Consider the following 72089-nt stretch of genomic DNA (forward strand, 5'->3'; position numbering starts at 1 on the left):
CTGGCCCTCCAAGGTTGTCTGAAGGAGGGTTTGCCTGGTCTGTATTGTTTGGAGTCCTGGAAGGGTTTCCGAAAGGGTTTCTTGTCCCTTTTATCTTGCGGAAGGAAGGCAGATTTGCCTGCAGATGCCTTGGAAATAATGTTATCCAGTTTCTCCCCAAATAATAAAGACCCTTCGAAGGGAAGAGAGCAGAGGTTGTGCTTGCTCTGGGGATCGGCATGCCAGTGTCGCAACCAGAGGGCTCTGCGGGCTGCCACGCTAAGCCCCATGGCTTTTGCGGAAAATTTTACTAGGTCCATGGAGGCCTCTGTGGTGTATTCGTTGACGGTTTTGATGTCTTGAACCATTTGTATCAGTTTTTTTCTGTCAGTGCCATTTTTTATGGATAGTTCTAGGTCTTCTATCCAAATTTGGTTAGCTCTTGCCAATGTGGTGATGGCTACTGAGGCTTGATTGGATGTTCCGTTGATTAGGTATGACTTTTTGAGAGTCATGTCTTGTCTCCTCTCCATGGCGTCTTTGAGTGATACCCCTTCGTCTACTGGTAGGGTGGTACGTCTTGCCACTCTGGTTATGGCCGCGTCGACTTTGGGGGCGGTATGCCAGAATTTGAAGTCATTTTCTTCAAAGGGGTATAATTTCTTAATTCTTCTGGAGGTGCCTATTTTTTTATCAGGCATTTTCCACTCTTCCAGAATAGTGTCTTTGATGACACTGTGGATGGGGAATTTAGCACTTTTTTTGGCTATGGATTTGAACATTCTGTCGTGTCTGGGAGTGTCTTCGGTAGCATCGAGATCTAGGGCTGATCTCATGGCTTTAATTAGGGGTTCCAAGTAGTCCAAGTTGAAAGAGCCCGAGTCATCTGGTTCGTCTTCTTCGGTTTGGGAAAGTTCCCCTTCCGAGACGCTGGAGTAGCTTGGGGGCTCCCTTCTTTTATGGGCTCTGCCACTGCTCCCTGCCGTGGAGGACTGTGGGTTGTATCTGTCTCCTATATTGATTAGGACTCTCTCTGTGACTTGGTTAACCATGTCGTCCATGGATTCTTTGATGGTGCTTTGCATCCAATCTTTTAGGTTGTGTAGGTCCGGTGAAGGACCTGCTGCTTCGTGAAGGCATCTTTCACATAGCCTTCTGTCATGTAGAGCTGCATCTCCACAGGCCGTGCAGTCGATCCTGGGAGTCTTCCTCCTTTGAGATTCTTCTCTTGGAGGGGGACTTCTGTGAAAGACAGTTAGAACAGTTACTTACCACTAAGCCCATCGGCTTTTTACTTGTAATCCCTCGAAAAAAACTCTCTTGTGCACTTACCCCCTGGAACCTGAGCGTCTGCTCATATCAGACAGTCTGTAAGATAGATAGAGTCTTTGTAAGGCATTGTATATCAACAATGAGGTTCCTGCGTTTTTGTTAGCCAGCTTACTTACACCTGGGCTGGACAGAATACAGGTGCACTGCAGAGGTATTGGAGATTCTCTCAGTAGATCCTCTGTTAGGGTGCAGCTTGAAGAAAATAAAAAACGCCAACAGTGCTTACCTGTAATCGGCGCGCGCCTTTTATTTTGAGCGCCAATGCGCATGCGTCTTTTCGCCGTGTTCCGTAGGCGCCATTTTGGAGATGGGCTCTCGGCGTGTTGTCGCGGGAGCGAGTTTTCGCCAAGTCAAGTAGCGCCATTATCAGATGGGCGCTCGGCGTCTTATCGCGCATGCGCTACCTCCCGAGGCAGCATTGCGTCTTACTGCGCCGTAGGCAACAAAAGGCCCTGAAGCCCGCCGGCTTCCCCTGGGACACGCACAAGGTGAACCTCGGCCCCAGGCGCTTCAGAAGGAGAGAGAGAGCTCCTCTGGTATGGGGGTATTTCCTCGACAGGAAAATTGAGATGGGCGCGGGTGGGACCCGGAAGGGCTTTTATTCTATTTCCTGTGCCTTCCTACGTCAGGGGGATTTAACCCTTACTGCCCACTGCCATGTGTAAGGACAGGAAACTATGTTGCTATAGTTGACGATATCCCCAAATTATTTGCATTATTACGCTGGGGAACATCCTGCCCTTGCAGTGTTTTACAGAGTGGTGTACCCCTTTCCCATTTTTACTTCTGAGAGACCCAGCCTCTCTGGGATCCACTCTTTTTAGCACTACACAACTTCCAGTTTCCAGTCTTTTGATGCTCCTGTCCCTACTTAATTGACATAAAATTCAAAACAAGCATATGCTTTTCAGAAAACAAAATTGCTCAGATGCAACATTTGATATGTTGTATATGTACTATTTGCTTTTTTTTTTTGTTTCCAAGTGGGATTTGAGACACTGACCCAACTATTTTATACAACAAATGAAAGCACGGTTTTTCTCAAAGGGTTGGTGCCAGCCATTGGTGTATTTTACATCTATGTCTGAAAACAAGTCCTTTAAAAAAAGTGCATGTTTTAACACTTCACACATAATTTGCCTTATATTTCATGGATTAGAAATGCTCAATGTGGGAATAAAAATACTGTACTCATTTGATTCTTAGACCTCTAAGGGGCACATTAACTAAGCTCGAGTGAAGGATTCGAATGAAAAAAACTTTGAATTTCAAAGTATTTTTTTGGGTACTTCGACCATCGAATAGGCTACTACGACCTTCGATTCGAACTAAAAATCGTTTGACTATTCGATAGACGAAGTACTGTCTCTTTACAAAATACTTTGACTACATAGTTGTCAGTTTAAACCTACCGAGGTTCAATGTTAGCCTATGGGGACCTTCCCCAGCACTTTTCTACGTTTTTTATGATTGAATAAAAAACTTCGATCGATCGATTAAAATCCTTTGAAACGTTCGATTCGAAAGATTTTATCGGTCGATCGAATGATTTTTATTCGATCGGTGGATCAAAGTATTTGAGCTAAAATCCTTCGAATTCGGGAGTCGAACTTGAGGGTTTATTAACCCTCGAAATTTGACCCTTGATAAATCTGCCCCTAAGAGTCTAAAATCTGGCCATATATAGTTGCATTTACATTCCAAAATTCTTTTATTTTTTTTAAATAAGAATTTTCATACAGGCTAGAAAATTACTCTGTCTTAATAGAAAGTAGTCAGTGGGAAAATTGCTCTGCCTGTCTGTAATTGGAACATTCACATTAAATTATGAATGGGTAGAATTGATAACTGAATGAGGTTTCCCTTGTCCAGTATTGATGTAGGGGTGTGGCATGCCAAGTAATATAAATGTCAGAGATTGCAGACGAGTATAACCGCACAACCTGCCAAGCGAACTGAATTCTTTGCTTTTCTTTCCATCCACCATGGCAATGTTTGCATCGGTATGCAACCTTTTTCTTTTCTTTGTCTTTAATTGAAGTACCTCTCAAAATTAGATTGTCATTAATTGTTGTGATTTTTTTAAGCTATGCATGAGCTATTCATTAAAAATATATAATTCTGCAACTAAAAGTGATTGGGAATGTTCAGCAACTTTAACTTTGCAGTATATTGCATAATGGAAATTTAATGTAAGGTATGAGAATGTGTATGGGAAAAAGCTTGTACAACTATTTTCTTTTTCTTATAATGTATTTTGTTTATTGAAATGAATTATGATTGGATCAACCTTTACAATTCAATTTTTTTCTAGTGTTAAAGCTCATAATGTCAAGCCAACTATTCAAATAAATGTTGAAAATTTTATATTTGAAAATACTTTTTTCAGATTTTTTACTTATAAAGCAAAGAGTAATGTCATTTGAAATAGAAAAGTAAGATATTTTGTAATTCTTGTAATGCTTTACTTAAAGGATTTTTAACTTCCCAATTCACATTTATTAAAAAATTGAGAGCTTTAAAGTTATTTGTAAATGTTATTCCAACTACAAGCAGTATTTCATTCCCTTTCTGTCCCTCAATGTACAATGTAACAGAAGTTGTCCAGGTTACATTGCTTTAGGAGTCAATACTACTGTGAATTATTTTACTTGCAATACATTTACAAATAACTTTTAACACTTTGTTTGTTTAGGTAAAGGGGAGGGCTAGGCAGCAAACATACAACCCCTCCCCTCTAATATGTCATTGACTTGATATAGTTATGACATATCAATAGAACATAGCTTATAATGAGGTAAACAGGGTGAAATATCATTATATTCCTAATGTAGAAATTAACTTTTCTAAACCCATTGTACTCTACTGTGTGCATCTATTAAATGCTATCTGCTAACCCATGCCTTTTCTTCATTACTCCCATAGTTATACAGTAGCTTAGTATTCTGAACTATATAGGTAGTTTTGTTTGCTGCTACCAAATTATGACTGTATGGCAGGGATCATTACAGGCCTGAGGATCGCTCTTGACCTGTATTTGTTTTTAGATATTCTCACAAATAAATTATCAGGAAAGATTTAAAAGCTAAAGGCTGTATGTTTAGGTCCTTTTACTGTGACTGATTAATCCCTAAAGTGTTATGTGTATAAAAAAATGTAAACATAAAACTTCACTTTTATTTCTAGATGGTTACCTGTAGTACATGCAGTAATGTCTCAAAGTATGCTGGTGAAAGCAGACATCTTCTTGCGAATTGCCCAGGTACCCCAAAGCCCTTGCGAATGAGTGCACCCACAGATTTAAGAATAAGGACACCTGGTTCAAGCAGAAAAGCAAACCTTTCTTACAGTGAAGAGAAGCTGAGCTCAAAAGGCAGAAGTCCTGTTTTAACACCAAGGTACAAAGTCTATTTCTTTAGAGTACTCTAGGGTTTTTATAATCGATTACATTATTAACATTCAGTTATTGATGAATAAACACTCATTTAAAACTAGGGCTAAGATTGCACAAGAAATTGATGTCAAGTCTAGTGTTTATGTTGTTGTTGGACTCTGTTGTTGACTTCTGAACACACAAGTTACTGTAGTAACAAACTAGTTTCAAGTTGTTTCAGAAATCTCAAGGCTCTCTCTCCCATTATCTCTCCTCTCTGTGTTGTCCCCCAGCTAACCATCTTTTCTTCAGACTGTTTAAATAATCTGTGATTTTATCATAATTGTTCAGTAGATTCAGTTAATAAAAATTTAAAAATACAAGTTGAAAAATTGCTTAATTACTTCTGTTCACAAGACATTAACATTGCAAATGTGCCCTATATAGACCTTAAACACAAATAAGCATGTCAATAGATGGGACAACTGCTTTTTTCTCTGAGCTTGGATTTTTTTTTTATATTAAAAAAAAAGTACAGGAAAAATATTGACTATTTTATAGTTGAATTGTATTATTTCTGCTTGTTTTATAGATCCTGTGCATCTGCGCAGTCATCTCCAGCCACCTCTGTGAAGTCTTCAAAAAAGGGGAAATTTCATTTTTCAAAGTTAAAAATGCTCCTTAGTCAGGAAGAGAGAGAGCCAAGTAAAAAGGGAGATTTGCAAAACTTTTTGTCATCTCTTGCATGAAGCTTTTCATAAAGCATTATACAATAAGTAATCTGTTCTTCTGTCAAAAAGCAGTCTGTCTTTTTACAACTGTCAGAAAATAGTTATTAAATAAGTTGTACCTTATTATCATTTTTTACAACAGTGCAACTTTTAAAGATTCTTGCAATAGTAATTTGAGTACTTTGCATTTAGATATTTATTAAATCAATTGATTAATTTATATCTCTGTTGTGTTGTGCCATATAAAGTACAGGTTAAAGATGACTGATCAAGGAAATCATGTGATACTTGTCATTGCCAGAGGCAGGTTTTCCATGGGAGACAAATATTTTTTTGCATTGTGCAGTTTCCTCAATTTATGTAAATTATTTACTTTAGCAGTGGTGGAAATTGGGATCCTGATGGCTTTCTTACTCTTTTCTCCTGAACAGGCAGCATCATTATGTTAACTACTGCAAAGGGGAGTCAGAGCTAGAAGTTCAGTTGTCTGCCAAAAACAATGCTTTTTTTTTAAAAAAGAAAAACTTGCCAGGTACATAGGTGTCTGTGTATTGTATTGTGTATATACCAAAATAAACTTAAAGATAAATTTAGTGAATATTGCTTGTACTGAATATATATTGCTCCTACTGTTTTATCAAACATTGAAATTGAAGCTACTCCATGTTTGGTTCTTGTAAGGTAGACGAGCTTATCGAAGATCAGATATCCCTTGATAATCTAGTAATCTGTTTTGCAAGAATCAAAAATGTAACTTCTTCCCTGTTTAGCCAAAGAAATAGCAAAAAAACATAGTTTGAAAAAAAAAAAGCCCTATTTTTTAACTTGTGTTGAAAAATGGACATATGATATCGGTATTTGTTTGTCTTTTGCTCATCTTCCCAGAACTGATGCTTCCTAAACCTGCAAATTCAAAATAAAAAAGCACTCAAAAAAAGGCATTAAAAGGTCTGCATTCAGTTAAGGTAAAATTTGTTACTGCAAAAGTAATTCAAATGGTTATATGCAAGCTCTAGGCATTTTTTTGATGGGGCAATCTGGAAAAGTGACACGGGAACATGTCCCTATGATTGTTATTGGCAAATAGTCATTAAATGAAAAAGAATTATAACCACATTCTGTCTTATTACAATATTTTAAATATATTTTAATCATTTTCCTTAAAAAATATCTCATCATGTTTGTGTATTTACAAGAGAAATTATAGCATGCAAAGCAAGAAAAAATATAGATATGACCGGATTAACGATAAAATGATTTTCACAATGCTATGGAAGTTTCAGCTATAAGCTCTAACACTACTGTCTTCATTATGGCTAAAACATTCGACTTGCAAATACAGGTTGCCCATTGCCGTAGTATGATTTACCCACTGGGTATCAATTAAGCCTTTATCTAGCAAGCTAGCACTTTACCGGTTCATTTTGCATGCCATTTTGTGATTTCAAGGTTATGGCATGTTTTTAAATAAATCCAGGAAAAAATTATTTTGCTGAGTCCCCCTTTACATGTCCTGTAAGAAGTGCAGGTTTTATCAGATATAGATCCTATCAGATATGTATATTTAGCTGTGTCTAAGAGAATTCTTGAAACATAAATGTAAAACTAATATGTAATGTAGCTCTCTCTCTGAAATTCTCTAAGCTTCACAGCTCACTTCTATTTATATGGAACACTGAACAAAGAGTGAGTGACCCAAGAAGAGAAAGATAAATGTTTTGCAGTAGTCTGGTAAATCCATTGAATCAATCCAGCAAGTGAAACGCCCCTGCTCTGTGTATCCTAACAGCGCTTTATAAGTAAACATACAAAATGTGTCACAATGCCTTCTTTAAGGAAAGCACTACATGAACAATTGGCAAATAATACAATTGGCTGTTGCTAAGATAATACAGCTACAACTCAATTTAAATTGTAGCTAGATTGCATCACAACCGGCATTTCACATATTACCTGTTAACATCCATCCTTCAGGGCAACACATTGCCAATGAAGAAATGACTATAAAATTACCATAAAATTGCACCTTAGTGCCCATGCACAGAGCACAGCTCCAAGAAAACCCCCCATATGTAATAAAAGGCACTGTTTGCCCAGTAGCAGTCACCCATGTGACCAGTAAATTCTACCTGCTGACTGGTTGCTATGGGTTAGTGCCCCTGGGCCAACTTAGTGCCTTTTATTACATAAAACCCAAATAGTTGCAAATTTGAGCACCACCAAGGTCATAATAATAAATGAAGCCTAATATTACACTTTTAATATGTAGTGCCCACATTGGTACCCAGGATAAAAGTTCTGTTTGCACAGCCTCACTTTTTGAGTACACGACCTTACCACATCAGGCTGTATTAACTGGTAACATTATAGGTGGTAGAAAGATTGGTGAGGTGTCTGAATTTAGGGTAATCATTTTCAAGATCATTTTAACTGTAGCACTCCATAGCTTGGTGGAAATAATTAGCAGAATTGATATAGCAAAGGTAAACTTAATTATTTTAAACATATTATTTTCAAACTACTGTTTTAAAAGTAACCACTGACTTAAACCATAAAAATCAATGGTCACAATTGCTTGTATTCAGTCCGTTACCCCAAGCTTACATTAAATGGTGTCAGGTAATTTTGTCTCTGTAATAGGAGTTTGGAAAAACCACAAATAAATGGTTGGTAGTTGTTTATTGAATGGTTTCCAACATGCACACTGCTTAAAATGATATGTTAGGAAGTAACTCTTTCACCAGTTGTATAAAAACAAAAAAACCATTATTACAAAATAACCAAAAAGTGACATCAATACTCAGGAGTCAAAAGATAAATGTCTTCTACAGTTGCCATCCAACCCAGATAAGGTTTGAGTTAAACCATAAACAAACGGACTGTCCAATCGGTGTAACAGCTTCACCATGATCTTCATTGAATTCTTTACAAAACATGAAACAACACTACAAACATCCAAACAATACTGAAGGTGGTTTACAAATGTACAATGAAATGACATAAATATTTAATCCACAAGGCATTTCAACTTGGATTGGATGTAACAACTGCAGTGTGCAAAGGTATTGTCTACATTTAAATTGCAGAAGTTCTCATGAATGAACAATGGTATGCTTGAATAGCAGTACAAATACTTCACTGTACTGGCATATTCCACCTATATTATTTTTTTCATGTCTTCTCCACAGCATTTTGTATTAGTTTTAATGGAAATCTTCCTACCACCTATTTATTTAATAATTGAGTTGCTTTACCATTATTCTGGACAATTCTTTTATATTTTTAGTTTCATGGCTGAGTAAATACAAACAACAAATAATACAAAGGATTTAAAAAAAGAACGTTTCCAAGACATATCTCAAGCACAAAGTTCAGTGAAAAAAATCGAGTGTTTACTTGGATTTCTGGTAATTGTAATATTACCAAAATGTTTTTATTACATCAAAAATATGTCAAATTAAATGGTAGAGTTTAATTTCTAATCATATGTGGAATTTGACTTTTTAATATTTTTCACCCAAGCAGTCCAGTTTACGCATAAAGTAGTCCAGGCTTTATATTTAAAGAATGCTAAACAGTCCAATAATGAAGGTGGGGAAAACATCTAATGCTCTGTATTCACATGCTTTTCTACTTGTCTTTGTCATGCAGAGGCTTTCTGTGCATTCCACTACACAACAATGCAAGTTTAACTGATTTCAATCTGAATTGTGGGTCTGAGCCCACAGCAGCAGACACCAGTGCTGAATGTAGGACACTTTTCAAGTACTGGTGCCTGCTCCCATTGTGTACAGCCAGGGAAAAATTAAAATATCATGCTAGCATTAAATATACCGGTAATACCAATGTAACCTGGAATCAAACCTCTACTGAGTCTAGCACAGAACAAAATGACAATCCACAACTCTGCACCATCCCTGTCATAATCCACTGCAGCTTTCTGCAGTAATGCACACCCATTCAGTTTATTACTCATTACTAATAAGATGAGATTGGAAATTTTGTTTCTAAAGTCAATTTTCTTAATTTGAAGTAATGAACTTCTGATACTTGGCACACCAGCCTTTGCACTTTCCAGAGAATAGTGTGAAACAAAAAACATTGTTCAAACTATTAGACAAACTACCAAACTACTGCAGTTGTACAAAAATTGAAATATAACAACTGATATTTGCATTTTTTTGATGAGGCTCTTACTGACGCAATGTGTTTCTCTATATCCGTTTTCAAAACTCTTCTATGCTTATTTTTTAAGCTAAACAGGAAAACTAAAGCTACTCCATGTTTAGTTACAGTGAGGTAGGTTGTTAGATTAACATTATACCACCCCTCCCTTAACCCTTTGTAGCAACTGATTTGCTAGCAGGAGTCCATTGTAAAGGGGAATGCCCTGTGCAGTGGTAATTCACAAATGTTATGTTTACGGAAATACTACTTATTTGATAAACTGATAACAAAATTGGTACAAAGCCTATTATAGATTTTCTTCAATAATGGAGCTGATATTCTATGGTTTCCTTCCCATTAATAACAGCAATTACAAACATTTTTACGCAAAAGGTATTTATCAGAGATTTTATTTTCATTTACCTCATTTAGTGATTTTGCAGGTGTACTGATGTGCAGGTCTATAAATGGAACAAAATAAAGAGCACCCTAAGGAATAAACTAATCTTAAACTGTAGAGACCGGGGCTCAGATACTAGTGTCACTGGAGCAGTTACCAAAGCAATACATTTTGATCAGTCAACCTCACATTAAATAATTAAAGCAAAGATCTGATTTTTACGATGGATAAACCTGCTGGTGCATTTTACACCTTTGTTAGTAAATTAACCTAAGAGGTCATATTTCTTAAATTTTCTTGCAGTCTTAACATTACTACCACTACATGTAACATAATCCTAATATTATGTTAACATGTTACCATACTGAAGGAATGAAAAAAAAGCAATTGCAGTCAGTAGCTGAACTACAGTAAGTAAAGTAGGTTGTATGTATGTAAATCATTACATATGTTTAAACATTCTTGTATACCCTTTGCTTGCTTTTCTCTCTTCAGAATCTATCCAAATTTTATTTATTTTAAAAATACTAAAAGCATGTACGTACATCCAATTCAGTGTCCATTATCTTAACCATTCATGTATGACATGTAAGCCTAAAACACATGAGAAATTATTTATTCAATTTCCTGCCACACTGTCAACAATATACAAAAATAATAATATCAGACTAATTTAATCCAAGACCACAGCAGCCATCATAAAATATGACCTAGGACATTTAGTCAATCATCACTATAAATATCTCCACCGTAGGGCAAATGAACACGACTTCCTGTGACATTGGGAAGGCGAGACAGATCAGGTAGGCTCTGCAGACGTAATCGAAGTTCTTTTCTTACTTGTGATACTTTTGCCAACTTGCGTTTGAATTCCTGTGTAAAAGGGATAAGTGAATGTTATTAACATTCCAGTGACACCTGCTCAATATTGTCATCAATGATGACAATAATAGACAATATAAATAGTTAACAAAATCTTCAATGTAAAGTACATTTTGCTACACAGACATTTTTATGGTGTAACGTTTCAAATAGTATAATTCGGATCAGGTAAAATCCTAACCAAACCCATTAGCATTTTCTAAGAAAAATACTATACCCAACATGAACATAATTAATATTTATAATATGAATTCAAATCAGATCATCTTAAAATCAGATTCAGCATGGAATAAAGGCATGTTTAGACAAATCTGTGTGGGGGAAGGTTGAAAAACACATGAATTGCCAAGTTAGTTACCTAAATATTACCTCAATATACTGTATGCATAAGGCTAAAGATTAGGGATGACTCCTAAACCATCTTCGTAGAGAAGAAGAAAAGCCCGAAATAGTCAGATTTTTGGGCTAATTCCAGTGCAGACCACAGAAACTTTCAAACAGAACAGGGACCTCTACATTGACTTTTATACAACCCCGGCAGGTCTGAGATGCCGGATTTTCGGATTCTGACTTTTTCCCATAATAGGGTTAATAAATCTCTAAAAATGCTAGTTTTTTTTTCACAAAAAATTTGGATTTCATTGTAAAATAAACATTTTTTCCCAGTTTTTAGCATTTGGACTTTAAATAATAAAAGTTTTTTCCCCCCACAAATCTTTACTTTTTGCCAAGTAAAAGCAGTTGAGGTCCCGTAAAGTCAATGGGAGATGTGTTGATCCTAGGAGACATCCTGACTTTTAGAGGTTTTCAATTTTTTTGTTAGCTATTGTCCCAAACTCAAATTTTTAGAGGTTTTGGTATTTTTTAAGCACATTATTTAGTGATATTTTGTTCATGCTTTTTATATTCGGATGTTTTAATTAATTACATTGCATTCATGATTTTAGAGAAAATGAGTTTATACATGGTTTCAGAAACCTCTAAAACCACTTGAAGGAGAATGTTGATAATTGATCCTTCCAGTATAGTGCAATATGAAAGCCAAGGCTTTAGCCATTGGTTTTACCCTTTATCATGTGAAATGCTGGCACTTGCTAATGAAGAAAAGGGTTGTTTTCCCAACCCCCAAATAAGCGGATCAAAGACGACAAAGAGTTGCAAATCATCCAACAGCTTTGTCATCTCGCCGGATGCTTATATTTTTATTTGTATGATGTTGGGCCTTGTGCCCTGAAAATATGATGGCAAAAAAAATCCTGTACAATGGCTCTTGGGGACTACTAGCAATAAAATGCAACAAGTGCAACTTAAAGATGATCTTTTATATATTTGCTTCTATTTACTATTGTCATCAAATGACCCATAATATTTTTATATATGTGTGTTTATGTGTCTCTATACCGTATGTATGCATGTAACTATACTTGATGTTGGCAAAAGCTGATATCAAGTGGCTAAAGTTTACTAAAGTAAATACACCAATTGCATTTCTTGTTTAAAAGAGGCAGTTCTCTTTGAGTGGTCTATCACAAGTGAACAGGGCACTCAAATACAACAATGATCAAATCTTTATTTCATAATATACAGGGAACCCAAAACGTTTGAACCCCATATACAGGGGTCTTCGTCAGGTAAACATGCAAAAAATACAAATACAGGTAATTTAAAACACTGCAACGTAAAGAATAAATACCCTCTTGCCATACTAGTATGTCACTTCCTCAATCAACCAAACCTGCATACCTTCCAAATAGGTTTCAAAATGTGCATCTTCAGGCATTTAGCATAGACCAGTACACCATAAAAGGCAAATCACCTAGTATCCAGAAAACAAGTAAGGCTGAAGTAATTTAATCCAAATGGAAACCTAGTTTATAAGTGGAACATCCATTCTGCCTCTTTCTGCAACAATAGTGTGTTGCGATCTATGCCACATTTGATATGAAGAGCTTGTTCAATGCCCATGAGCTAAAGTGATAAGACAATGTTCCATTATTCCTTACAATGTTGGGCCAGTTTTGTTGTATCAGTGGCTGCTTTAATTACACTTTTCTGATTTGAGAACCTATGTTTCGGTTTCTGTATATTTTTTATACAGTACAGGCCACATGGGCATTTGATGAAATATACCACAAATGTGCTTTGACACTTGATCATTTCATTTCTTGAGAAATCTTGTGTGTATGAACAGAGTCCCTTCTTGCATGCTCTCTGTAACAGCAAAAACAGACCGGTTCAGGTTCTCCAATGAAGTTTTAATGGAGAACTAAACCCCCCTAGTAACAAAAGCCTCCCGCGCATTAGTCAAAAAGGTTCCCCTGAAAAAAAAAACTGAGGCTAAAATGCAGAGCAGCGCAGCAGAGTTCCTGGGCACCAACTTCTGCCTGTTCACACGAAGCCTGTGGGAGCATGCACAGTTAAAACAGATTGCTGACTAGGCCCAACTGTGCATGTTCACCCAGGCTTCGTGTCGGTGAAGAGACCCAAAAGAATGCGAATGGGGAAAAGATGGTGCCAGGGAATTCCGTTGCGCTGCTCTGCATTTTAGGGTCAGGTTTTTTTTTATTCCCTGTGTAATATGAACTAAAGATTGTTCCCTTGTTTGGGACTATTTATGGTAAGGGGTCTTTTAAGTAGCCCCATTACAGTGAGAATCCTATTTATAATATATGGTTTGCCAATCAAATACTCTTGCCTGACTCTGAGTGGTCTCTCAACAATATTTATTAAAGCAGCAAAGAACAATTATGTGTATTCTGACTGGAATCTATTTGAAATGCCAGATTATGAAATGTTAGCACAAAGAATAGACATTATCTTAAAGGTTTGCTTTTAGATTCAGTTTGACTCTTTTGTTTTCCAAGGGAAAACTAATTTATGGTAGCAATACCTGGTAAATGTTAAATATATCACTTTCTTAAATAATAATTTAAGATTTAATAATTTATGTGTACATGCATGCATGACAGATTGATTTCACCTGGCCTAACAAGCTTATTTTAGAATAAATAATCTATTTGGAACACCTATCAGCATGATTGCTTGCAGCAGGAAAGAAAAGGCTGAAGGGATCAATTAATTTACGATTTTTAATATCCTCTTCATTTTAGTATCAACTTCACAAAATTTGGGACACTGTAAAATGTAAAGAAAAATGGAGAGAATCGGATGATTTGCAAATCATTTAAACCCTTTACGTAACTGCAAATAGTACATAAACAACATATCAAATGTTTAAACTGAATAATGTTATTTTCTGGAAAATATATGCTCATTTTGACTTTGATACTAGCAACACAAGTTAGGACAGGGACATGTTTCACTGTGTTACGTTGTCTTCCGTAATTAAAAAATTGTCTGAGTGGCAGCATATGTTGCCCCAAAATCTGTATATGTTGTATATTGTTCAGCATTAATGGTGCCTTCCCAGAAGTGCAAGCTAACCATGCCATGTGCACTAATGAACCCCCATACCATACAGACACTGGCTTTTGAACTCTGCACTTTTAAAAAGGCTGTTCACTTTTAAAGTAAATTTTAGCATGATATAGAGAGAGCATATGTTTTTAGATGGGGTAAAACAAGTTGCTGGTCCCAGTGTGTAAGTTCAGAAAATGTATCGCTGTGAATTCCTAGGAGCCTGTGTCACACTCCCAAAAGTATAAGGATACTGCAATAAAGTTGGAATAAACAGCTTCAAAGCAGTATTTTCAAACTGCACGTGTTTTTTTTTTTATTAGCAGTGCCAAACAATACATGTTTCAGTTACAACCCTTTTTCAAGTGTATGTTTGAAAATACTGCTTTGAAGCTGTTTATTCCAACTTTATTACAGTTTTTAGATGGGGTCAGTGACTCCCATTTGAAAGCTTGAAAGAGTCAGAAGAAATCAATAAAAAATATAAAAAGAAAAAAATGAAGGCCAATTGAAAAGTTACTTAAAGGTGAATCGACCCTTTCACAAGCCAAATGGTCCTTCTCTTTCGTCTGGGGGATGCAGCGTCCATGATGTGTGTGTGTGTCCCCTATTAGTGGGTATGTAATGACAGGGGTATTGCTGATCGAAGCATTAAAAAAAATGAAAAGTTTAGGACCCCTTAAAGAAATGGTGATACGCCATGCACCATGAACATATATACATGCATGTTGGATTTATACATTATGTATCCATATTCCAAATTGTCTTAATATCAGATTTAAATTTTCAAATGTATACCTATACTAATTTATTTATTTTTTAATATTAGTTACAAGGGTTTAATGGACAATTATATTTAAAATACTAAACAGTACTCCAGCCAATTTAAAGATCATACCTCCATCAGCCCAGTGAGAGTAACAGAACTAGCTCTCCACCCAAGGTTAAGCCTGGATGAAGTGTCAGAAGCTGTAAGGCTAGGCAGAGGTTAAGAATATATGCTACCACCCTACCTCACTAGTAATTTTAACACATTCCTATCAATTACGAGAATGTGTCAATATCATGAAGTCTGCTTAGTATGTACATGTTTAGGTTTGTACACATGCAGATCAACCAGGATTTACTGATGTGAAAAACACCCTTTACACTATAAAAATTGTTGTAAAACAGTATACTGGGCTATTTATAGAAATAAGTCATCCAACTGGCTTTCTCAGTTCAGAATGACTGTGGCATATATCTACAGATATACCATGACCTGGATTAATAATGAATCTTCACAAACAGTATAATGGACTCTTCAATAAATCGTCTCCATCTATATATCTCCATGATTCTGCATTTGTGGATATTGGAATATATTTGTTGGTATTCTGTGCATTTGTTTTGTTACATGTCTTACTAGTGTAAATTTATACATGTGTAAACCTTTATATGGGTGTAGGTGTTAATCAAAAAACATAGGCGGCTGTGCAGGTGATAGTGGCAATATAGTGCAATCTCTATGTACTTTCAACCACTTCGATGACAAGCAAGTACAGCAGAAGTGAAAAAGAGCAGACAAAAATGGCAGGTTGGCCCTAACCAATGACAGAGATTTTACTTTGATTTTCATGCACAATTATAGTAACATATAGGGGCAAATTTATTAAGGGTCGAAATTAAAAATTCAAATTCGATTTTTTTTATGGTCAAAACTCACAAATTCAAATTGTTAATTATCCTAACTTTGAGATTTATCATACTCTGGTCCCTTAAGAACTCAAATTCTACTATTCACATCCTAAAACCTGCTGAGTTCATGTATAAGTCAATGGGAGAGGTCCAGGGACCAATTTGGACATGTTAGTAGCCTTCCTGACATTCAAGTTTTTTTTCAGTTTTTTTTTTTTCAAGTTTAGTCAAATTCGATTTGAGTTTTTGAGTAGGTAAAGTTCATCCGAGTTTTAGATATTTAATTTTTTTAATAAGTAACCCCAAGTTGAATTTCAAGTATATTTGAATTTAATAGTTTAACAAATATCACATGAATTTCGAAATTCAACCTTTCATAACTGTGCCTCACAGTTTTAAGAACAGAATACCAGAACAATAAGGTATGCAGAGCGTAATATTTTCACAACAAACATGTAAACAACAAATGATATGTGCAAACGCGAATGCAAAACCATCCACTTGCGGTAGGTAATATAACGAAGTTATAAATTCTCAATACAAAAGAAGCCTGTTAATAATTGCTTTTTGAACTACACATCAGCAAAAACACGAATCAAACCATAATCTAATACATGCATAGAGTATTCAGGCTGAAGGAAGGCTATGTACCACAGGACTGGTTATGAAACGCAACTTCCATCTGGTGGACAAATGGCAGCAGGGAGCAGATATGTGCAGACGTGTTCCACTAACCATAAAATGCTGATGAAACTAATATTTCACCACAAGGTGTGGGCACACAGTACATTAGTCATATATCCAGAACTGGATATACAGTCTACCGTGGCACTTGGAATTCAGGCAAAACATGTCAATAACAATATTGTCACTCACAGCCAAATTGGCAGCAAATAACTGCCACCTCAGGCCACATTTAATGAAACTGACCTACAAACACAATGCCTAATTAGTATTGTCCCTGGCACTACACAACAAACAATTCCCTACACATTATCATAACAGTGCAACCTGCCCTTGGAGAGTGGTCTGAAATCTCACAGGTTAGGCAATATGCACCGTGTAAAAAGTATTGCATAGATGTATTGCCATTGTATGACACCCCTCAAAAGGCCTTTCTCATTTAATTGAAGCCCAACAGCTTATGCTTCCCTGTGTAGATAGGTTTGCTTACTCAGATTAGTATACCATCACCATCCTTGTACCAGGGAGGAGAGCTGTCTGGCAAGTGGCCAAATATCTTGAAAACTATGAATAGTTTTTGAAGTGCACAAGCTTAACAGAAAATAAAGGTAGAGATTCTTTCTATTATTCACAAAGAATAAGCCTTACAAAGGGAAGCAGATGAGATTAGAGGTCCCCTGACATGATCAGATCTAAGAGAAATTAAATACTGTATGTCTTCATAGTTGTGAACTATCCAGGGTCTGCAACCACATTAGCCCCCACATTTATTTATATATATATATATATATATATATATATATATATATATATATATATATATAGAATATGTAAAGAAGAAGCAGCACTTGAACATCACTCAGGCAACGTTTCGGACAACACATGTGCCCTTTGTCAAGCTTACAACAAATCTGACAAATACTTTTTCTCAAACTGTGGGGCTAGCCACCCCAGCATCTGTCCATATTACTTTGAGGGTCAATTAGGTGGATATTTGGAGCAAACACATACTTGCTGTCTAGGTATTCAATGACATGGCAGATACAGTAATTTTATCATCAGGGGCCATCATTGCCAATGAGGTCAGTAGAAAAACTCGCCTCGGGTAGCAGTGCCCCTCTAGTTACCAGGGGTGGCAAAAAGCTGCTCCTAGAACCATTAAGAGCCAAACCTAAATTCGGCTGTTCTAGTGGGAGAGAACGCAATTGCACTCTCTGCATTAGCATGCATCCCCATTCGGACCCCCTCAAACTCAGGAAAGGTAAGTGGGGGGGCGGCATTGAAGCTCAAGCGGCTCCTTAAAAACCAAATTCCCTGTAAGGCTACAAATTTGTTATTGCTTCATCTTTTTATTCAGGCCCTCTCCAATTCATATTTCAGTTGCTTATTCAAATCAATGCATTGTTTCACGAAAGATTCGGCCGAATACCGAACCGAATTCAAATTTGCATATGCAATTTTGCAATGGGAAGGGGAAAACTTTTTTTTCTTCTTCCTTGTTTTATGGCAAAATATCACAAGATTTCCCTCTCAACCCTAATTTGCATATGCAAGTTAGGATTCGGTTCCTCCGGGCAGAAGGAAGTTAGGAGCGAGACAACAGGGAAAGGGTTAAATATAGAATTAGGAATACAGTATATTTTTGAGAGGGGTCACTGCCATACTGTTCCTTTTTTAATGGAACCTGTTAAATCTTATCTGTAGACTTCAGTGAAGAAGTGGGCTCTGTGGCCAAAGTATAATGAAAAAAAGCTGCAGTTTTATAATTAGACAGTAAAATGTTAATTTAAGAAAAGCACCTTACTTTGCATACAGATTTTCATTTTTATCAAATATTACTGGATCACAGCATGAACTGTACTGAATATAGAAAGTCTAATTAGCACTTTCAGGGCATGAGTTATTGTCTATTCTTTTGGAGGTCAGAGGAGTACCAAAGGAAAAAAAAACAACAAAAAATAATTTACGCACAGGTATGGGACCTGTTACCTGGAATGCTCGGGACCTGGGGTTTTCCAGACAACAGATCTTTCAGGTAATTTGAATCTTCACACCTCAATTATACTAGAAAATCATGTAAACATTAAATAAACCCAACAGGCTGGTTTTGCTTCCAATATGAATTAATTATATTTTAGTTTGGATCAAGTACAAGGTACTGTTTTATTATTACAAAGAAAAAAGGAAATAATTTAAAAAAAAAATTGCATTATTTGGGTAAAATGGAGTCTATGGGAGACAACCTTTTAATAATTCGGATCTTTCTGGATAATGGGTTTCTGGATAACGGGTCCCATACCTGTATTTACATAACAAATAAAATATTATACCATAATCAATACATGAAATACACCTCATACAAAGCTATATGCTTTAGTTGGCTCAGATCAATCATGGTGTTTATTATATAAATTTGCAGACTAAAAGGTTGAATCTAGACAGGCCCGGATTTGTGGCGACGCCACAATGGCCCTGGTCTAGGGCAGAAAAATTCCGGCATGCCGCCCAGCTGCTCTATAGGGAGCACCGGGGACGCGTAGCTCCCGAGTGCTCCGGTGTACCTGCGGTCAATAGAGCGCTACGGGTGGTAGGACTGCGCAGCCTAAGGGCGCCCGCCGTTCAAATCCGGCCCTGAATCTAGGCTAAAATTTTAACAGTACCCAGTGTGTATTTAGTATAAGTTTATTTAACATAGGCCTTCCCAATAAGACATTAGGGGCCGATTTACTAAAATCCAGATTTCCTTTTTTTTTTCCCAAAAAATTAACTTTTTTTATTTCTCTAAAACTCAAAGTCGAAAATTATTAAGTGTAAAAACCACAAAACTGTGCCAAGTAAAAGCAGTCAAGGTCCCATAGAAGTCAATGGGAGCTGCGCTGATCCTACTGGACATTTACTTTTTAATCATTGAGACTTTTCAGGTTTTTTTCTCTAGTAATTGTCTGAAAAACTAATTTTTTAGTGCATAGTTCAGTGGTTTTCTCAGTTTGTACTTTTTATATTCAGATCTTGTAATAACTTTAATGGCATTAGTGGTTTTAGAGAAATAGAGATTTTTGAAAGCACAATTAAACTCGGATACCACTAAAATTTGACCTTGAATTAACAGGCCTCTAAATATAGTGTAAAGCCAATCATACCTGGGCTACCTTAAGTGTTATCTGACCAGTCAATTGATACGGTTTGATTTAGCTTATTACATGGATGGCCAAATAATACAGTACAGTGAAAACCATTTAAACCAACTAAATCCATGGGTGTATGCTGCATTACAAAGTGTGCAAATGATTTATATTACTCCTAGCTCTAACACATAGCAGAATTATTAAATTAATTATTAACATTAAAACAAGACAATACAGGCATTTTAAGTTTAATATTTATTATGCTGTAGCAGGACTAGTGTGGTAATGAAGACGACACCATTTTTGTAGATATGTCCATATTCACCACCTGCAACAGAAGCTAGACAAAAGGTTAAAAGCACTATATATATATATATATATATATATCTATATATACTGTATGTATATATATATATATATATATATATATATATATATATATATATATATATATATATATATATATATATATATATATACACACACACACACACACACACAATTATAGGCAGCTATATTGCTCTTATACAAGCTTTTACTGACCTTCAAATTATTGAGAAAAGGGCAAAAGAATGATGGGACAGGAAGAGCTATGGAAAAGAACTGCTTGGCAAAATTGGGGCATGTTACATATGTAGCTGATTATTCATCCTTACATTTCTTTCAACTCTTGCATATTATACGAAGAAAAACATGTACTGCATAATGAAGGCATCATACCACATGTACACAGGAATGTACAAGAAGGCAGATTCATGTTTTTTGGCAGGGCTACCTTTCTCCAGGCTACAGGGCTTTAACAGGCCAGGGTTTAAATGTATCCCCAGCTTGATATTTATTAATGGTAGACTGAATAACTTTTCTGTATATATATATATATATATAAAGGATCTCAGCAGCATTTTAGATCAGTTTAAATGTATCCTCAGCTTGATTTCTTCCCTTTATTTATATCTTAGATTATCAACAGCACCCCTTGCACATGCTTAGTATGTTCCTAAATTCAGTATACAAGATAAACGATTTCTAGCTACATCCATGTTTAGGTTAGTTTATCTTTAAAAAATTGCAATAGAAATGGCCATAGAGGTTCCAAATATTACTCATCTACCAAGATCCTGTTTCCCACCAAGAATGCTGTAAGGGAAAAAATGTATTTTAGATAAAGCATGCAAAAGGTTACGCACATCCAGCTGCTGTTCTTTCTCATCAAGGACCTCTTTTTGACTTCGCAAAAAGTCTGACAACATTCGGGTTAGTTGTTTCCGATCATCTATCTCTGCAGCCAACCTGCCATTATAATCTGCTAACAACATACAGGCATCATCTACCATCTTCGAAAGCCGGTCGCCAGAATCCTTATCTAAACAAGTGGAAAAAAAAAACATTAACCCAAAAAATCCCTCTAAGGCAAATTGGAGAGGCTTCAGATGGGGTTTTTTGCCTTCCTCTGGATCAACTAGCAGTTAGGAAGGTTAAAATAGAGTTCAAAGGTTGAACTTGATGGACGTGTGTCTTTTTTCAACCTAACTTACTATGTAAATATAATAGGGATGGTTGTTATCTCTAATTTGCATTTTCAAATTTGAGAAATTAAAAATAAATTTTCAAATTTCTGAGCCAAAATCTGGCATGTTAAGTGGTCTCAACTTAAGCTGTTTTAAGTTAATTTAAGTTGTCTGAAACATTCCTTTAAGGGTTGAGACTTCATATTAAAGATTAATATAAATCCTGCAAAAATTGCAGGGATTTGGCTGAATCTGAAACTAAATCTTCGATTAAAATTACATACTCAATAAACATTTGCAATGGATTCACCAACCAGTAATCTTGTCCAGAAGAGACACATCTTGGACCTCTACTGGTAATGAGCTTATTCTCTGATGCACTGCTGCATCCCCAGAAGCAGCGTTTTCAAGTTCTTGCAATGCATGAATGAGATCTGATGTCTATGGGAAACAGAACATAAGGTCATTCTAAACAATTCAAACGAAAAATCAGCAGAACGTTACAAGGACAAAGGTGGATTAAATGAAACCTGCCCTTTGAATGCTTTCTAGTTTCTCCAAAACATTACAATTTTAGAGGTGCTCTGGTTTAACAGAACTGGGTTCTATCTATTAGAAATGTTAGTAAATTCCTGTTACTTCCATAGCACAGACACATTTTGGCAGTGCTTTATCTGGTCACATTCACAATGGTCATTTTTCTGAAATGTACAAATTATAATATATAGATAGGTAATCTAATTAAAGCAAATGGCGAGAGCTCTTTGAATTTTATACAAGGGGTTAGAGTTAGCCAGAAGCTAAATAATGTATTATAATGCCAAATTATTATTTTTATAGCCTATATATTCTCTGACGTCCTCCCAAACAGCACTCTAGATTCCACACTGACATACAGGATTATCAGCCAGCTGTAAAGGGAGGTACTGGTATGGGATCTGTTATCCGTAAACCCATTATCAACAAAGTTCTGAATTATGAGAAGGCTATCTCCCATAGACTCCATTATATCCAAATAGCCATTTTTCTCAGTAAAAATAATGTATGCAAAATAGTACCTTGTACAAATTAAAATATAAATAATCCTTAATGGAAGCAAAACCAGCCTATTGGTTAATGTTTAAAGGTGAACTAAACCCCCGTATCAAAAAAATCTGCCATTGCCCCCCCTCTCCATTCCTTACCAGCATTCTGCATTAGTCAAAAAAACCCTAAAAAAAATCTGTCCCTAAAATGCAGAGCAGCGCAATGGAGCTCCAGGGCACCATTTTCCACAGCTTCATATTCTTTCAGGACGCAACACCGACAAGAAGCCTGCGGGAGCATGCGCAGTTGGGCCAAGTCAGGAATCGGCTTCAACTGCCCATGCTCAAATCAGCGTTGAGTTCCTAAAGAATACAAAGCGGTGGAAGATGGTGCCCTGGAGCTCCACTATGCTGCTCTGCATTTTAGGGACAGATCTTTTTTGACTAATGCAGAATGCTGGTAAGGAATGGGGAGGGGGGGCAATGCCAGATTTTATTTTTATTTTTTAAATAATGCACAGTGTGTATAGGGAGGGGAGGCAATGCCAGGCAGTAAAGTAGTGGTGGCTTTTTTGGTACAGGGGTTATCCTTTAAATGATTTTCTAGTAGACTTAAGGTCCAAGATCCAAATTAAAGAAAGATCCCTTATCTGGAAAACCCCAGGTCTCAAGCATTCTGGATAACAGATCCTATACCTGTATTAGTACTCAACACCTTTCTATATTCCTAAACTTACTAAAATCTGTGATAGACTGTTTGTTCTTCATTAAAATAAATAGGAAGCTGCTGGTTTCAAGCCAGAATAGCCCTCTCTGGAACAACTAAAGCCTAATTTGCATATTCAAATTAGGGGTTGGAAGGGGTAAACATTTTTTACTTCCTTGTTTTGTGGAAAAAAAGTCACGTGATTTTCCTCCCTAGGATTAGGATTTGGTTCGGCCGGGCAGAAGGATTCGGCATATCCGAACCGAATCCTGGATTCTGTGCATCACTAATAAAAATAGAATGCAATGAATCAATCATTTAAATGATGGGGGTACTTAACTGGCCTGCCTGCAGTGAAGACCTTTCACTCACTGAAAACATTTGACACATTATAAAACAAAAAAATACCACAAAAGAGACCCATGTATCTGTTAAGCAGCTGAAATTATATATAAGACAAGAATGGGAGAACATTTCACTTTCAAAACTACAGCAATTGGTCTCATCGGTTCCCAAACATTTACAGACTCTTGATACAAGAAGAAGTGATGCAACACAGTGGGGAATGTGCCCCGTCCCAACCTTTTCTGAAACATGTGGTTAGCATCAAATCAAATTTGTACTATTTTTAATTAAATAAAGGGTTTAAATGATTTACAAATCTATTTTATTTTATATACATTTTACCCAGTGTCTCAACAGTTTTAAAAATGGTTTTGTACATAACTCCTTCTCTTTACTTGCAAACCAAAACAACTCAGGCTCATGTCTTGTTTATTTAATATACTGTGTAAAAGGACCTTTAAAAATAATGATTTTATTAATATACCTGTGGAGGTTCGTCAGTTGAGTTTTTTTCTGAACCATCGTCATTATCATCATCATCATCATCATCCTCTTCCTCCTCCACTCCCTCTGCCACCTTAACTTCTTGGTACGGGCGCTTCTTTGGTTTCTTCTCACCATCTTATACATAGTGACAAATGGTTTACAGTTAGCAGTCAACATACTGTAATATACAGAATACTATGGGGCAAGGGACTAATATATATTGAAAATAGAGTTCTTAAACTGAGCATGTAGTTATTCCAGTGGCTCTACTAGTTCTCTAAAACTAAATGCTATACTAATACTAAATTAAACTGTATGAGAATTTAGGCTAGAGTTGTATTCATGGTTTTATTCATGCAGCGTGTAATGCAGACTAGCTTTACACTTCATTTGTGTAGTGGAATGTTTAGTTATGTAAGGGCCATGGCACGCCAGGAGATTAATCACCTTTGATAAATCTCCTTTTCTGTTGGCGACTAATATCCTTTGAATGTTTTTCCACCATAAATAAAGTGAATCGCCAGTGGTAAAACATATGCAGCACTTTGTGCCCTAAACTATGTAATGGAGCCGGTGGTGATACCACACCATCTGGCCTCAATCCCTGTGGCTAATGTGTCTCTTGGAAGTGAACCTATTAATGCCACCCAGCAGCTTGACAATACAAGTGGTAGCAATGAAAGCTTGAACCCATCTTTATCACTGATAAATTATGACACAAATTATGAATTTATATGCCCAGATGTCCAAAGGAATGGTGTCAGGATGCATGCTTCTAGCACTTAACATCATGCATGGTTATATATTGGTGATGGTCTGTTGCTATCCCTATAGTCCTGCTCTGAAATTACCCACACTGTTTTTGTTTTGTTGCTGCAAGTCAGACTGATCCCATCTTCTGGTCCAAAGGATCATTGATTTACATGGCTGGTACACCTGCAAAAGTGATGCCTGCATTAACAGCCAATGAACTTCTTGTGCATTGGTTTTTGATGCAAGATAAAAGATTTGTTGATTTTGGTGATTTAATTGTAATTTAAAATGCTTACTACTCTAAATGATCAAAATAAACATTAAGCTTTTACAAAAGCTAATTACCTCCCATAACTGTAATGGGATAATCCTATTGAAATTAAGAGAGGTCATTTTGAGCTTTCTCCTTCCCAACATGTCACAAAACAGTGGGGAGTTAAAATGCTCAAAACTTATGCCATTGACCTTTAAAGGGTAATATATAAAAAAAAAAAAAAAACTTTGCCTAGGATTATAAACCCATAGCATACTAATCACATATACAGGTGATCAATAAATGCTACATGATGACTGACCTGGTGCACACCTAGGGGCAGATTATTAAGGTTTGAATTGTAAATTCAAATTCAAATTTTCAAGTTGGATTTTTGGTCAAAACTCACAAATTCGAGTTGAGAATAATCCAAACTTGAATGTGAAATTTATCATACCTTGACCCTGGGAACAACTCGAATTCGACTAATCGCCACATAAAACTTGCAGAGTACATGCAGAAGTCAATAGCAGAGTTCAAGTGGCCCATTTGAAGATATTAATAGCCTTCCTGACAGAGTTTTTTTGGGGGGGGGGGAAACTCGCGTTTAGTTGAATTCTATTAGAGATTTCAGGTTGGAAATATTTGTTCAAGTTTTAGACGTTCAAGTTTTTTCTTAAATAACATCACATTCGAGTTGTGAGTACATTCGAATTTATTAGAGTAAAAAAAAAATTCTCATAAATTGGAAATTCAACCTTTGATAAATCTGCACCCTAGTTTTACTATTACATTATCCCTTAGACATAGACAAGAAAGGATCATATAACAACACCAACAGTGCAATAATGTAGGCAAATACTTACATAAAGCTATCTTAAGCTGTTCCAACACATCATTCTCATACACAGCCCTCTCTTCCCAAATGGATAGGACTCTACCCAAGTGCTTCTTGCAGCTTTCATCTGTCTCACTGCCAAAAAAAACCATGAAATTAAACTCATAAACAAAAAAAAAAAAAGACAAATTTCCATAACTTTTAAATGTTCATTCCCTCTAGTATTAGTATATATGAAACTAATAGATCTTCTCCATGTCTGTTTTCTAGTCAGCTGTAAACTTGCCGTTCTAATGGGTTTGCAGCTAGTCTGCTTATACCCATGAAATACTTTGTATGTATATAAATTAAGGTTGTTTTGGACATTGGCCATTTGAGGATTCATCCAAGAAAAATTTAAACATTTAAATGGCAACCCTGGCATAATATTTGCTGTCGGGCAATATATATATATATTTTCTATCTGTCAATACTTCTATCTAGCAGTATTTTCTTCCTTAAATTTGGTATGCCAGCTGCAAGCACTAGAATCCCTGCACTAAGAACTTTTCCAGTTTTGTATTTATATAGTGGATAATGTACCCCTACAGTAATTTATAAAGATATTACATGTCCTGCAGCCTTGTGCTTTTATATGGTCACGTACCTCCAAGGTGACTCTTAATATCTTTATAAATGGTCATGAAGGTAATAATGACCACAATCAATAATAAAGAAATGTATTGGTGAAGAGATGTGCCACTTGGCCTGCAATTTTACCCACGTATATCAGCTGATGGGAGATTCTGAGAGGTGCAGTTTAGCAACTGGAAAATATAATTTAAGACAGAACTGAAAATGTAGGTAACGCATGTTAATAACAGAAAACCTAGAAGACAGACCAGAATGGCATAGGCAATGCCTGCGTCATTCTGAAAACGAAAACTACTGGTGTCAGAAGTTGCACAAACCAGCATAAGCTGCATATACTAATGTATAAAAAACAATATTCAAACACTATTGCTTAGCCCTCTTGCTCCCTAGTGAAAATTATTTCCAACACCCAGTGTTAGAATAATAATTACTATACCTGGCAACATGTTTGAAAGCATCAGCAATAACAGGGGCAAAGTCTTTTGTGAATTCAGGTCCTTTCCGTTTGCTATTCTGAATTACATCATTTGCCAGGTACAGGAAAGTTAGCTTCCTATTTGGTTTTGCTGTAAGCACAAAGAATATTGATTGTCAGTACACTCACCAGAATAATAAGGCACAGTTACACTATCAGAAGCATATTAAGGCACATAAATATATTTACCACATTTTAAAATTACCACTCTTCTGGTGCTGGCCCTGTTAGATATAGGATCCCTGGCTGAATAGTAGGTGACTACAGTATGGCCTGTAACATTTTGAGGGTCCTTAGGAATATGTAGCCATAGCTAGATTTCATTATATTTGATCACGAAGACTGGTGGGTTATACATATCAGATCCATCTTTTTTACAAACATGGTAAACTGATTACTTCACATATTCTGCTACTATAAAGAGTGTTTCAGAAGTATTTAGCTTAGAGTGATACACAATGTACCATAGTCAATGTCCTGTGGTGACTTACTTTACTTAAAAACAAAAACATATCGGCCAATATAGGGTTGCTCATTTCAAGGGGAAACCAAAGCAGCAAACAGACTTGTGGCTAAAGGTCTGGAGAGTTGTACCTTCGAAAACAGTCTTCTCTAGAATATCAGGTCCTGGGAATAACAGGGACAGGACATTACTAATTAAAATCAGCATCCTTTTAAACCATGAACGGGTAATAGCTGCATCTTTTTACTACCACTGTGTAAGTTTTAGAATTTTATACGTTAGGGCTGTAAGGGCCCGAAGGCACAGTTGGAGGGCGGACCAAGGAGGAGGCAGGTAGTTGGACCAGAGTTCGCGGTATCAGAAAGTTTAGGCAAGAGAGTAATCGAAAGTCCAGGCAACAGTTCAATCCAGGCAGAGAAGGGTCAATATGTTTAAACAGGCATGGTCGGTACGCAGGAATCAATGAATAAGCAATAAACACACCCAGGATTACACAAAGTTAGTCCTATACTTGGGCAATGTTTGCAGTGTCCAGATTGCTTTAAATAGGCCAGTCTTGGCGCCAAAAGTTTGGGCGCAATGTTGTCATGACGCTGACGTCCCGCAATTTGGACGCCGGCGACCAATCGGCAGGCGGGAAGACGCTGGCGTCATAGCACTGCGACCAGCAGGATCCGCATGGAGTGGCAGGGAGTCGCCATATTGGGTTTGAGTAGTGATTTCCATTACAGTACCACGACTGGGATTGGATGGAAATTGCTTGTGAAATTTTCGGATAAGAAGGGGAGCATGGACGTCAGAACCTCTCACCCAGGAGCATTCTTCGGGACTGAACCCCTTCCACTCAATCAAGTACTGCAAAACGCCTCTGGAGATCCGGGAATCCAGAATTCTTTTAACTTCAAACTCCTGGTGCTCATCAACAAGAACAGGAGTGGGAGAAGAAGATGTTGCAGGCTTGAAAAGAGACACATGGAAGACATTAGGAACCTGCATCTCTGGGGGAAGCTGCAGACGAACCGCCACAGGATTAATGATTTCGACAAATGGAAAAGGGCCAATGAACTTGGGACCGAGTTTGGGAGTAGGCACTTTGAGACAAATGTTTCTTGTAGATAACCAGACTTTGTCACCAAGATTATATTGAGGGGAAGAAATTCTTCTCTTATCAGCAAACTTCTTTTGAGAAAGAGAACTCTTTTCCAAGTTGGCTTTTGTGGCTTGCCAGATAGCAAGCATGTGAGCGGCTTGGTCATTGGCAGCAGGAACGTTTGTGAGAAGGAGATAGAAGCGTGCATAGCATTATTGTGAGCAAACTCAGCCCAAGGGAGTAGATCTGCCCAGTCATCCTGACACAAAGACACATGGCAACGAAGAAATTGCTCTAATACGAGATACTCATAGTGCCCGTCACGAGTATTGAACGCAGTCTTCCATTCATCACCCTCTCTGATCCGGATGAGATTATAGGCCCCACAAAGATCTAGCTTGGTGAAGATACTGGCACCCTTGAGCTGATCAAATAACTCGGACATGAGGGGAAGAGGGTAGCGTTTTTTCACGGTTATTCTGTTTAAGCCACGGTAGTCGATGCAAGGTCGTAGACTGCCATCCTTCTTTTCGGGAAAGATTTCCCAGTAGCACCAGAGTCAAGGAAGGCTTGAGTAGTAATGGTCTTGGAGGAAAGCTGGATCTGTACCGGAAGAAGAAAACGAGTAGCAGAGGGATGGGGAAGATGATCCGACGCCGGCGACCAATCGGCAGGCGGGAAGACGCTGGCGTCATAGCACTGCGACCAGCAGGATCCGCATGGAGAGGCAGGGAGTGGCCATCTTGGGTGTGAGTAGTGGTTTCCATTACAAGGGCTCATTTATTAAATTTTTTGCAGAAAAAAACCCCTCACATTTTTGGGATTTATTATAAAGCTGCTATAAATCCGAATCCAATAGTCCGCCATCTCAAACCTGTCGAGAACATTTAGAAGTCAATGGCAGATGTCCCTGAAGTTGTTACTTGATATCGTGATCTGCGCTGGATAATCTGATACAGTCTGGGTTTTTGTCCGATAATTTGAAACGAGTTTTTGCAGCAAAAATTTGATAAAATAGAGTTTTCAGAGCATCAATCGTACGATACGAATTGACGATCGATTTTGAAGCAACGTTTGGTCAATCCAATTGTTTCGAGAAAAATTATTGATAAATGTGTTCGATTCGTGGGAGTTTGGTCAACTTTGTTTTTATAAAAACATTTGAGTTTTAGTAAATAAGCCCATAAGTGCATAATGTTGCAGAATAGTTGTTAATTTATTGAATAACATCACTACCTTTATGTTCACTTTAAAAACAGAGGTGCTGTTTCTAGACAAACAAGTGCTCACACATTATTACTGTGATGAGGGTATTTAAGGCAAATTCTCACTGAGCTTTGGTTATCCCTGTCACACATGTGACTAATTATGTTTTGGGACTGTTATGAGGGCATTTAAGGCAAATTCTCACTGAGCTCTGGTTTGTCCTGTCACACAATGTGACAAATTTATGTTTTGGGACATTGTAACTGTGATGGGGGTATTTAAGGCAAGTTGACTTAGAGCTTTGGTTTATCCCTGTTACACAATGTGATTGCAAAGCTGGATCTATAATAATGATTTTTTTAACCAATTAAAGTCCTGTTGAGTGCAGCTGTTCCCCTCCCTCTCTTATGCAGGTCACTCTTCACAACTACTTCAATAATTTATATAATATATACTTAGATTGTAAGCTCTACTGGGCAGTGACCTTTCTTGTATATTTAATACTTAGCTCTGAATCTGTAATGCAACTGTACTTTGTATTTATTATTGTAGTGACTCGTTTGTTCTATTAACTAATTGCTCTAATGTACAGTGTTGTGTACATAGTTGTGTACATACGTAGCACTGTATAAATAAAAATACACATATAAACCAAGTCTGATAGCAATGCACAATAAGAAATCTAATCTCACTGATAACATTTAAATACAAATTAATTCTCCCAAAGCTTAGAAACCAATAAATATACAACAAATAGATAAATCATGCTCCATAATATTGATTTTCACTATAACCTCTTTGACCACCCTCAGTGCATATCTGCACACGTTTGACCCTGAGAGTAAAACTAACCAATAATGATTTTATAAACATGTGATCCATCAAGTTTGGTTTTCCAGCATTTACTCTGCACCCTAGGGAAATTTGCTACCTTGAAAGTTGGAAGCTCAAATTCATAAGTAGAAGAGGTTGTTTTTAAAAGCTTGAAATCTGTGGGAAAGTGGAAAGTTTTATACCTGCCGTAAATAGTAAGGAGCAATTTGGAATTATAAACAATGGCATTAGTGATCTTTTCTTTGAACAGACCCTACAAAAAGTAAGTTAAACACGTGTACAACTAGTGATGTTATCAATGAACTAAAGTGCACATACTGGCAATTTTTCATGAATAGATTCTCCCCCTGTCACTGTGACAGCCACTATGAAATATGCAACATATTTATGGTTTCACTACATGCTTTGTAATTCATGGCATGAATGTAACAATACTGAATTTGCGAGAATTGCCTTTTTTATTAAAATTTTTTATCATGCACTTTTGTAAGCCTCGGTTAAAATATTAAACAATAGGCATGGTATATGTTATCTGGAAACCCATTATCCAGAAAGCTCCAAATTACTGAAAAGCCATCTCTCATGGGGGGGGGGTGAAATACCGTCTCTCTCCATTCATTTTCCATTTTTAAAGGTTATTTTTATAAATGCACCGTTAAAAATCCCATCAAAATGAAAGGAGAGAGGCGGTATTTCACACTAGCAGACTGTGGTGATCTCCACCTTCACTCTTTGATTAAAATTGAGTCTATGGTGTATATTTTTCAAACAATGCAGATCTTTAAAATTTTAAAAATTGATTTCGTTTTTCTCTGGAATAAAGAAACAGTAGGGCTTAATTATGAAATTTGCGCAGTGCAGAAAGATTCGCACAGTGAACATATTTGCCCTGCACATGGTTACATTTTTAAAGCTGGATAAGTGTACTGTATTTAATGTCCAAACACAATTTAGAATTTTTATTCGCTCTACGAATTAGCTTTTTAAATATGCCATAATTGCAAATGTTTCTGTGTTTGAGTTACACCACAACTTTGGTGGAGAAGAAAATATTTTCAAATCAATTTCACAAACTGCAAAATTAATTTACAGTAACCACTTCAACAGCCTCGCACAGTGGTTACACACATCCAAACATTTGCGAATATTTGTGTGCAATGCAAATTTGCAAAAAAAAAAACACTTGTAAAAATGGGCACTGCAGTGCAATATTTCAGAGTTCAGGAATAAACATGGGCAATATATTTGCGAATAAATATGTGCTGTGTGAAGTTTATAAATTACCCCAGTACCTTGTACTTGATACTACCTAACATATAATTAATCCTATCCTATTGGGTTTATTTAAAGTTTAAATGAATTTTAAGTAGACTTATTGTATGAAGATCCAAATTATGGAAAGATCCCTTATCCAGAACACCATAGGTCCCAAACATTCTGGATAATATGTCCCATACCTGTACTACATGAATTATACAGTTTCTAGACTGAAATTGTCCCCAAAATTGTCTCAGTATATAATTAAAAAAGGGACTCCGGGACAGACTAGGGTCACTAAGCCATGGGGGACTCCATGCATGGCTCACTTTTGGTGACTTTCTCAAAAGTCTGAACTGAACTTTTTGGTGCAGACACCACAAATATGAGTTATGTGAGCGATTACCAAAGTTTACTACAGCAAGAACCTTGTAGCAGCTGCAGCTTATTACAGATTGCTGTTACTGAAGTTACAGGCCACTTTCACACTCGCTATTTGTATCAGTAATGGTTATAGAATTGTCACTTTTATAGGAAAATAAAGGCCTCACTACATTTGTTATTGACAACCATGGCATCAAGCATAATATTTACCATTCAGCTGGTACAATAGCAGCCAGGTGGCAACCCTAGCAATGCTATATGAGTAGTGACAATGATGCCCTCCTTACCAAATGAAGTACATAGGATGATAAAAATAGATGAGGAACTCAGTGGATTAAAAAAAACTATTAATATAGTTAAAGTTTTTGTCCTCACTGGCACCATATCCATACAGAAAACCAATAAAAAATCTCAAAATGCAAAAAATGGCACTAACCTCCCTAATGACATCATGGTAGGTAAACAAATCATAGCAATGCGACTAAAAGTTCAGGAAGAGCTGTTCCAAATCTGACACTGTTGATCATGTCATTACAATAAAATACAAACCTCAATAATTTCATTAGGTAGCATTTAATATAATGAGCGAGCCAGTCCTAAAGTAATATAAAGAACTCACTGTGCTGTTGTGCACATACCCTCTAAATGTCCAAATGCACAGGAGAGCCATAGCTGTGGGAAGATAGCAACATATCACTAGTACCAGGGCAAGTTTTTTTTTTTCTTTTGGAAACTGCTAAAAAAGCTAATGCCAGCACCAAAATAGAATCTATTAATGAAGGAAGAGCTGGTTGCATACAGTTTATCTGTTCTAGAGAACAGGGACAGATGATCATCTTTGTATTACAACTTCATCTTTAAAAGAGGGAAATTGATCTCATGTTGTAATGCACATGTTTCTCAAAATGGTGCATAAAAAGATTCCTGGATTTAGATTTTATGTTATAGGTGGTACATTTTGGGCCCTACTGACTGTTCTTAATATTGCATATTATATACCCAAGTAGACTGTAACCTCTGCAGGCCAGTGACCTCCTTCCTACCATGTCTCTTATCACATGGCGAAACTAATCGCTCAAAACCATCTAAAAAAAACATCATGAAGGCTATTAACATTTATGGTTCAAGGGACCTCTGCCATTGACTCCTACATGACTTCCACGGGTATTAGTTTATTTTCGGATTCAAGCTATTTACAGGGTCGGGTATAAAAAAAAATCTTAAATGAAATAAAAAAAATATTTTAACCCGAAAATGTGAGTTTTGACCAAAAAAAAATCACCTTAAAAACTCGACCCCCTTAATCTCTGTATATTTATTAGTTACTTTAATGCTTTTCCTTCCTAAACCATTTTGAAATCAACACTAAGGAGCCCATTTATTTAGTTTGAGTGAAGGAATAGAATAAAAAAAAAACTTTGAATTTCAAATTTTTTTTTGGCTATTACGACCATCGAATTGGCTACTTCGACCACAACTTTGAATCGAACGATTCGAACTAAAAATCGTTCGACTATTCGATCATTCGATAGTCGAAGTACTGTCTCTTTAAAAAAAACTTCGACCCCCCTAGTTCGCCACCTAAAACCTACCGAAGTCAATGTTAGCCTATGGGGAAGATCCCCATAGGCTTTGGAACAATTTTTAGGTCGAGGAAAAATCGATCGATCGATGGATTAAAATCCTTTGAATCGAACGATTTAATCGATTTTTTGTTCGATCTAACTATTTGCGTTAAATCATTCGACTTCGATGGATTTCAATTTGGCAGTCGAATATCGAGGGTTAATTAACCCTCGATATTCGACCATAAGTAAATTTGCCCCTTAGGGGCAGATTTATCAAAGGTCGAGGTGAAGTTTCGAATTGAAAAACTTCGAATTTCAAGCTATTTTTTCTGTACTTCGACTAGGGAATAGTCCAACTTTGATTCGAATTTGAAAAAACGTCAAAATTCAAAGGTCGAATTTTTTTGAAGTACTGTCTCATTAAAACTTCGACTTCGACCATTCGCCACCTAAAAGCTGCCAAAGTGCTGTTTTAGCCTATGGGGGACCTCCTAGAACCTGTATGGAGGCAATTGGGGGAGTTTGGGAGATCGAAGGTCGAAGTTAAAAAAGTAGATCAAAGTACAATCGTACAATTCGAAGTAAGCCGAATTCAGCCCCAAAAAATTTCAACCACTATTCGGTTGGTCTTTTTGAATTTGAAGTTTTTTTAACTTTGACCTTTAATAAATATGCCCCTCAGAGGCACATTTATCAATAGGTTGAATTTCAAATTCATGTGAGTTTTTAAATACTCCACTAAACTCCCATAAATTCGACCAATCGAAATTTATTTAAAAAAAAAAAATCAAATTTTTCAAACTCCGATGAATTAAACCGACCCGAAAACTCAAATTCAAGTCAAATTTGATTTGAATTAAAAAAACTTGAATGTCAGGAAAGCTGCAAAAACTCCAAAGTGATCCCTGGACGTCTCCCAACAGCACTTCAGCAGTTTTTAGGTGGCGAATAGTCTAATTCGAGTTCTTAAAGGGCCAGAGTATGATAAATCTCGAAAATCACATTTATTTTTTTAAAAAACTCGAGTCAAATGAGTTTTGACCATTTAAAAATTCTAATTTTCAATTCAACCATTGATAAATCTGCCCCTTAGATTTTATGCCAACATAATACCAGTAATATCCACTTATCCAGAAAATCCCAAGTCCCAAGAATTCTGGATAACAGGTCCTCTACCTGTACAATATTTGAATGGCAAATCTCACGTTCCAAGTTTCAGGCTTATGATAAAATATGTCAGACACAAATCATGGGGTTCAGTTGTACAGTAGTCTAAGGCAGAGACACACGGTGCGATTCTGGGAGATTAGTCGCCTGGCGACACATCTACGCTCCTGAACGGCCTCCTCACCAGCTAGAATGTAAATCACCGGCGGGATGGCACTCGGATCGCTTAATTTTCCGAAGTCATCCGAAGTTTCCTCCCCAAATTGCAGTGTGTGTCTCTGCCCTAAATGGAAGTAGATTATTCATGTTACCTAATAATACATGTTAAGGGTATACTAGCTCTCACAATACGTGGGAATCTTCAATTAATATATAGTACCAGGGATTAGGCTCGGCCCATTTCTCTACAGGCTCCATTTTTACAGTATGCTGCTTTGTGTTTCGCTGCTCTATTAATACATTATTAATATGCATCTATATCCGACAATCAATGGTATTCATTGGAAAGAAACAAAGTCTTCAGATACCATCATATTTTATCTCGATGAAGACGTAGGATGCAGTGTTCCTATCCAACAGTCATGTAGCATCGGGTGGAAAATTTTCCATGTAGTTCACATACATTTTTGTATCAGTACCATTATATTTTGAGCCTTGCGACTTCGTTCAACTTGTAGGATGTGTTTTATTGATCTGACGTCATCCTGCAATATCTCCCGTGGAATTTAGCCCTTAGACTTGAACATTTTTTTGGTGTACTTGAGTCTGCACAGTGACTCTTAAAGGGATTCTGTCATCAGAAAACATGTTTTTTTTCAAAACGCATCAGTTAATAGTGCTACTCCAGCAGAATTCTGCACTGAAATCCATTTCTCAAAAGAGCAAACAGATTTTTTATATTCAATTTTGAAATTTGACATGGGGCTAGACATTTTGTCAATTTCCCAGCTGCCCCATGTCATGTGACTTGTGCCTGCACTTTAGGAGAGAAATGCTTTCTAGCAGGCTGCTGTTTTTCCTTTTCAATGTAACTGAATGTGTCTCAGTGAGACATGGGTTTTTACTATTGAGTGTTGTTCTTAGATCTACCAGGCAGCTGTTATCTTGTGTTAGGGAGCTGCTATCTGGTTACCTTCCCATTATTCTTTTGTTTGGCTGCTGGGGGGGGGGGGGAAGGGGGTGATATCACTCCAACTTGCAGTACAGCAGTAAAGAGTGATTGAAGTTTATAAGAGCATAAGTCACATGACCAGGGGCAGCTGGGAAATTGACAATATGTTTAGCCCCATGTCAGATTTCAAAATTTAATATAAAAAAAAAAATCTGTTTTGAGAAATGGATTTCAGTGCAGAATTCTGCTGGAGCAGCACTATTAACTGATTCATTTTGAATTTTTTTTCCCCCCCATGACAGTGTCCCTTTAAATTCATTATTAAGAACACAGCAGCACACAGAAGTGATTCATTTACATGGGACTATCACACTCGCTATAATAAATACTACCTGATGGTATTTCAGCATTGATTTCCCTATAATAAATACTACCTGATGGTAGAGTCCTGCGCGGGTCCATTTTTTGGAACCCATACCCAACCCGTACCCACATTCTTACCGCTTGGACCTGCTACCCGACCCACAAGTACCTTATCCGCAACCCGGACCTGCTGACCATCAAGAATCAGGAAGTGCTGTCATTGTAAACCGGAAGTGACATCATCAGAAGTAGGCGTGGTTAGAAAAAAGGAGTAAAAAAATCTCTATTGAGAAGACCTGTACCCACACCCGGAACTTCTACCCACAACCCGCAGGGTACCACAGGTTTTTGCCGGTAACCAGTGGGTACCCGACCCGCTGCAGGACTCGACCTGATGGTATTTCAGAATTAATTCTGGATTAATAAATGACAAAACGATCAGAAAAGTGTCTGATAAGGTTAACAGTGTGCCATCTCTGATGTTTATTAGTGGAGCTGTAACAATATGCCTATTGTCTATGGGTGCAATATATAAAAAACGGAATAGTTTTAGGGCAAGTGAAAAACAAGTGAAGTTTATCCATGAGTGTTTTTTTTTTAAATAAAGCATAAAAAAGAAACCCTAATCCTTTAAGGAAAACCTGAGTTTTTTTCACTCAGTTTTCTTCTTCATTTGCCTGAACTTGACGACCATTAAATCTGGCCTTTCGATTTTAGTGCTTTTCGTTTAAACATTGCACTAACCTACGATAATATTTGTATCCTTATAACAGAGACCTATATTACACAGTTTTCTGCAACTCACATTCTAGCTACATATCGTTTTTATCTTTAGATCACTCACTATCGGCAGATTTAACGGTTTACTGCTACATTGATTCATAATTTCTCAGCATCTGTGGAATATTAGCAACGATTGTATCAGTTATCACAGCTATCTTTAATGAATTTCAGATTCTCTTCAGCAGGGCCAAAGATAATCAAGGTACTAATGTATCACTTAAAAAAGTTTACAGTCGGTGACTAGTGATGTAAGGGTCAACAAAAAGCCAAGTGACGACTCACCCACACCCGCATGCTCCCAACCCAGCAATGCACCTTTATTTATATACCCATGCCTCTCTCTATTAAGGACAGATTATATTAATGTATTTAATAAATACTTAAAAATGGCCTGATCCTAAATTATCGCTTTATGACTGTCAACAAATTGTTTTGGATGTTTACTTATAGATATCAAGAGTGAACATTAGGGCCCAGTGCAGTGTGCTAAACCGGGACACAAGTTTTTTTTGTGCCCATTATGACATTTTTTGAACCAGAATTCTAAATGGATGCAAATGAATGTCTTGGTTATCTGTACTTAAGTTGTGGGACACATTTCCACCCCCCCACTTATGTTGGCTCTTTAGGTGTGCTTTGACAATAATGACAACAGCAGCAGATTAATTTGCAAGTCACTTGTAGCTATTGATGCAACCCATTAAGGGAATTCTGGAATTACCAAAAAGGCTAACAGCGATTTAAGGTTTGCCTTGTATAATTGCATGCCATGGCACATAATTCAGCATATGAAGTAAAATGGCCAATTGTATTGCTTTGCCGTAGCCTTCATACAACGATTTATATCTTTCAGTGGTTTTAAGTTACAAACATCACTGTCCTAAAGGATTGTGTGATAACTGGACAACTACAGAACTTTTATGTCTTCCTCTAATGTTACTAATGCTGATACTCCAGACAATCTTAGGCCTATGATACATGGACATAGTATGTGCCATGGACATATAGCCAGTCCTTTAATTCAATAGAACTGAATTAGGTTATGGCCACATTTTAATGTTTTCTGGCCCATATCCACCTATCATCGCTACTGATTTCTATTTTGCTTTGATGGCTCAACAACTATATTGAGTTCTTGATATTCATCCTCCCTTTACTCTATTCTTGAAGGAAGACTTTCCAATAGATGGATTTCCATTTAATCTCAAGTAATTTTGTATGGTTGGGCACCGATATTAGAGTTAGGTTGAGGTCAGGGCAGTGTACAGACCTTGCTTTGTGTATAGTGGAATTATTGTGCTGAAACAGGAAAAAGCCCTCCCCAAAGTTCTGCCACAAAATACAACTCTTTAGCCCTAAAGTAGAACTAATCCCCCTTGCTATTGAACATCACTACACTCTAGCCTACATAGCTCCCCCAGCCTAGGTGTTACCTCCTGTAATTGCCCTTAAAGGGATACTGTCATGGGGAAAAAATTTTTTTTCCAAATGAATCAGTTAATAGTGCTGCACCAGCAGAATTCTGCACTGAAATCCATTTCTCAAAAGAGCAAACAGATTTTTTTTTTATATTCAATTTTGAAATCTGACATGGGGCTAGACATATTGTCAAATTCCCAGCTGCCCCAAGTAATGTGACTTGTGCTCTGATAAACTTCAATCACTCTTTACTGCTGTACTGCAAGGTGGAGTGATATCAACCCCCTCTCTTCCCCCACCCCAGCAGCAAAACAAAAGAACAATGGGTAGGTAACCAGATAACAGCTCCCTAACACAAGATAACAGCTGCCTGGTAGATTTAAGAACAGCACTCAATAGTAAAACCCATGTCCCACTGAGACAGCAGCCTGCCAGAAAGCATTTCTCTCCTAAAGTGCAGGCACAAGTCACATGACCAGGGGCAGCTGGGAAATTGACAAAATGTCTAGCCCCATGTCAGATTTTTAAAATTGAATATAAAAAATCTGTTTGCTCTTTTGAGAAATGGATTTCAGTGCAGAATTCTGCTGGAGCAGCACTATTAACTGATTCATTTTGAAATTTTTTTTTTTCCCATAACAGTATCCCTTTAACTCTTTACTTAACTCTCCTTGCAGAGTCAGCACAGCGGAGCTCACGGGAGCTATCTTCTGCACTTCGCTCTACTTCCTTCCCTTTGGCAATTTCCGTCACTTACGGTGCACGCGCAGTTGTAACGAACCGGAAAGCCGCTACAACTGTGCATGCGCCTCTCAGTTTCCAAAGAAGGCCGAACAGGCCTGTGAGCTCCGCTGCTTTGACTCTGCAAGGAGAGTTAAAGGGGAAGGAAACCTAGTCAGCGCAAACCCCCCACCCCCCTGGCCTACCCGTCCCGCTGGGCAAATGGCCCTAACTTGTTACTTACCCTTCTGCACAGGTCCAGTCCAGGGAGTTTACTGACGACATCTTCTTCCACGCGATCTTCTTCCTGCTTTGAACGGCGCATGCGCAGTAGGATCATTTCGCCGGTACGATCTACTGCGCATGACTTTTGGCGCATGCGCAGTAGATCCATACCGGCAAAATGATCCTACTGCGCATGCGCCAAAACGCCGTTCACTGCAGGAAGAAGATCGCGTGGAAGAAGATGTCGTCGGTGAACTCCCTGGACTGGACCTGCGCAGAAGGGTAAGTAACAAGTTAGGGGCATTTGCCCAGCGGGACGGGTAGGCCAGGGGGGAGGAGGGAGGGCAACAAACGGGAGGGGTGGTGGTTTGCGCCGACTAGGTTTCCTTCCCCTTTAAGAATAAAGGGCAATTACAGGAGGTAACACATAGGCCTGGGGGGGGGGAAGAGAGAGGGGGGCTAAATAGGGTAGCGATTTTTAATAGCAAGGGTTTAGTTCTCCTTTAAGGTTTGCTTTCAATGGAACCCAATGCCCTAGCCCATACCATGGAAAAACAGTCCAAGAGCATTATGCCACCACCACCAAACATTACCACTTACATAATGCATTCAAGTAGACAGTGTTTCCAGGCATTATGCCAAATAGCATCCCCATATCAATGTACATTTCAGCCGTCACACGGACAGGCAGATGTTGTTCCTCTAAGTGTTAAATGCCTTGTGTGTCATTAACCCACTACAAACAACTTGTGGCATCACACATGGTGATGTAGGGCTTGTTTGTCTCTGATCACCTATAAAAACCACATGTTCTGTGAAAATAAATAGGTGTGCTAACAATGCTTCCACAGACTGGCCACTTAGTGTAAATACAACAAGACTGCAGTTGATCTGTTGATTCCTCCCACCAAAAAAAGACTGAAAAATTCACAGTACAGTGAAATCAAAGGGGGTCATATTTATTTCCACTTCTGTTCAAATAAACCCATCTAAATTAGACAATATTCTGAATAATCAGACTGGACAAGTTATAATAATCTCATGCACGATTGCTCTAAAAACTGCTATCCTATTTAGGATTTAATCAAAGTTTCTCCTGTATGTTAACTTGCTTCCAATCAAACAGCATCTGGGCACAAAAGAAATAGACAGTATTACAGTGTTTCATGTTCACCCTTTTCTAAGTGTAATATTTCTATTTCAGTTTTACTAATATTTCAATCCCATAGCTCTGTGAAAATAGTAGGAAATGAAAACTACATCCCAATTCTTAGCATTGTTTTTTTTTTACTCAAGAAGTCGAATATTCCCAGATGCTTCTAGTGATTTTCTGAAAATAGCAATTATACCAATTACTTTTTCTGCACACACAATTTACACTAACACATCTAATGCTTTTTGAAGGTGTCAGATAATTAAATCCACTAAGTGTTTTCATCTGACAAACAATACCTACCATATAATTTCAATACCAAAGGGAGCCAATAACATCAATCTATAGAGTTTGCAACAGGCAGGTATTTTTTTGTTAAGTAATGTTATAATAACAAATACTGAAAAGAAACTATACCAGAAAGAGCATCTTTACCATATTTGAGGACCAGCATCACCAAAATGGTTTTATGCATTTATACAGAATTTGCGGTTAGCCTGCAACTTAGAAAAACGATATAGGGTACGTTTACATACCAACAGAAGTTCTAATTCACAAAAAGGGATATTATGCAGGATTTTCAGCCAAAAATTAGTTCATTTATAGGTGTTGGATGGACACACAAATTCAACGTGAAAAATACCTTCACTTTATAGTGGTACTGGTACTTTAAAGGGGTCATTCACCTTTGAATTAACTTTTAGTATGATGTAGAGAATGATAATCTGAGATAATTTGCAATCATTTTTTATTTTCTTTATTTTTATTTGCGGGTTTTCAGCCATTTAGCTTTTCAGTCAGTAGCTCTCCAGTTTGCAGTTGCAGCAGTCCGGTTGCTACAGTCCAAATTACCCTAGCACGCATGCATTGATATGAATAAGAGACTGGAATATGGCCCTGAACAGAAAGATGAGTAATAAAAAGTAGCAATAACTACAAATGCGTTGCTTTACAGAGCATATGCCTTTAGATGGGGGTCAGTGACCCCTTTATGAAAGCTGGAAACAGTCAGATGAAGGCGGCAAATAATTTAAAAACTATAAAAAAAGAAAGAATGGAGGTCAGTTAAGAAGTTGCTTAGAATTAGCAATTCTACAACATACTAAAAGATAATGTATAGGTGAACTACCCCTTTAACACATAATTGCATGAAAAATAAAAACATTTGTTAGATGTTGATCAGTGGTTAAAGCTGATTTACAACTCTCATCATGAAATTAAAGAATAAAGCTCAATATTTAAGACTACTTGTGAGAAATACAAGTTAAGATTTATATATGTTGCCTGTCCTGGTATGTTGTTCATTCAACATCTCTGCAGTTTAATCTTTTAAAAGAAGAATCAGTGCATAATTGTGGCATTTATGCTGTAGATCTGGAGAAAAAAAAATAAAAGTTTACATTGTACCATGTGCTGCATTTGGAAATCACCTCTGCTGTCTAATTCTCTTACAAGTGGAGCTGCTCAGAATTACACTGGTGAGGTAACGAAAAAATATCTTGACCTTTTAACATTATTTTACATTTCCTCGTCTAGAAGTATATCTTGCAAGAGCACATTTTACTTCTCTTGGTAAGTGTTGTTGGGTCACATATTAAATTGCAAATTGCTATCCAGCCATGTAATATGTCATGCACTAAAATAATGATTTCTAGCCTTCTGATAAAATTGTGCGGATTTCCCTGTAAAGGCTAAAATATCATGTCAACTGTCTTATACCTTAAATAAAATTAAAAAAGATAAAAAGTGCAGCACCCCATCCTTGTGCATTTTATTTATTCTGAAGGAATCAATGGTTCCTAACCTAGTCAAGGGTGAAGATTTTTTGTTGTTTATTGTCTCAGTCCAATACTTAATATTAGGGAGGAGCCAGACTTCTGCTGAGGTCTAAGGATGCATAAAATGCAAATACTGTGGTTTTTAAATATATCTCTCTATTTTAATGTAATGTGAATCTGCGTTGAGTAAATAAAAATACAGCAGGTTGTATTTAAAAAGTAAAAAAAAAGCCCATCTCATATGCGGGCAAAACACACAAAATAAGCATCCTAATATAGCTTGGAATAGACCTGCTGACCTTTTTCCCCAAAAAAGCAGCCCTATTAATAGCCATGACATATTTTAAGAGTACTATATTTGCTTGAACCTGTTAATTTAGCTGACTGTCCCCTCAGAAGCTAAAGCACAATATTTTCTTCTGCAAAGATAAAGACACAATAAAAATAACGTATGTGCTTCATCGCATGCAACTGAAAACAAGGCCTTTTTTTTTTATCTGCGAGCGTAAAGACGCCGCTCAAATCGCACAGACGTAGTATTGATCAGCATTATGTCGTCTTGGGTGGAAAGACATTAGAAACAGGTGGGGAAGCGATTTTCTTCAGCATGGACCCGATTTATTTACAGCTTCTCTCGCGCCGGTGCATCTTCATGGTCAGTAAACTCTGTGGTCCGGCACTAAAATATGCGTCGCTTGAGTGACGTCAGCCACAGATCCATTTCTATCTTCATTAGAATGCAAGCACTACTTCTGTACCAATAACAGCAATGACCAACAAATAAACACCCATTTTCCCGAGCTATGTTTTCCTCCTATTACTCGCTCTGTTTCCAGTGGGGCTTCCTGGCTCGCCTTACCTTTGCGCAGCTCCCTGTCCCACACGGTGACGATGACCCGTGAGTGTTTTCTATGGTGAATGAGCCACAGGGACAGGGTCTGAACGCTTTGCTGGGAATTACTCAGCTCCGATAGCTTCTTCTCCAAAGCCGCTTCTGAGAAAGCAGACATCCCCCACCAGCGCGTTACGTCTCCAGCCAGTGCCTGTTCCAATAACCATGAATGGCTCCGACCACTCTCCTACTAAGGAGACCGGAGCCTTCACTGCGCACCCCGCGCTTTTCTACAGTCCCTGGCGCCTCGCTGGGCCCACCTAGATAACGCACGCAAAGATACAGGGCACCATCGTCCACTAGCAAACTCCAAAAATATAACTAACTATTGCCTGCTAAGGAATAATCTTTACATTCAATGTTCTGTTTACAGTTATGTTGTACTCAGCATTCAGAGGAAGCCGAGACGAGGTAAAAGCGGAATTTCGTCAGCTACGTTCTCTAATGAATGTAGAGCCGCCATATTGCTACACCCGTGATCCATGCGCTGCTTGCGAGCAGTGGTGTTGCCACCTTGTGGCCTCTTGCTCACACTCCTACCTCTCGCTGGGTCAAAGCAAAGTGCTATATAAGTGTACCTTACAGCATTTCCTTGAACTGTTGTAATGTAACTAATATTTCGGGGCAGATTTACTAAGCTCGAGGTAATAATAAGAATTCAAAAAAATTCGAATTTCTAAGTATTTTTTTTAGGTACTTCGACCATCGAATGGATCAAATTCGATCGAATTTAATCGAATGATTCGAACGGTTCGAAGTAAAAATCTTTCGACTATTCAACCATTGGATAGTCGAAGTACTGTCTCTTTAAAAAATACTTCGACTTCATACTTCACCACTTTAAACCTACCGAGGTTCAATGTTAGCCTATGGGGACCATCCCCAGCACTTTTCTACGGTTTTTTTGATCGACTAAAAATCCTTCTATCGATCAATTAAAATGTTATTTTATCGTTTTTTTATTGTTCGATCGAACGATTTTTATTCGCGCTAAATCCTTTGAATTCGATATTTGAATTCAAATGATTTTTTACTTCGAGGGTTTTTTAACCCTCGAAATTCGACCCTTGAAAAATCTGCCCCTTAATAATTGTTAAGAGTTGAAATGCTTTAACCTTTACCTTTCTTCAGTTTCCCCGTGCATGATCAGCAGTGAGCTACATGTTTGATAGTACCATGCAACCTATTACATTTAGCCAAGCTAGAACATTATCCCTGATGCTGTTATCCCTCTTGAATGTTGGTCTCACACAGGCTGATCTGGCATGGTCATATAGTTTTATTATTTCCAGCCAACCTGCATTATGGATTATTATAACTAAATTTGCTGACTTCTACCCACTACGCATGTGTATGGGTGTCGTGTCTTTAGTAAACTTTGAACAGGTTCTGTAATTGTTTAACTGACCACCCTGCCCGTGAGGTTCTGCTTTAAAATAAATAGACTGTATATAGTTTCTATGACTTGTATAAAGTTACTTGCATATATAACTTGAAACATTCCAACTCACAAAGTTGGAGACTCTAATCTTCAACTGATAAATTGCATTACAGCATGTCAGAATGTGCAGTAGCCAGATGCAGACTACATTATTTTGCTGTAGGACTCATTTTATCAAGGCAGCACAAAATTGGGAAACAATTTGCCATGTTTCCCCCAATAATATTTGTCATTTGCAGAATTACTGCATAATTTGTATAACTGCAATCAGGCCATTTTGCACTTTATACTGTTCAGATATGTGTATTTGATATTAATTGCACACAAATTGGTAAAACTTGCTCTTTTATGGGTCTGTGCAATGCATTCAAGACAAGGATGTATATCTACATAACTTGTTATACAACTGGCAGTGCCATAAGCACAATATGCAAAGAGAGCTCTGTGCTTACTGCATAGGTTTAAATCGCAGGTCTACTTTGCATAGAAGCAGGTAGCGTCATTCTCCTTATTCACAAAAGCAATTTTTCATATTTAATTGTAGTGCTACAGCACTATTGAATACAAATATATCTTAATTATGCACAAAAGGAAAAAAAAAACATTTGCATATTTTCTTTCTCTAACACAATTTATTACTAGATTACAAGCTTCACTGTATCAGATACTGATTGTAATGCTCTTAAGTGCTTTGAAAACCTGTTGACACAGTCATCAATAATCATCATCAATATGTGGAAATTATTATCAATAAAAGCCGTCACCACAGAGCCCATAATAATTCACAAAAAAAATCCCTAAATCTTGTATGTACACAGCTGACAAGACTTTAAACTGAATATTTAATGTTTAGTGCAAATCTTCACTCAGATCTCGCAAGAACTTTAAAGATGTTATGCAATAGCTCCATCTTCTGTTAACATTGAGAAACTACATTTGTTGCTCTGACAAATATCTATTTTCAGTAGATGACTGCAAAGTGAATTGGTATTAATATACACTGCAAATAGTTATCGGGGCAACAGATGGTTAGTCTGGAGTAATTACATGTAGAGAACATTTACTGTGACATCTCTTTTTTGTTTATACCGCTTTCATGCTAATGGACTACTCCATTATATTCTTTTTTGAGGGAGCTCGTTTATTTTATAATAAATATTATGATAGGGTAACCTGAACAATTTACACTGATTCTGGCTAGGCAGTGAAAGGATTACCTTTGACTAAGAGATAGGCATGGAGAGCTGCTCTCATTAAAGAGATGATGCTGCAAACCACCACACAGTTGGGGGTTCCCAGAACGGGGGTCTGCTTCCTCTGTAGTTATTAGAAATCCCCCCTCCCCAGCCACTCTCCTACCAACCACTTTGTAGGGGATTCAAGTGTGTGTGTGTGTGTGTGTGTGTGGGGGGGGGGGGGGGTGAGTAGTGGTTGCACTGGGCCCCTCTGAAGGTTTTTTTGTGTAGTTACACCACTGCTGCAAACCATAAACAGTGGTCTAAGTCAAAAATGTAAGGCTCTCTGCCAGAGAGGAGAGTGGTCACTCTGCTTGGTGGAGGTCTGTTGAGCTATAATCTACAAGCTGCAGAGTAACGGTCCTGTGTGGAGGACATGGTATTCTGAATGAACAGGCTGTTTATTGTTTTGTTCTCTGTTATGGGGAGACTTGTATAGAGAATATATTAATAGCACGCTATAATATATTCATTGGATTAAATCATTTCAATTCTGTTTACATTTTATTTATTTATTACTAGTGGTTTTCTTTTAGGATCTATTTACAGAAAACACTTGAACTGAGATATAATTTTGCTACAATGATAGATAGAAGGGGTTGTGTTGACTATAGAGGGAGGCACTTTAACATTAAACTGATACTAAACGGAGAACATCTATATGTAATTAAAGGCACTACTTTTGGCCAGGGTGCAAAAACCCAAAACAACCAATAAGGTGTTTGCTTTTATACAGGTGACCAGTAAATTCTTTCTGTTGATTGGTAGCTATAGACTTTATTACCCCAGCATGCTTATACAACCTGTTATTTGCAATGCAATAAAAAGTATGGAGAATACATTTTGCAAGGCAATTCCTTTTTACCGTCACATTTTATTTTCTCATAAATGTAGCTATTGATTATACTAAAAGAGCACATACATATTTAGTTTGTGGTTCCTACATCATGGAGAGCATTTCAACAGAATACATCTGTTTTGCACTGTAGCTATACAGGTTCTAATAAATACAAATATATTAAAGCTGCTAGAAAATATCATGTAATATATCATTACAAGTCGTAAAATCATTAATTCAAACGTGTCTACTTATTCTGGCAACATAATACACTACAAAATAAATTTAGTAACATTTTGTAAGCAGAAAAACAAATGTAGTGTGAATTTGTCATTGAAACAGGCACCCACTTTATAATACAATTTTTTTTCTTTACTGTAACACAAGCAGTACTCCTGCTATTTCTGGTCTCATGAGAAACAAGAACCAATGTATCCAATTAACTGAACAGCCAAGAACATAAGGGCAAACAAAATGATGAAATTGGAAATCATCTAGAACAACTTAATGTTTTGCAATTTAACTTCATTCCAAGCAGCACTTAGCAAGCATGTTTATCCTTATACTCGTAATATAATTGCATGTGTCAAACTTACGTTTTTTTCTAAACACCACAAAAATGAGTTATATCATTTTAATTTAGTTTGAAATAATGTAATTGTACCCTGTCCCTACTTTAGACAGATTGTTTCACACTAGAATTGTTGCCCCTCATGAAAATGGAAACATTTAAGAAAGCCCCAAGGCCTTTCTTTTTATTAGTAGGTTCAAATACAATATGGCCCACTACATAGCTACAGAAGTAAAAAAAAAATGTAATTTACAAACACAGAGGTATCCCATGTTACTACCTTGTACATCATTTAAAAAAGATTTTTTTTAAAAAAAAAATTCTAATGCTTGAGGGGTAATGCATTTTAACTTCTGGCACTACTTGATATATATATATATATATATATATATATATATATATATATATATATATATATATATCTATCTATATATATATCTATATATATATATCTATATATATATATATATAAATATCTATCTATCTATCTATCTATATATATATATATATATATATATATATAGATATATATATATAGATATATATATATATATAGATATATATATAGATATATATACTGTATATATACTTTGCAAAAATGTAATAATTTTGGACATCTTAATATGAATTCAAGTCTTGCTTGTAGTGTGTCTCTTATAGTGGTCAAAAATTACCTTAATGTTGTATGAAAGACATGATTGTATTGAATTTCCATTTATACTTATATACTCTGATAATATCAAGAACTTCAAGCTACTTCTAGAATTTCTTTTGACACCAGATAAAACCCAACAACTGGCTTATTAAACACACTGCATATGGTAACACATAGGGGCCCATTAATTAAACCTCAATTTTTTTCTGGTCAAGTTTTTTTTATGAAAAAATAAAAACTCTATTTTTTTTAGAGATTTAAAAAAATCTGCTTAAAATCCAAATTCAAAAATACTCCATCTCAAACCTGTCAAGTCATCTAGAAGTCAATGGCAGGTTTCGTCCGTGAATCCGATAAAGTTGAGTTTGCGCAGCGAGAATTCTACTAAATTGAGTTTTCGGAGCATTAGTTATACAATACCAATTGATGCTTTATTTTGTTGCAACATTTTTTCACTTTGACTGTTTTGAGCAAAATTATTGATAAATGAGTTTGGTTCATGAAAGGGACTTTGAGATTAGTTAGAGTTTTAGTAAACAACCTCCCTACAGTTATCATATAAAACTAGGATTAGGAATGGTATGCAACTGAATGAATACATGTAATGACTGATCTTATAAAGGACACATATGTGAGACTGATGTTTGGCTAAATCATTAGCCTTTTTCAAAGTGCAATAACAAGATACACAGTGAAATATAAGAAAATTCAAATTTGGGTAATTGTTTTCTACTTTGAATAAACTTACAATTAAATAAAAGGGAATATTACCTTATTTATTAAAAAAATCTAATAAAAAAAGCAAATCAATAAAACTGAAAAAAATCAAGATTTAAAGTAAAAATAATCGAAAAACTTGAATTTAATAAATAGTTTACATTTGTGTGTTTGTGGGCACTGTGTGTCATTGGAATGGGTCAAACGTCATTTTCCATATACATTAACCATGCAACTATGCAAGGTTCAAGATTTGCACAGATTTTAAATATCTATAAATCTATAAATCCAATTTTTCATTGAGATACATTAAGGGGGTTATTTATCAAAGTCTGAATTTATCTCAATATTTTCTGCTACAAACTCCGATCAAATCCACTCTGGTTTTTTACGCTTATTTATTATTACATTTTCCCGAAAATTTGCTTTGCGGGTAAAAATCAGATTTTCATGGGTTTTTTTCTGAATTTTTCTTCCAATTTTCACGAATTTCAAGATTTTTTTGGAATTTTCACCCAAAAACTTTGAAAACTTTGAGGTATTGCATGAAACCCAGCGCACATAAAAAAATCATTGGGAATTCTCCCATTGACTTATATGCAACCTCAACAGGTCTGAGATACTGGATTTTCAGATTCATACTTTTCCATCCTCAGGGTTTAATAAATTACGAAAATTTCTGTGATTTTTTAAAAGTCTGATTTTATAACAAAAGAATCACACATTTTTCGTGATTTTTGCATTCAGAGTTTAGTGAATAAAGTTCTTAGGGAGCTACCACACGGGCAGATTCGGGGAGACGCTCTGCTCAGGTTCGGGCAGATTCGGGGAGCCGTCTGGCGACTAATCGACTCTTCTGCGGGGTGACAATCTCCCCGAACTTCCTTCCGCCAGCTATAATGAGAAAACTTTAGAGCCAATGCACTTGCGGTGCTTCGATTTCCGAAGTCGACCGAAGTTGCCTGCAGCTTCCTCCTTTTGCCCTCTGATATTGCAGAAAAGCTGCAACGGGCAAGGAGCAAAAGTATAAAGGGTTTGCTCACCTTCAAACACATTTCTTTTCAGATAGTTTGCCAGAAATAAAGACTTTAGTCAATTATTTTCTATTTGTGACCATTTTATAATACTGAAGTTTACAATTTCATTTTTCACCTTCTTATGGCTACCTACAGCAGAACGGAGGGGGGTCACCGTCTCTGTAAACTGATACATTAGTTGATACATTTCTTATCTTCATATATCAGGCCCCTCTAGCATGAGCGAGGATAGTGAAAATGAGGGCCTACACCTATGGCTATTAAACTAAGCAAAATAGACGCCTTCACAAGGGACTCAATTGTGCTGAGGCTAGGAGGTATATTTACCAAAGAGTGAAGTTACAGATCACCACAGTCCGCTAGAGTGAAATACCACCTCTCTCCATTCATTTCTATGGCATTTTTAAAGGCGTATTTATCAAAGGGTGAAATTTCACTTTCACCCATTGATAAATACTCTTAGGGGCAAGTTCATCAAGGGTCGAATATCGAATGAATGAAAATCCTTCAACTTCGAATATCGAAGTCAAAGGATTTTGCACAAATAGTTTGATCGAACGATCGAAGGAAATCGTTCGATCGAACGATTAAATCCTTCGAATCGAACGATTCGAAGGATTTTAATTCAACGATCGAAGGATTATCCTTCGACCAAAAAAAGTTAGGCAAGCCTATGGGGACCTTCCCCATAGGCTAACATTAGGTTCGGTAGCTTTTAGGTGGCGAACTAGGGGGTCGAAGTTTTTACTTAAAGAGACAGTACTTCGACTATCGAATGGTCGAATAGTCGAATGATTTTTAGTTCGAATCCTTCGATTCGAAGTCATAGTCGAAGGTCGAAGTAGCCCATTCGATGGTCGGAGTAGCCAAAAAAACACTTCGAAATTCGAAGTTTTTTTTCTTCTATTCCTTCACTCGAAGTTAATGAATTGGCCCCTTAAAAATCTCATAGATGGGGAGCGTGGTCTGACTGCTGATGTGAGCGCATGCAGACTTGGGAGCTCCGCCAGAAACCCAGCAAATATCCTTAAAAAGCAGCAATTAAATATACAATACAGAGTCGGCGAACCCACAATGCATCCCCTACCCCCAAAGGCAAATTATGGGGATGAGCAGAGCGCAAAAAAGAGCATCAGAGGCCGCTTCTTGGCTCGAGAAGTTTGCTCTGGAAGATCCTCAAGATGGCAGAGATGCAGAAAAGGGCACGAGCCGTCCCAGCTCCCCTCTGGATAGCTACCTCACCGGGGCATCTAGCGGCCCCAAAGTTTTTCCTTTTTTCTCTCAGGAGCAGTCCTTGCATAAGTGGAGCCACCAGTAGCCACCAATCCACGCAGGCTTACTAAGGTGGCAAGATCCACTCCACATGATGTTTAACTACGTTTTTGTTATGGGACAAATTCTACCCTCTGTTGGGGAAAGGGCGGAAGGGGAGGGTGGAAGGATCAAGGGAAAAGTTAAATGTTACCCTGTGTATATAATTCTTTGTTATGCTCAGGAATGTTCATCTGATCTGCAATGCATGATAATGATAACTTTATGGTATGCTACCACTGCAATAGGGAAATGGCATCCAATTTGTTAACAAGTTGGAATGTGAGGTGTATCAACTGCCCGATAAAACGCAGATTAGTTTTCGACTTCTTAAAGAAACATTCCACAGCCATAGCATTTTTACAGGAGACCCACCTTACAGGGTCCAAAACGCTGACACTGAAGAGGCCGTGGGTCGGTTGGGCATACCATACCACTTACTCCACGCACTCCTCAGGAGTGTTTATACTTATAGGGAAAGCAGTCCCCTTTAGGTTTAGCAATGTCAAAACTGACCCCAAGGGGAGATAGGTGTTCCTGCACTGTTTCTTCTATGCATGTGAGATTCTCCTGGTTAATATATACATCCCTCCTCCATTTGAGGTTGAGGTGCTGCACGTACTTGCAGACCAACTAACACGTTACCCCCACGCTTTGGTTATCATTGCAGGAGACTTCAATGAAGTACTAATCCCACCCATAGACAGGTATCCGGGTAAACCTCAACCTAGCGCCACCCTGCTGAATAGGATTATGTCATCCCTTGCCTTTATGGACCCCTGGAGGCAACCCAATCCTAACACCCGGCAATACTCCTGCTTCACCACGTCCCACCTTGCCCTTTCCAGAATTGATATGGCATTTATAAATGCCCCCATGGTCCCCTTTGTGAAGGACATCACATACCTCCCCAGGGGTATATCCGACCATGCCCCGGTGCAACTGCAGTTAATGTTCCCTTACAAAACTGCACGGCCGAGACCCTCCATAAATCCTGCTTGGCTAAATATACTAGACAACAGTGAGTCGGTTGAAGGCTACCACAAAGATTTCATGGACCTGAACCTAAGCTCTGACCTAATTCTCCCATTTTTGGATTCCTTAAAGTCCTACCTCAGAGATTCTATGTCTGCTGAAATAACTGCTCACAAAAGACAAGCCCTACTAGCAGAGAAAGCTCTTGAAGCAACGATCTCCCAGCTAGATTACCAGGCGGCCAATAACCCAACACCCGAAGCCTGTAAACAGCTGTGAGAGGCGCAGGAGGCATACTCACAGCACCTGACCCAGAAAGCATTGCGTAAACAATACTTTTCCAAAGTCAATTTATATGAGCACAGCGAAAAATCAGGCCGATTACTAGCCCATCTTGCAAAATCCCACTCCTCCCCCCTCCATCCCGGCACTAAAAGACGCTCAGGGCACTCTCCACACAGTAAAAGAGATACTAGTAAACTTCTATGGGAACCTGTATGCCTCTAAGATAACTGCCACGGATGACGAGATTAATGCATTTCTAATTTATAGAAGCAGATATTACAGGTATAGAAATACAGGAGGCTATTGAATCCTTCCCCATGGGAATTTACAAGAGGCATTCCACAACACTAACCCCACTGCTACTACAACTATATCAAGAAGCATACCAAAAAGGCTATTTCCCACAATCACTGTATGAGGCTGCCATCGTCCTCCCAAAACCTGGTAAAGACCCTCAGCTTTGTGAATCATTTAGACCTATCTCACTCCTGACAGCAGACGTTAAAATTTACGCAAAAATCCTAGCCCGGAGATTAGGCAAGGTCATATCCCAAATAATTATTCCCGACCAGGTGGGGTTCATTCCAGCAAAAACCCCCTGCTTTGAATACCAGGCACCTCTATCTCAACTTAGAGACAGCACCCAGGGAGTAATGCTATAACGGCTTTGGACATTGCCAAAGCCTTCAATACAGTAGAGTGGTCATACCTGTGGCAAGTTATGGCAGCCTTTGGGCTTGGCCTGAAATTTATAGCCATGGTACAGTTACTATACAAATTTCCCAAGGCAACTCTACGTGTTAACTCACTAAGTACCCCAGACTTTTCGCTGGCGAGGGGCACAAGACAAGGCTGTCCCCTGTCCCCCTTGCTGTTTGCGCTAGCAATTGAACCATTCGCCCAAGCAGTAAAACAGCACCCTCAGATACAGGGCTTTGGAGCAATAGCGGGTGGCGCCAAAATACAGTTATATGCGGATGATTCCATGGTCTACCTAGGGGACAGGGGTCCATCACTAGATGCCCTGGTGGAGCTCACACACAGTTTTGGGTCACTCTCAGATCTCATAACCAGCACTGCCATATCAACACTCTTCTTAGTAGAGGAACAAAACCTGGGTGTTCCCCTTCTGGCTTGCCCCCTGCAAATCACCAACGAATTTACTTACCTGGGGATAAAAATGTCTCTCCACCTATCACAGTATAAGGCGAAATATTTGGATCCACTGCTGCAATGGGTAAAAGATAAATGCAAAACGTGGTCTCTGCTACCAGAAGGTCCCACCTGATCAAAATGTTTATACTCCCTAAGCTGCGATATACCCTCTGGCACTCCCCAATATATATACCCAAGGCACATTTCACATGCACCAACAAACTATTCAGTATTACAACCCTAATGCGCCCAAGGGACGAGGGAGGGATGGCCTTCCCAGACATGTATTTATACTATCTGGCAGCCCAACTCACCCACATCTCCCCTATGATGCACCATGACATCTCCCCTCCATTAAATAACCTATGGGCATTGACAACGGGCTACCCAGACTCTCCATGGCTAGCCCTCTTGGTTAAAAAACCGAGCGGCAAAACCTCTCCATTAGTTGCACTTCAATCAAAAGTCTTGCAGCTGGCACACAAGGTAGCTCAATACAGGCAGTACCTGCCTCAGACACCCCAATGGGGTAATAGGGAATTTCTGGGTCTGGTTGCTCTAAACCCCCCAGGTATATGGCACACACTGAACATTAATACCCTAGAAGATGTGTGGGATGGGCGTCAGCCAAGACCCCTCCAAGAACTTATCAGTACCAGACATCTCCCGCAATCCCAGTGGCTAGTGTACCACAGGCTGAGCACGATACTTGCAACCCAAACTGCTAGAAACAGCATTGTAACCGCAGATTCACCAATAACAGATAAACTACTGGAGGGTAGCCAGAAAAGATAGCTTTCCACCTTATATAAAATTATGCATAAACCACTGTACAGGGACACTACTGTTCAATGTAGAAATGCTTGGGAAGATGACCTGGGGAATATTACCGACGACCAGTGGGAATGGTTATTGGCCACCCCAATGATTGTTTCAATGTCCCTAAAACATAGCCTGCTACAACTGTACCTAATACACAGAGCATACTACATGGTCCAGAGACTCTTTGCAATGAAGGTCCTTCAATCCCCACTGTGTCCGAGATGCAACACAGACGTGGCTACCTTAGTGCACACGCTATGGAGCTGTGCAACAATCCAAATGTACTGGCAGGGCATTTGCACTTGGTTATCTAATGCTGTCCCTGGGTGGAGTAACTGCAGTGCCAGGACATGTCTCCTAACTCTGGACTTAAATACCAACTTGGATTACCATATAAAGGTCTTCATCACCAAGGCACTTTTTCAAGCCATAAGGGTTCTCACTTTGCATTGGAAATATGTTACCCCACCACATATCCAGGAATGGCATAAAGCCATGAACGACCTATAATGAACGAACAATAATGGACAAAAAAGGACGCCTAGACAGACACGCCCAAACCTGGCACTGCTGGACAGAATTCCAACACCTACTTGCGTCGACCCCCCCTGGGGGACAGCCATAAATGACCCTGTTTTTCCTTCAATTTATTATTCTGGTCTCGGTGAATAGGGGATAATGGTCATCAGAGTCAATAACTAGCTAACTATTGTATACCTTCAAAAATTTAATGGCATTTTTTTTTCGAAAATAACCATGAATGTTTATGTCATGTGTGTAACCATTAAATCACTCAATAAAAACACTCTTGAGCAAAAAATAAAAAATCTCATAGAAATGAATGGATAAAGGTGGTTTTTTACTCTATTGGACTGTGGTGTTCTTAGGCTTCACTCTTTGATAAATACCCCTAAATCTCTGGACAGAACTCTAAAGATCCCTTAGACACTTAGGGGTATATTTATCAAAAAGTGAAGTTCGAGACCGCCACAGTTCTCTACAGTGAAATTCCGCCACTCCCCATTTATTACTATGAGATTTTCAAAGGCTTTCACCCATTGATAAATACTCTTTTAAAAATCCCATAGAAATGAATGGGGAGTGGCTGAATTTCACTCTAGAGAACTGTGGCAATCTCTGACTTCACTTTTTGATAAAGAAAAGAACCAAAGGAGTTGCGAGTGAACCAATCACCTTTTATTTTTACACTCGACCACAACCCTCTCTTTGCAACACAGAACTTCTGGGGTTAACTATACAAGGGGTCACTAATGTGCTAAATGCTTATCGTTTCCTTAAGTATAAGTAGTTTATTTTGTTACTTATGTTTGTCTTTAAGCCTTTTTATATACTTTATGTTGATGGTTGCATCTACTCTTTATGAAGAAATACTCTGAGTATAGATGGATATACATAAGAGTACAACAAACCAAACATATAGAGGAAAAGGACAATAGTAAGCACCCTAGAAGCCTAAGCTTTCCCCATTGAACATAACAATAAGTTATACAGATTTTACAGAGTATCTGGTGCACCGGAGTAACACAAACTATAAAAGCTGCTCCCACACATATATACTAGTTATACCATCACACCCACCCAGAGGCATTAATAGACGAGATTAGGCATCTAAAGTTGACACATAAACAAAGTCTTACCCCTGAGTTCTCAGTACAGTTAGCCATCCTGCACAAGAAACTCTCCGACTTGCATGGTTTATATGTAGAAAAGGTCATATCAAGAATGAGACACCGCTTCTATGACCATGGGGAAAGATGTGGCAAATTGTTAGCCAGACTCTTATGGTCTCAAACTACTAAAAATCGAATTTATAGCATTAGGAAACAAGGGGGAGGTAAGGTAGTCCATAACTCCAAAATAGCTGCAGAATTCCACAAATATTACTCAGAGCTCCACTCTCAAGCAGCTGCAAACCCAACTGCTACTTCATTGAAAATTCAGGCGTTCTTAGATTCCACCCCCGGTTAACAGGGGCACAAAGCAAGGTGCTAGAGGAAGAGATTATCACAAGGAGGTTTTACAAGCTATACAGTCCTCCCCATCTGGCAAAAGCCCTGTCCCAGATGGGTTTACCATAAGATATTACAAAGAATGTTCAGATTCCCTTCTACCGCATTTCGTAAAGGTGTTCAATGTAATACAGCTAGGCTTACAATTCATACAGCAGTCCCTAGAAGCCCACATCTCCTGTTAAAGGCTACTAAAAACCTAGATGAGCCAGGCAGTTATAGGCCAATCTCCCTCATTAATTCAGACATGAAGCTGCTTGCTAAAGTGTCACGGCCGGCACCCGATGCCAGAACAAATGCCAAGCACCCTGGTCTCGGCTCGGCTTCACCAGTAGTGTAACCACCGTTGGGCTTCGGGAGGAGCCCTCAGCTTACTTGGGTGCCACCTGGACTTAACGAGGGGTGCAAGGCGAGATGTTCTGGCTGGCGTAGGGGCACGGCTGTTTAGCAGAGTCTTTTGGCCCGAAAGTCACGGTACAAATGGAGAAAGCAAGAGAATCGTCAGACAGGCTGGGTCGAGGCAGGCAGATAACAAGAATCGTCAGGCAGGCAAGGGTCAAAACCGGGTATTCAAACAGAAGGGATCAGGCAGAAGAGTAATCGAAATGCAGGCAAAGGTCAGAGTACGGATATCAGAATAGTCAGGAACAGGCAGGGATCAAAAACCAGGAATCACAGATATAAAGTACACAGGAACAGACAGCACAAGCCTTCAGGAACCACAGAATAAAGATTCTATCACGGGCACTGGCTGGGAATATGAATGGACCTTATATACCTTTAATTTTCGCGCCAAAACGTGCACCAATGCGCGCTGGCGTAATCACGCCAGGGCGCCTGTACCTTTAAGGAACCCTAAGGATCAAAGATGGCGCAGGCTCCGGACAAGAACCACGTGGCGGGTGTCCCCATGGCGGGCGACCCCGCCGCACAGGTAGTTTTATTACATAAAGTTATAGCAACAAGAATACAGCAACATTTAGGGCAACTGATTAGCACAGATCAAGTTTGGTTTGTGCCTGGGAGAGAAGCCAGGGAGAACACAAATACATTAATATATTATATTATGCATAGATCAAAAATACCACACTCATGCTACTGTCAACTAATGCATAGAAGGTATTTGACAGAGACAGCTGGCAGTACATGTTTGCCTGTCTTACCAAATTTGGGTTCAGAGAACAAATTTGCACAAAGAAAAAAATCTCTATACAAGGCATGAGTTAGAATTACAGCACTTTATCAGATTACATACGCATCAGGATTGGCACAAGACAAGGTTGCTCCCTTTCCCCCACCCTTTTCATATTGGCTTTGGAACCTTTTTTGGCACGAGTACACAGGTCTCCAGACATTTGGGAGTAAATATTAAGCACAAACATTACAAAATAGGTGCTTATGTGGACAACCTGCTCTTTTTCATATTTAACCCTCTTATCACCATCCCTAACCTGCTCTTTTTCATATCTAACCCTCTTATCACCATACCTAACCTGAATGGCTTGTTTGAAACTTTCAACAAAATTAGCAATTTTAAAATAAACTATGGTAGATCAACTGCATTGAATATATCTTTGTTGAATTTTATAATTCAAGGGTTGTCACAGAATTTTCCTTATAGCTGGTCAAAAACAGATTTTCTCTACTTAGGGATATTAATTACTAAAGATTATGAAGACTAGGCCTTAAACAATAGCAAGGCGTTGTTAGATAAAATAAAATAGATATACAGAAATGAAAACTTTTATACTTATTCTGGTGTATTCCTCTCCCATTTCCATTTGCTATGTAGAAGTCATTCCAGGCAATCATTACCAAATTTATATGGAAGAATCGCCTCCCCCCAGAATTAAAGTTTCCACACTACACACCATGAGGCCACTGTTCTGAATAGAATCATTGACTGGTCCCATCACTAGATAACAAAGACTGGATTGAGCTAGAACAACAAATGGCATGCACTCATCTGATCCATCTCCCTTGGATAGATAGGTTACAAAGGAGAATTATCCATACTATACATCCAACACTGAACTACAACCTGAAGGTGTGGGACACGCTTAAAGGGAAAATGAAACTCACCAAATATCCTTCCCCACTTATGCCTGTTGTAAATAATCCTGCCTTCCCTCCAGCATTAAATGAGAATACTTTTAAGGAGTGGCTAGTGGAGGACCACATTCAATTTATTGGTCAATTTATTAGCAGACTTTGGAAACGTCAGCCAAACCAAATAATTCACTCCATGCATTCCAATATTTTCAGATCAGGCCTTATTATATGCCTGAAAACGGCTAGGCAGGGACCTTACCCACTTTTAAACCCTATGCACCACCACCAGTCCACCAAGCCACACGATCTCTGTACTATATAAGCTTTTAAGCCAGGGGGTGATAGCAAACATTTTCTTTTAATCGGGTCCTGGGAAAGAGACATTGGGATAGATTTACTGTATCTGAAGAGGTACTGTACTGAAACTTGATTTTTAGGTCCCTGTGTTGCAAAATCAAGAACTGAATTATAAGATTCTTACTAGATGCTACCACACACCCCATAAACTGAAGCAATTTAACCAGATAGCAGCTCTCTAACACAAGATAGCAGCTCCCTGGTAGATCTAAGAACAACACTCTATAGTAAAAATCCAGTTCCCACTGTGACACCTTCAGTTACATCAAGTAGGAGAAAAACAGTTCCATAGTGCAGCACTGTCTCTTTCTAAAAGCACATGGCCAATCAAAGTGACCTGCATGTAAGAATCTCATGAAGTTAGGTGTTGATTGTAGTAGCATGATTGGAGCTTTGAGGTGTTATTAAATCTCCCAGGAAGAGGTGCCAAAACAGCATTGTATGAGATCCTTGCTGATTATGATAAACACATTATGCTGATTGGACCAACATTCCAGGGTAGTTATTCCAGAAAGATCTTTTTACAAGTCATTCTGAATTGAGAAAGCCAGTTGGATGACTAGTGGAACGTCTTCAAAAAAAATCACAGCAAGTCCAGTTGATTTGACTTATTTCAACAGATATTTGTTTTGACATGCTCTGTAAGACTTCTATTTGGCAAAAAAATAATGGTCAGTGACCCCAATATAAAAAATAAATAATGAAGACCAATTGAAAAGTTGCTTAGAATTGTGCATTGTATATCATACTAAACATTAACTTACAGTAAAGGTGAACAACCTCGTAAGTGAAATGAAACCAACACAGAAGCACCTACATCAAGTTTATACTTTTCTTGTCTGATGATGAGAGAAAAGTCTTTGTTTTAAAAATCCGCATAGCCACCTGTTGTTCTACAATGCAGCATTCCTTCCTCAGTAATGAACTACTTGAGCTAAATACAATGTATTAAAAATGAATTGATAGTGACAGAAAACAAGACATAGCGTGAGCATATTATACTGTAGTTACATTCTATTTTTCCAGCTGAAACCTTGCCGTTCCAGAAAAGTGATAAAGGTATAAGGATTTGAACTCTACATGTGAGCTAGGCCCCTGGAATGGGTTATAGACCTGTATAATGAAGAATACTTTCAGGAGAAAATTGTCACACCTTAGTGTTTCGTGGACCCTGGCACTTCCTAGTCTATGCATCTGAATAATATGCAAGCTAGAGTTGTATCAGGAGATGCCCACACACACTGTTCATCACCTGCCCGCCTAAATGCAGCACTGTTCAACATAGGCAGGAACTGCACTGAATGCAGCACTGCTCAACAAAGGTGCAACCCATAGGGCAAAGTGCAAAAAGTAGGGCACTTAACAGACAGTTTAAGCACTTTGTCCATTGTCCCAACTTCTCAAATCTGGTGGTTTGTGTCAACTTTCAAAACAGACACAACAACATGAAACTGTTCACTGATTTCCATGTATAAATAATTCTATTTGCACTCATTAAAATAAAATTCCATGTAGGGTGAAAGATTGATTACTGTACTAGAGACAAAGTTGCTTTTTGTCTGACAGTACAATCAAGTGCTGCATGATCCTGCATGCTTGATGTTGCTTGTTTTGCTAGCATGTGGTACTTTGCCAGAGCTATAATCTGGTCTGTTTTGTTTTCAAAGCTTTGAACATGAGCTGCCAGTGCTGGACCTGCTTTCATAGTGTGCTGTCGTTACAAACAGGCAGCACGTTTCAAAACAAGCAAGGACTGATAAGGTTTGATATTGGTTACAGAAGCATATGTTCTCTTGAAAAATCTGTCTCTCCAGGACAAAAACCTGTTGTATAACAATGGAGATCTTTGTGTTCGAAGCAACTGTATTACTGAGTACTTGCATGCCTGTCTTTCAGAAAGTTGCCAATTACTAGACACCTGTACAGTGAAACATTAGACTACACATATCTCAGGGCATGCAGAGTTCATTTGCACTTTGGTACTTTGGTTAAAAATATAGACATTATTGTGACTGCAAAGGGCGTATTATTATTGTTGTCATTATTATTATTACATTTAAAACTTGTGTACAGGACTCTTAGCGGGGAAGACTAAAAGCCTTATATAAAAGAACTATCACATGGTGCAACCAGGCTTTAAAACCTGGCCAATGTATATTTTAAAATGATCATGAAACATATATTTAGACTTAGGGCCACCTTCTTTTGGAGACTAAAGATCAGGTTGACCAGCTGTTAAGGATTGGGGAACCCATTGGGGCAAATTCACTATATGGCGAAAATTCACCAGCGCTGGCTTTGCGCACATGGCAACACTTCGCCAGGCGTAAATTCACAACAACGCTAATTCACAAAGATCCGAAGTTGCGCACAGGGTACCGAACGCTGGTGAAATTACGCCAGCGAAATTATGCTCAGCAGTTTGAAGTTATGATAGCGTTGGCTAATTAGCATACGGTGTGCAGTTAAAGTACAATGGACATATATGCTGCAGCAAATACATTACAAGGCCAGGGAACCTTAATAAAAGTATATAAAGTTGTTATAATGCCCTACACATGTGCCCACAGTATAGTTTAGGTGCCATATGTTAGCAAATGTAGGGGGGAAGGAGGGTACCCCCAAAAAAAATTCATATCACCCTTTTAAAAATGTTCAACTTTTTTTTGAGGAACTCCTATCTACTCTATTGCACTTCGCCTGGTCTGAGGTGGCGAATGCAAGTCTGGCAATAGAGGTAACGGTCAGTAAAATAAAACGTAATGCCAGACCGAAAATTCACCTGGTGTTAGAGTGTGAAGTTGCGCCAGAGTCTCCTTGGAGAATTTACGCCAGCTACCGTTAGTAAATCGGTGAAGTGCCGAAATGACGTCACGCTGGCGAATTTTTGCCAGCGTTAGCCACTTCGCCCATTGGTAAATTTCCCCCATTGTCTTTCTTAAAGGGGTGGTTCACTGTTAAATTAACTTTTAGTATGATAAAGGCACTCATATTCTAAGGCTGTTTGCAATTGATTTTCATTTTAAATTTTTTGTGTTTAAAATATTATTTAGCACTTTTGTTCAGCGTGAGTGCTGAATATTAAAGGGCAAATACAGAATTTGTCCCAGTAAATAAAATTAGGATTCACTTTTTAGCTATAGCCTATTGATCAGTATGTGACTTGCAATTGCATTTTTCACTTGTTGAATAATGACTTTGGGTAAAACTACACAGTAGATTTTGGGCAGATTTTGTGTGTCTGATTTTAGCAGATCTTGCCATGCAACTGCACGCAACACCACAAGATTTATAGGATCCTATGAAATCTGACCCCCCCCTATAGCTAGAATGTAAAGTTGGAACAGATGTAAAGTTGGATGGTTTCCTGCATCTACATCCAACAGTCAATGTATTTCAATAAAAAAAGTTCCTATTTGCTCTATACTAATTGTGCATATTTGCCTACACACTTTTTTCCAGTATAAAAATTATAGTAGGCTTTTGCTTAATGACAATTAAAGCTTTAATAGAAAATGGTCAACCTAGTTATCAGTTTAATTAATTGATGCAGCTAGTCATATAACAAGCTTGTGACACCTCATATAATTTGACATATAATAGCTTTGATGTGTTTCATCTATGCCAAATTATGAAGGTATTTCCTGTTTTCGATTGGTAGAAGATACAAGTCAAGAGACAGGTGTGCATCACAGATCCTGCTCTCTTTTCTGGAGCTGATGTGAGGTAGCCATGAAGTGGCGAAAGCAAATAAAGAGAACAAGATTATAGAGGCGTTAGTAATAGTCTGTAGTCATTTTTCCTTTAGTAAAGCATGCTTTGATCAGGCAATCGGCCCATGACATATATCTGTTGTGGAAATGTAACTTACATTGCAATTTGATGGATCCCAGCAAAAGTTTTATATTTTCCCACACCATTGCGACGTGTAACAAGAGATCAGAGGTTTTATTCCTAGCTGACAACAACAATGTAATATGGATGGAATGCTAATGAGTGACGAGGTGCTGAAAAAGAAAAACAGGGCTATCACATTCGCAACACTGATACATTAGAGTGCTATGTGATATGGAATATTAACGTGTCTGAAGTGTTAAAAAGACAGGCTATTATAAATCTTTGTATACCTTCTGTATTAGAAAGCTCCTCAATGTACACCAGCATTGCAGCAATACAGTTTTGGTTAATAATGTATGTTCTTGTGTTGAAGTAACTTTTGAAATAACTTTATTTTCTACTAATATATTGTTTGCCTTTAAACAAAGAATCCTCTTACCAGTATTGAGTAGAACCGTATTGGTTGATACAGACAAATAAAAAAAATGCTGCTTTTATTATACCTTTTCCCTTTTTTTATATTCAGCTATTGTACTTCCTTGAATTCTGTTTTCTGAGGACGTTAAACCTGAAAGTAACTTAGAGTAGTATAAAATAGTGGTAGTTTAATTAACAATTTCAGTGGTTTTAAAGTTTTTGTAAATGTAATTGCAGTTGAAAGCAGTATTTATCTGTTTTCTAGTTCTGATTTTTGAAACTAAGTAGCAGAAGTCAATCCTCCTCCAGGTCTGTTGATAAGCTGGTCCGTGCTATATTGTGTCAGGAGTCAAACCCCAAAAATATGCAATAAATATAAATAGCAAAACAAATACTGCTTTTAATAGCAATTACATTTACAAAAATCATTGACAAAAAGTGTTTGTAGGTGGGAATTCTCTTCAATGTAAGATTGAACATCATCAAACATTGTAGCTGCCTAAGGGGCAGATTTATCAAGGGTCGAAGTGAAAATTCTAAGTAAAGAAATTTGAATTTCGAAGCTATTTTTGTGTACTTCGACTAGGAATTACTCCAAATTCGATTCGAATTTGAAAAAAAATGAAAATTTGAATATTGAAATTTATCATGTACTGTCTCTTCGACTTCTGGCGACTTCGACCCATCACCATCTAAAACCTGCCAAATCACTAATTTAGCCAGTGGGGGATCTCCTAGAACCTATTTGTAGTCAATTGGTGGACTTTTAAAAATCAAAGTTTTTTTTTGAAAATACTTTGAATCGAATTCGATCAAATAAACAAAATGGGCAGCATTACGAGAAGAAGCAGAGTTTGAGTAGAATTAATATAACTAGAGTGTTTCCTGAATGAATCTAAACAGAATAAAATGTTTTTGACTTTTAAAATGAGTAATGTTGGTAGATTATTGCTTATTCAAAACAATTGATCATATTAAATGGTAATTGGTAATTATGGTAATTAAATGTTTTTTGTATTCTGTAAAAATAATGTTATTGAGGAATGAAGTTGCTAACAATATTGTGAGGCTATTGTGAGGCGAACCATTGCTTGTATTATATGTGCTTAGGTCAGGCCTGTAGCTCTGCTCCAAATATATCCAGCAGGTTAATTTCTAGCACAACGTATAATGCTTTAAGCCACTCTGCACATCAATATGAAATAACCAGTATGCAGCCATCAAAGATTTGTGTGATTGAACACTACAAAATAAAATTTAGCAGAGATCAGAAATCTCATTTTTACACAATATAAATGTCAACAAAAAAAGCCTCATTTAAGTCCAACCACAGTCGGGCGATCAAGCAACTTTCGTGGTGCAATTCATTATTTGCATCTAAAACTGTTCCTTGCACTTACATGTTTTGACACAATGTTCCAATGTGCCCTGCCAGTCGGTTTGGATGAACTGCACACAGTCCATCTATTCTTATAGGGGAATCCTGGAGCTACTTTCACCTTATAGGGATTCTGTCTTGGGCAAACATATTTTTTTTAGTTAATTGTGCCCCTGAAGAATTCTGCATTGCAATTTGTTTTTCAAAAGAGAAAACAGGTTTTTTTTTATATTTAATTTTGAAATCTGACATGGGACTAGACATGTTAGTTTCCCAGGTGCCCTCAGTCATGTGACATTAGTCACTATTTATTACTACACTGCAAGTTAGAGTGATATCACCCCCACTTTCTCCCAGCAGCCTATCAACAGAACAGTAGGAAGATAACAGGATAACAGCTCCCTGACACCTGCATTACGTGGTGTAGATAGGAGTCCCTCTTTAACTTCTCCAGTTACATTAAGCAAGATGGATGAGGCATAATGACCTGAGATGGCTATTAATGATTCCACCCCTTCCTGCTTCATTTTTTACTATTCAGAAATAGTAAATAATTTTGGGTTCATTTTACTCCTCGCTTCAATACCCCCTTCCTTCTATTTTAGCTTGTCTGATAGATGTTTGAATGCTTTATTGACCTCCTTGTACCTGAAATTTTCAGCTGTCCCTGCTAACTGTGATTGGCTATTTGGTGGCCCCTATGTGAACTGGCAGCCTACAGGAGGCTCTATTTGACAACACAACTGGTTTTTATGCAACCAAAAGTTTCCTCCAAGCCTGGAATTAAAAAATAAGCACCTGCTTTGAAGCCACTGAGAGCAACATCCAAGGGGTTGGGGAGCAACATGTTGCTCACAAGCTACTAACTACTAGTTGGGGATCACTGGTCTAGTTGTTCCCTTATAGAGTTGTCTCTTCAACAAAGTCTAAAAGGAGACCTTGTTATGATCACTTCTCCTTTAATGCTCACCTACTCAAATGCTAGAGATATGTTTAATATTATTAGTTATAACCAGGTCCAAGGGAGAATCATTACTAATAGGTTCTTGAAGTACCTGAAATAACAAGTTGTCATTTAACATATTTACATACCTGTTAGCTTTTTCTGACTTGGCAACCCAGAGGGTAGTTTCTATCTTTATCTGACAGGCTTAATCTCTTAATCCCAGCTAAGTGTACCCCTTATACAGCCAGAGGAATTGGTCAAAGGTGCCTTTTTTGACATTGGTACTAAAACCATGTGCAAGGACAAAGATAATTTGACTGTTAAATGTGGTTTATGTTAGCCTCTTAAATTAGTCTGAATACAAATCTGCATATATTAAAAAGCATATATTGATGAAGGAAACAGTCTAATGAGCACTTGATATGTTTCAAACAACTCCAGTTGAGAAAAAAGCGGATCTTCTTCTATATACAGAAACATGAAATCCAGGATTTATAAGATTAATGAATTTAGGGAAACGCCTTTCATTGTCTTTCAGGGGATTCCTAACATATCCCATATCACACTTCATTCATTTTTATGATTTTTTAGGACAAAAAAATGTTGTGCTGATAGCAGTCTAAACCCCTGCATACCTTATACTGATGGATATGGCTTGAACTGAATTATGTTATGGGTTTTTAAGCTATATGCATAGATACAATTAAATTCAATCTGCTTTTTGTATATATTAGTATGCTAATATAAATGCTTATGAAAGAATTTTTGGATCTTTTAACAGTATCATTATTATGCAAAAGTCCACTTAATTTGTTAGGAAACAATATTATTATTAGCATGTACACTAACTCTTAACTGTAACCTAGATACTTTAATTGATAAGAAATAACAATTTCAAACACAGATGATAAGTGCAATAGGTTGATTCATTTCCTGAAAACTTTTAATCTAGTCTACTATCTGTGTTTATGATTGTGCTTCCCAGTTTCTTGTATTGGAAATGTGTTGTCTATATCAAACGCCAGCACACATAAGCATCCATAAACAATACATGCCCAGTGGCATGTCTTATATGCATATATAATGGCAAGTCTATCTACCTTCCCTATAAAGGCATAAGTTGGATAGCGTGAATAAAGAATACAAAAAGTAATGTGGTTTGATCACTTGCACTTAGTATGATGCAACCAAAACTCATTAATTGGAGAGCCATTGAAACAAAGTGGTGCATTTTTCAAACTTTTTTCTTTTTATTGTGAGCAGTAAGAATCAGGTCCATGATGCATGCTTATATCATTTCAGATGTAGAGGCTTCAGTTTGAATTCCTGTTTATCATATTTTCGATTAAAAGTTCATGGCAGGTAACATGTATCAGCCACCAGGGGAATGTAAAATCAATCATTCATAAAATAATGTATTGTATTGAATAGATAAAAGCAGACACAGGTATAATAAACTTAGAAAGGAGCGTATCAAATTCTTCTACATTGCTCTGCTCTTTCTAGCCAAAATATTAACACTGTGATCTTTTTCTTCTCTATCACAAGCCAACCTACCTAATTCTATTTTGCATTCTTTCCCCCTCACTGCAGCTCCACAAACATGATGAAAACCTAGGCCTACTAGCTTATATCAGTGAGACATCTCTGTTGTTGTTTTTTTTTATGCTAAAAAAAACTGGAATACTGAAGCACACAAAACAAGAAGGGCTCATTTACTAACACTATGCACATTTGTACTTGGGCAGTAACCCACAGCAAAAAATTAATGATTAGCTTTTTTAGTCACTGCAAAAAAAATAATGATGCAAAAAGTGTACCAGTTGTCATTGGTTACTGCATGGATGCAATTTACACAAAGTTCCTAAATGGTAAACATGTTGGTACCATCTTTTAGATTGTTAGCTTTAATGAACAGATCCTTATCTACAGTATCTGATCAGTATTTTTATGAACATTTTACCACATATAAAAGTAGAGTGCATATTGCAGGAAATAGGTACAATCAGACATTTTTTTGTGCCATGCCTTCTATTTGAAATAAATTGCTGCGGGTCTCTCTGCTCATTTTGGAAACACAGAGACATGTGGCTGCCCTATAAATACAGTTCTACCTTTACTTGTGCTCTTGTCCAGGGTTATAGTCAATACCCCTTTATATATTTTATGTATACACCTATCTATTATATATTGTGGAAGAATATGTTGGTCCTTTATAAATAAATGTTAATAATAATAACTATTATAGCGTTATATTAATAGGTGCAAAACTTCCTCTAGCTTTGGTAACTCTTAAAAAACAATCAATATTTACTAGTCTATTGAAAGAAAGCAAACTTCTAGCAACTTGGTTGCTATCGTTTACTAAACCCAAATAAATCTGCAAGGTTATCATACATGTATGTTGAAAAATGTGGTATATTATCTTAAGTGCCATTGTGGCAAAGGCTATGTTGGAAAAAACAATAGGATGGTACGGGTAAGACTAAATGAATCGGAGTTCAATCTGTAATTCACAAATGAAAGTGACATCCATTAGCCAGCACTGATTAGATAGGTAGATTGTTAACATAATGTATCACAATGACGATGGCAGGTGCTGGAAGAGGTGAAATTGGGGTATACTGATAACGATACTAAGCTTCTCCAGAGGGAATCCTACTGGATCTGGAGATTAGATGTCCCCAAAGGGCCTGAATGAAAATTTGGGATTAAACAGTTTTTTATAAATTGGATACCTTATCCTTAATTTATCTATCTTATTTTTACAGCTGCGGAGAAGGATGAAGTTCTTCATTATACAAGTCACATAGAGATATCCTTCTCTTTATCCTAGCCAGTGAGTAATTAATGAATATAAACTATACTTATGTCTGTTATGGTATTTTGAACAAAAGTATTTTTGTATTAAAGTTCTATTTTTGTATAAATTTGTATGGACCTCCCTTTGATTGAGATACACGAATAGAAAGGTTGACTATGAACTTTTTATATGGACACGCACTTAAAATATTTTAGCTTTTCATTGCTATTTGGCTTTGTATTGCATTACAAGCATTGTCTTCTTGGGTAATGTAATTGTTCACCAGTAGAGGTCACTGTTTTATTTCCTATAAAAGCTTCATAGCAGCATAATTTCACTATCACTGAGGAAGGGACATCTGTCCCGAAACGTTTAATCGTAACTGCAGTGTCAGGTAGCACTATGGAATAAAATTGGGATCACCCGTTGCAGCATATCAAGGTATTGACGTTTTTTTTCATATTACTAAACCCTGAGCCTGTTTTTGCAGTACTCTGTATTCTTAAGTCCTTTTATGATTTCCATTGGTGTGTAATGTCTGTATTAATGACTCTTTTTTCTGTTTATATCATTATGCATACATTTTAACAAATATTTTATTTATTTTTTTGTTATTTTAATTTGTTTTGGTGCTTTAAGATAACATATATTCATAGGAATTACCTGTTAGCATGATCATATAGGTCTTACAGAATAAAATAATGGTTTGTAGGCAAAACATTTATTAAGTCTTAAAGGCACCCAAGGCTAGTGTTATGAAATATAAATGATTACATCTCTTACTAAATATAAAACAGTTACAAAAAGAAAAACCCTTAGGGCTACCAGCTGCAGCTACTATAACTGACATTTACTGAACTGAAAGCCACATGGCAAATCAAAGAGGATATTTCAGAGCTAGATGAATTGCTTTATTGATATCCAAAAGCATTCTGAAATAGGTCCAGTATTTTTATCCCAGTGAAATATTTTACTGATTTATAAATTAATCTGTACATCACAATTTATAATACCAGTATATTTTTTCCCCTAGCAAGTAAGTAAGCCTTTCTTTCTGATGTTTAACCCAGAGACTTTTATAGATATTTGTTTAACTACTGTTGGCCCATGTCTTTTCAACATTTGAATTCCAGCTATAGCTACAGAGAAATTAGCTCGGTCTCAAAAATACGCTGAATGGATCTTTTTGTGCAAAAGTTTCTAGAAAGTACTGTCAGGGGGCCTTGCGGCTCCCAATGTGAGTAGTCCGGACCAAGGAGGAAGCCAGGAACAAGAGTCCAAGATCGTGGTATCCGAGGGGTTAAACAAGAGAATAGTCAAAGTCCAGGCAAAGTTTCAGGGGGCAGGCAGATCAGGTTAAAAATCAGAGTTTTAGGCAGGAATAAGGATCAGGATAGCAATAGCAATAACACACCCAGGTTCTATAGCACAAGAAACCTATAATTGGGCAGGGTTTCAGTGTGCCAGGTGCCCTTTTATGACAAAATCCCGGCACCAGTGATGACGTCATCATGCAGCAACGCTGCACCCATGTATTCAACATGGGCACCGCCTTCTTGGATTTTCATTGCGACGCAGCAGCACCGTCAGGTGCTTCTGGCAGTCTTGACAAGTACACAATATATGGCTGTTCCTCCCTGTGCCTTACAACAAGTTCAAGTATAGGGCTTTACAGTTTGAGCGGGCAATAAAATGATTGTAAATACAACATAACAATATCTGAGAACTGTGAATGGCTTAAAAGCATTATTGAGATCTATAAACAGAAAAAAAGTTTTTACTTTAGATTCAATCATTGGTACCACAAGCAATGTGTTAAGCAAGGGAAGGGTTACAGAAAATAACGCCTTAGTTAAAGCAAACTTGTTTCTGATTCTATTTATTGGTTGCTTAGATTTGAAAAATATAAAAAGATTTGGTCATGAATTTGATATATGTGCATTTTTGGGGAGATGTTTTTGGTGAATAATAAAATATGTTTTATCGTGAATTAAATGTGGACAGCAGTTAAAATGCCAAAGGGCATACTAATTTGTTTTAGCTTGAGTACAAGCACTAAGGGGGAAATTTACTAAAGGGCGAAGTTCACCAGCGTGACTTCATTTCGGCACTTCGCCGATTTACTTATGGTAGCTGGCGTAAATTTCACCAAGGAGATAGACTCTGGCATAACTTCACCCTCTAACGGCAGGCAAATTTTCGGTAGTGTTACTATGCAAATTCACTAAGTTTTTGATATTACTGAACGTTACCTTTATCGCCAGACTTGCCTTCGCCACCTCAGACCAGGCGAAGTGCAATAGAGTAGATAGGAGTTCCGCAAAAAATAGTTGAACATTTTTTTAAGTCCCAAAAAACGCTGGCGTTTTTTCCTATTTAAAGGGTGATAGACTGAAAAAGTCTATGTAGGGTACCCTCCTTCCCCCCTACATTTGCTAACATAAGGAACCTAAACTATACTGTGGCACATGTGTAGGGCATTATAACAACTTATTATCTTATTAACTTTTATTATCTTATTAACTTTTATTGAGGTTCCCAGGCTTGTGTAGTGTAATGTATTTGCTGCAGCATTACGGCCATTGTACTTTAACTGCACACCGTATGCTAATTAGCCATCGCTAGCGTCACTTCGAACTGCTGAGCGTAATATCGCCAGTGTTCGTTACCCTGTGCGCAACTTCGGATCTTCGTGAATTAGCGTTGTCCAGGCGAATTTACGCCGGGCGAAGTGTTGCGATGTGCACGAAGCCAGCACTGGCGAATTTTCGCCGGTTAGTGAATTTGCCCCCAAGTGCTAAGTGAGATTAGGGCAAAACAACCCCAAAATAAAAAATTGCCTAATAAAACAAAAAATAATTCCAAGCAACTTTCTAATATATGTTTATTAAAAAGTTCCAGTGCTTTTAAAGTTATTTGTAAAAACAAATTGCTATTGAAAGCAGCATTTGCTTAAATCCTGGTTGTTTTTAAACAATGTTGCAAAAGTCTTAGGGGGTTATTTACTAAGCTCCAAATACCCGAAATTCCCCGAAATCCGGAAAATTCTTGATTTTTTTTATAAAAACAGACTTTTAAAAAAATCATGGAGCTTTCGGGTGAAAACGCTGAAAAAATGTGGGTTTCGGGGAAAAAATCACGAAAATCTGAGCTTTTCCCACATAGAAAATTTGTAACTAATGTATATTGCAAAGTTACATAGAGCTATGTTTTCTTATATTAGGTTAAAAAAAGTTTTTTTTTTGGGTTGACATTTCCTTGAAATGTTTTTTATTTAGACTTGGTGAAAATTGTGATTACAGAAAGATCCCTTATGTGGAAACCCCCATGGTCCAAGCATTCCATATAATAGATTCTAAACCTACAGTATATATTAAAGGTATTCTGTCATGATTTTGATGGTGTAGTTTTTATTTCCAAATTACACTGTTTAGTTGTAATATTGGTGTGTAGGCAGCCATCTCAGGCCATTTTGCCTGGTCATGTGCTTTCAGAAAGAGCCATATTGGTGTGTAGGCAGCCATCTCAGGCCATTTTGCCTGGTCATATGCTTTCAGAAAGAGCCATGGATTTTAACTATTGAGTCCTGTTCTTAGATATACCAGGCAGCTGTTATCTTTTGTTAGAAAGCTGTTATCTGGTTACCTTCCCACTGTTCTGTTGTTAGGCTGATGGGGGAGGGGGTGATATCACTCCAACTTGCAGTACAGCAGTAAAGAGTATATAGTTTATCAGAGCACAAGTCACAAGATGGGGACAGCTGAAAATCTGACAATATGTCTAGCCCCATGTCAAATTTCAAAATGAAATATAAAAAAATCTGCTTGCTCTTTTGAGAAACAGATTTAAGTGCAGAATTTTGCTGGAGCAGCACTATTAACTAATGCGTTTTGAAAAAAACATGTTTTCCCATGACAGTATGACTTTAAATACATAAATGCCATGACACATAACTGTCCTGAAGAGCTTACAATTTATAAGAAAACTAGATATGCAAAATCAAAATGCAGGGTGGGTGGATCAAG

At 37.5% G+C, this 72089-nt stretch overlaps 2 protein-coding genes across 2 annotated transcripts; one reads left to right on the plus strand and one right to left on the minus strand.

The window, feature by feature from the left end:
- The first annotated feature begins 3248 nt into the window (after nucleotides 1–3248).
- On the plus strand, nucleotides 3249–5665 carry LOC108719033 (UPF0711 protein C18orf21 homolog). The gene is made up of 3 exons (XM_018267623.2): nucleotides 3249–3314; nucleotides 4498–4709; nucleotides 5277–5665. The coding sequence occupies exons 1-3, from the start codon at nucleotides 3297–3299 to the stop codon at nucleotides 5431–5433; spliced, it is 387 nt and encodes a 128-aa protein (XP_018123112.2). The 5' UTR covers nucleotides 3249–3296; the 3' UTR covers nucleotides 5434–5665.
- A 2416-nt stretch (nucleotides 5666–8081) lies between these two features.
- LOC108719032 (regulation of nuclear pre-mRNA domain-containing protein 1A) lies at nucleotides 8082–43681 on the minus strand. The gene is made up of 7 exons (XM_018267621.2): nucleotides 43170–43681; nucleotides 26751–26880; nucleotides 25710–25816; nucleotides 23836–23972; nucleotides 21590–21716; nucleotides 20955–21130; nucleotides 8082–10855 (listed from the first exon to the last, which is right to left on the minus strand). Exons 1-7 carry the CDS (start codon nucleotides 43318–43320, stop codon nucleotides 10706–10708), a joined length of 978 nt encoding a protein of 325 aa, XP_018123110.1. The 5' UTR covers nucleotides 43321–43681; the 3' UTR covers nucleotides 8082–10705.
- Between the last annotated feature and the right edge of the window lie 28408 nt (nucleotides 43682–72089).

This window comes from Xenopus laevis, chromosome 6L, assembly GCF_017654675.1.
Source record: "Xenopus laevis strain J_2021 chromosome 6L, Xenopus_laevis_v10.1, whole genome shotgun sequence".
In the NCBI taxonomy this organism is placed as follows: Eukaryota; Metazoa; Chordata; class Amphibia; order Anura; family Pipidae; genus Xenopus; species Xenopus laevis.

What these genes read in the sequence shown, in the direction of transcription:
- LOC108719033 (XM_018267623.2), top strand. An exon ending in AGTCCTGTTTTAACACCAAG is followed by an intron (nt 4,710 to 5,276) that starts GTACAAAGTCTA and finishes CTTGTTTTATAG; the next exon opens with ATCCTGTGCATCTGCGCAGT.
- LOC108719032 (XM_018267621.2), bottom strand. Translation starts at nt 43,320, where the DNA reads ATGTCTGCTTTCTCAGAAGCGGCTTTGGAGAAGAAGCTATCGGAGCTG. An exon ending in CAACTGACGAACCTCCACAG is followed by an intron (nt 21,717 to 23,835) that starts GTATATTAATAA and finishes TGTTTCCCATAG; the next exon opens with ACATCAGATCTCATTCATGC. An exon ending in TCTTCTGGACAAGATTACTG is followed by an intron (nt 21,131 to 21,589) that starts GTTGGTGAATCC and finishes CCACTTGTTTAG; the next exon opens with ATAAGGATTCTGGCGACCGG.